The following is a 72,089-nucleotide window of genomic DNA, read 5'->3' on the forward strand; positions in this document are numbered from 1 at the left end:
AGATACCTTCATGCAGAAGTCCAGAATCAGTCTAAATGTGCCAAAATTATCCAGTTCATCGCACTATTAGCTGCCACGTTCATACAAAGTTAATTATGTTCAGTGAAAAATAAATCTGTTGGCTCAGTCTGCCTGCTATGTGAATATTCCATCATTGTTTCATTACATATTTACATATGGGCATTTGCTTTTAACATTGATTGTTTTAATTTGTTTATCCAGACCTTACATACACATGGTTTGCTTTTTAAACCCAAAGATGAATCCTAAGGGTGTTTGAACAATTAGGTATAAATTGTGTTGCAATGAAAGGAGAGTTTAATTCTACTTCCATTTAATTTCAATGTATTCTATCACCTTTATAACAGGCAGATTACAACAACAGTTAAGATGAACCCATCAGGAAACAGGATATCCTCACTGAAATCTGAACATCTGTATTGTATAGAACAGTGAAGAAAAATGAGTTCAACCTATACAGTTTATAATTGCGGTTTCTACCCACTATAATAATTTTTGAAGCTGTTTTAGTGATATTCAATTGTTATTTCTTTTCTCCTCCAGCTTTTAAGGCACTGCCTATCCAACTGAAAAGGCTTTAGACTTTACAGATGGACCAGCAATAAAAAATGACAAGGTTGGTTACAATGGACTAGAAAGGCTGCTCACTTCACTCCTGTCTATTAAACCTCCTTGGGCAGATCTTTCACCCTTCTGCACCCCTCCTCCCAGTCTTACATCTTTCACGTTTCACCCGCTCTCTACCATCTGCGTGGTCATCTTTACTGCACTCCCACGCCAGTCTTGCATCTACTCCTGTCTCTTCTGCCCGCACGTCCCGCCTACTCTAATGCAACTTCCTGTTTTCCGCAGAGGTGGGACGCACCTGAAGGGGAGGCCCCGATGCTGGCAGAAGGCTGACTATCTCAATTGCTGGTGTCTGAGGGGAAAAAACTTCATGGCTTTAAAAACGACCACATGGATGGGAGAGAGCGGGCAGAAGAGACAGGAGTAGATGTAAGACCAGTGCTTTTTTTGTGCCGGTACGCGATGGTATGGCGTACCGGCACCTTTTTTTTTTAGGTCAGAAGTTGTGCTGGAGCCGGCTCTCCTCCTTCCCCCAAGCTAGCCTGGAGTCCCTACGCGTCGCCAGACGACCCTTCTGCCACCCGACCTGGCCAGCACCTGACCCAGCATTTTTAAAAAAATCTACAAGCGGCGGAGCGGTGCCTCGCTTCTGAGTAAAAGAAGAAAAATCGCTTTGTCGGCCGGCCTTCCCTCACTGTGTCCCGCCCTCTGATGTAACTTCCGCAAGGGCGGGACACAGTGAAGGAAGGCCGGTCGACGAAGTGATTTTTCTTCTTTTACTCAGACGCGAGGCACCGCTCTGCCGCTTCGTAGTTTTTTTTAAAATACTGGGTCAGGTGCCGGCCGGGTCGGGTGGCAGAAGAGGGTCGTCAGGCGGCAGGTGGGGACTAGGTCAGGGAGGGGGGGCTCAGACGGGAGGGGGGATCAGATGGCTCAGGTGGCTGGAGGGAGGGGGAGCAGGGGAATGAGGAGAGTCGCTGGACATGGGTGGAGGGCAGGGGGGACAGGAGGGTCGCTGGACATGGGTGGATGGCAGGGGAGGGGGGTTTCTGGACATAGGTGGATGGCAGGGGAGGGCAAGGGGGACAGGAGGGTCACTGGACATGGGTGGGTGGAGGGGCGGGGGTTTCTGGACATAGGTGGATAGCAGGGGAGGGCAGGGAGGACAGGAGGGTCGCTGGACATGAATGGATGGAGGAGAGGGAAGGGAAAGAGAAGAAATGCTGGACATGGGTGGATGGAGGGCAGGGGAGAGAGGAGGGTTGCTGGACATGGGTGGATGGAGGAGAGAGAGAAGAAATGCTGGGCATGGATGGAGGGGAGGGAAGAGAGAGGAAGAAGATGAGATGAGGGAAAAGGAAGAGAGGAGAAAAACTGCACATGGATGGAGAAAATAGGCAGAAGCTGGATCCACTGGACAGTCAAGTCTGCGGAGGACCCAGCTTTTACTTATGGATATAGAGCAAGAAATGAAGAAGAAAGGAGGAAAATAAAGAAATAAATGGAAAGGAAGCCCTGGAAACGGAGTTAAGAGGACAGATAGCAGCAGAATCAGATACTGGGCCAGCATAATCAGAAAAAGAAAGTCACCAGACAACAAAGGTAGAAAAAAATCATTTTATTTTCATTTTAGTATCTGGAATATGTCCAATTTGAGAATTTACATCTGCTGTCTTATTTTGCACTGGGTATACTGGAGCTGTGACAGCTTACAGAAATTATTTATAATGAACAAAAATCACGTTATTTTTTTTTCTCCTATACTACTACTACTAGTATAATATTTTCAATGATGTCTGTTTATATGTGGTGACTCCGCCCACAGCGAGTACCGGCACCTTTTTTTCTACAAAAAAGCACTGTGTAAGACTCGCGCGGGAGGGGGGGAGGAGGCAGAGAAAGATATTGGCATGTGGCGCTTAGGCGCCATTTTTTCTAAAATTCTGTTTGGGGGAGCAACCACTCCTCCTGCACCCTACCTAGCTACGCCATGTGTTAAATATGTATATCTTAGATACTGTTTCATGGTAGTTCTATTATTAGGTTACAATATAATGTTTTCAAGTTTACCTTATTTATTGTATATATATTTATTCTTGGTTATTTTAGTATTGTTATGCTGTTAACAAAAATGTAAATTTTATATAAACTGTACGTGTTGTACACTATCTTGGGTGAAACTCTTCATAAAGGCAGTTAATACAGTCCAATAAATAAAGGATTGATAAGGGCATCTTTCCAAGAGGAAAGGAATATGCCAAGTGTAAAACTCAATAGGAAAATGGGAAGAATCAAAGAAGGATACACTGTGCTAAATGTTTCACTAAGCGAAGAGTCCAGGGGTCCAGGGAAGATGAAGAAGAGGTCATATGTTTAATTACATCTAAAAGGACAGCAGGAGAGATGGGATTAAAAGAAAACCAATTAAAAGTAAAAATAGGCAGAGGAGAGGAAAAAGGAGAGGTAGATGAAGAAGAGGAAGAGAGATCATGAGGGTCAGACAGGTGAAAGGAAAGGAGTTGAGGTGAGTTGGAAGGACTGTCAGAGTGAGATGATCTTGTATTGCCAGGCGTCAGCCAGAGAAGCAAGGGGAAGAAGAGAGGAATCATATTTAGGGGGAGAAGTTGTTGCAGAAGACATTTCTAAAGTATTACCACATTTGTGAATAGGAAAGTTGACATGTTGATCAAAACCAGTGCAGGTGGCAAGGAAGGAAAAGGTAGAGGATGTATTAGAAGGGAGAAGACTAAAGTCAACAAGAAGAACCAGAGGTAAGAAACAGACAGAATTGAGAAATGAAGGCCATAAGGTCAAACAGAGAATGGGTGAATGGAGGAGTGAGACGATAAACAAGAACGTTATAGAAACAAGAAGCAATAGTAGAGAAGCATTTGATAGAGAAATTAGAGATAGGCAAAGGGTTAAAGCAGCAACATGAACCTTGAACGGAGGAGGTGTAAAACAGAGCTGCTCTTCCGCTGTGTTTAACCAGGCAAGAATTTGAAACCAGGAGGAGCAGCATCAACCAGGGACACAGTGTCACCGAGTCTAGGCCACTTTTTGGTGACAAAGAGTAGGTTGGGAGTACATTAAGAGAAAAGGTCAGTGAGTTGCGGGCTATTGTGCAAAGAGAGCAGACATTAATCAGGTCAAGTCAGATGTCTGGATTCAAGAATTGTAAGCAGGCAATGGTCATTGCAGCATGAATAATGGGTCTCAGCACCAAAGAGCTCCTTGGTCATGCATGTTTGGCATGTGCCCATGGCATGTGCCTGCAGTTTAAGGGGTCCTTTTACTAAGGTGCACTGAAATATGGCTTACGGTAGTGTAGGCGCGGGTTTTGTAGGCCTGCAGTTTAAGTGACGTGATGGTCCAGGGTTTAAATGCAGTATCAGAAGTGACATCACCTTGTACAGGTACCAGCAAAAGAAAAGTAGCAGCATTAGAGGGAGAAGAAGTGAAAGACCTGAAACATAATGGGAGACCAAATAAAACTGCAGGTACAATAACAACAGCATGGGATAAAATCAGCAAGCGTCATGAGGGTCCGGGGTTGAAGTGCTGTATAGGACATCACATCACCTTGTAGACAGAGAACACCAGAGGTAATACAGGGAGATGAGGTGAGAGAACTTAAACAGAAGGGGAGAGCAAGTAAGTAAGAGAGCTGGTACAATTACAACAGCATGGGGTTAAAAAATCAGCAAGGATTTGGAGTTTAAGTGCAGTAATGTGAACTTTTACAAAGACCAGCAGGATTACAAGGAGATGTAGTTCTGGTTTTCTTTTCTTTTTTTAATAAGTGTTATGGTGTTCCTCTGCTAGATGGCTGGATAGGTGGGTTATGAATGTATTAAATAAATACATTTCCTGCAAATGGCAAAAGACTTAAAGAAGATTTGCCAAATCCAGCATGGGGGAGCTAATGCCGATGCTGGGCAGACTTCTACGGTCTGTGTCCCAGAAATGGCAAAAGCCTAGTGAAGCTTCAGCAACTCCAGTATTGTAGATCATTTTAATGTTACATGCTGGTAGTGATGGTGGTGTGCAGCTCACGGGGAAGTGGAATATATCTTGTCTGGTAAAGTTGAATACTGTTAGCAACAATTGGGGATGATAAATGATTATAACTCCATCATGTTTGGCTGCCTATGATTGGCATGGTGGAGACTTGACAACCAGTATTTAAGCTTGGGTGACTGGGACCTGCACAGAGTGGTGAGTGCAGCTCTGGGCACCTTGTTGGGCAGACTGGATGAACCATAAAGGTCTTTATCTGTGGTCATTTACTGTGTTACTATGTATTGCTGTGTTAATGAGACCAGTGGGATTACAGGATGAAAAGGTGATAGACCTCGTATGGAGACCAGCGGGAAAACTGCAGAGAGACGAGGTGAGAGACCTTGTATGGAGGGAGTCTTTTTGGTTAATGAGCATTTTGAGACAGGAGGGATTTGTGCAGTATCTTATAGAACTTCTGATATTCCATATTAAAGTGTTTTTAACATGCATTAAGAATTCACTAACACAGTTTCACAGCTACATAGACAACCGTATCTCATATGGCTATCCTCTTATCATGGGGTGCAATAACAAAACTGAACTGAGCGTATTATGATCCTATTGCCTCCATAATGGGTTTCTCTGGATGTTTACACTCTGAAGGGAATCTACAGAAGTTATGTATATATCAGCTTTAAGATGTAAAAGACTATTAACAAGATCTAAGTGTCCAGGGAAAATATTCCAACAGGATCTAGCAACCTTTATAAACACTTCTAGCTTGCTTGTCAAATTCATGCCAGAAATGCAGAAACCACTGGACAAGAAGGTAAGTGATGGAAGCAGACCTTTGTTTAACATAGATTAGTTCTTGTACTAATGTTTTTGATGTTTGTTTATTTGCATTTACATAATGCTTGTTACCAGAGATCCCTGAACTTATTTGCTATAAAATGTCACATACAATACAGTATAGTATAATACTACAATAAGAAACTTCTATTCCATTACCTGCCGTTGGGCTAAGTGTGGATTACAAAAGATTTTAAAAAGAAAAGCCATCCAATTACAAACATTAATACAAGCACAGTTATCCACTTAAGCCAAACTCTTAATGGATTTTCTATTTACATTCACAAACAAATGAATAAAATAGAATGCATCACAATATAGAATAACAGAGTTATTAAGAATATTAACAAGTTGCAGACCACCTACAGGAATTCAGTTTTTTTTTTAATTCAGTTTTGACATACACTCTTTGCAATACTGTGTGATTTTCAGAAAACTGTGCCTGACCTCATCACATTCTTCAATATCTTCATTTACAGTACTTTATTTAGGGTCCAATATCCAAAAACATTTCTCTAAATAGCAGCTCCTGCTCCCTGGAAAAGTGGTCCTAAGAAAATTATCTAGTATCACTATCCAGATAGAACCTCTATATGTGTTTCCAGACTGCCTTGGCACTATCTGGATAGTCCAAGTACAAAAGAGTTCTCTTTACAAGAGGAGTAACTTCAAATTAATCTTTACTGAGCATTTAAAACTATTTATTCAAAAAAATCTCAGAAATTTAAAAATGTAGAGAAAACCAACATAATTTTGACAATTTACTTTATAACTTCTGTTATATTCTATTTCCTTTACAGCATAACTTAACTTTAACAAATTTATAATGTGTCTCTAAATCTGTCACTGCTGATAGCGTTAAGTTCTAAAATATGCTGTATAATATATATTTTTAACAATAACAGTTCAATGCTTTCCAAATTTAACAATCCAGGCCGCTATTGTTTTAAGATGTAGCTCTTCTAAGTGACAGTGTGAAAAGAGAGTTTAAAGCTTCAGGCTTAAACTGCCCTTCGGTATTCAATAAATAATTCCAGCAGTGCAGTGTATAATAATTGATGAACAGTGCCTTAACTTGATTCAAACCCCAGTCTGCTACTCAATTCATCAAAATTACACCCTTGCCTATGTTTAAGTACAGATTATAGAATACGTTTAGTTGATATATCAGTGCGTAAATCTTTGTGCATCCATGTACACCAGTAAAAACTTGGATTAAATCCCTGCACTTAGATTTAGGTGCACTGGGCCATATTCTATAACTACGTGCACTAATTTTGGAATGCCTACGGAACACCCATTTCCCCGTTCATAACCATGCCCCTTTTTGCCTTTGTGCGTTAGAAGAAGTTCAGAGCACTTCGTTATATAATACACTTATTGAGTTCTGTGCGTAAATTCTAAGTGCCAATTAGTGATCATTATTTTTTGTTAGTGCTGTTAACAGTGCTCATTATCTCATTAAGCTTAAGTAATGCACATTGTTATAGAATCCGCACTGAAATCGGCATGGATCTCTAGGCGTGCTATATAAAATCGAGGGAGAAAGTATCTGAAAGGGTGCATACACAACACATTCACTTTGAATGAATATGCCACTGTAGTGATCCTATAGTACGCAAAACTTTCAAAAATGGAAGTTGCTCTTCCAAACCTTTATAGCCTTTATCACTGTTATTTGTAACCGTTACCATACTTTGAGTACCTTTTAATTCCATGGGTCACAAATTAATTCATTTGCCTGATAATCTGCTTCCTTAATGCCAGAGAGATTCTTGGATAGGCAAATCAAGAGGGTTAGTTGTTGGGAGGGATGTGCCGTGGTGGGAAAGGCTTTTGCAGGGAGCTCATAAAGGCAGGTTGCTTTTGAGATAGGGCTGCACTGTAGGATTTGGGGATGGGGGGGGGGTCAAGTTGTGTTATATAGCAGTTCTTTTTTCTTACATTTCTGTCTATCATATGTTTATATATTTGACTCCTGGGATGTAACACAGAATGGGCTTATTTTATAATGATGCAACTGTTTGGGGAGGCTAAAGGGGGCGGGGTTAGGGGTGGGGCTTAAATCCATAATTGTCTGATAACACAGAAAAAAAAAATAAAAGTCACAATACCTTTTATTAAATTTAGATATTAGATATGTATCATATGTCAAAGAATAAAGTGGTTGCTCAAAGCATATACTAACCACAATCGCTCAGCTGCAAAACACTATGCACAACTTTGTGCAAAAACACACTCAGAACCTTACTGTACCATAAATATTACACTGGGCAGAACCTAATACACCAATATACCACCCATACCGAAAATGCAGACCGTCAACAATATAAAACAAGGGATCATATCATCACAATTCTCATGTAGAGCCACAAAGCACCCTAATTCATGTTTAATGTGGGATAAAATGCCATAAATAAGTAAATAAATATAAACTTTTAATGTTGAGCACCTAATTCTCAAAGTGGACATATTCCAAACACTGCCCTCCCCTCCATCCACCCATGTCCAGCAACCCTCCTCTCCCTTCCCCTCCATCCACCCATTTGCAGTTGTACATGCTATAGAAGTGTAAATGCAGCAAAAAAAATGCCACATAGAAGTGACAATATGCTAAGTGATATTCCATAAGGGGATATGTATGTGGAATTATGCGCTGCTGTAAGGGGTTGTACAAGTGGGCAAGAGATGGGTGGGACATAGAGGTGCCTCCCAGTCATTCAAGCACATATAGAATTCTATCAATTGCATGTGTTCCATGCTACTCATGGGTGCCTGTTGAAAGCACTTTAATGTATCAGAGCCAATGCAAGTATTCTATAACGGAATCTGAGTGACCAGGTACTGTCATAAAATAAGCACTCCACGCTCTGTACTGGGCCTCCCATTGGTGGTGCCCCATTAAAGAAGTTGCTCCTATTCGTTTGTTCTGTTTGCATTTACCGTAATGACTTTGCACTTAACTGCACCTCAATTTTTGTAGTTAAGGTATGGTAGAACCTTACCACACTTTAACAAAAGGGCCTCATATTTTTGAAAATGTCACTGTCGTATGTACATTTCCTTCCTCTGATCTTACTATAGGACTATGGTTGCTGCTTCGTTCAATACAGTTTAAAGTACACATGTTTTAGTACAAATAGTTAGGTTTTACTTACCCCATCTCCCCATTCCCCCTCTACTCATCCCATCCTTCTCTTTTCCATCTCTCCTTTATTATATCCCTCCTTGCCCCTTTTCTCCCAACTTATACAATCCTATCCTGTCTACCCTCTCTTATCCTAATCATATATTATCAAGCTCAACTTTATAATGTTTCATTACCGTTTTGAAATTTATATTATAAGACTTTGTATTTCGAATTACTATGTAAGCCGCATTGAGCCTGCATTGTGTGGGAAAGCGCGGGGTACAAATGTAATAAATAGATAAATAAATAATTACATAAATAAATGTGTGGACTTTTAGCTGCATTGAGATAAGTCATTTTTCACAAAGATGGGCATAATCGAAAGTGGCGCCCAAGTTTTTGCTGAGGACATCCTCGCAAAACGTCCCGATGGAGGGGCGGGGAAACCTGTATTATCGAAACAAGATGGATGCCCATCTTTCCTTTTGATAATACAGTCAGGGACGCCCAAATCTTGAAATTTAGGTCATCCTTATAGATGGTCCTCCCTAGACTTGGCCGTTTATGATTTTCGGCATTAATGGAAACCAAGGACACCCATCTCAGAAATGTCCAAATGCAAGCCCTTTTGCCATGGGAGGAGTAGCATTCGTAGTGCACTGTCCCCCTGACATACCAGGACACCAACTGGGCACCCTAGGGGACACTACAGTGGACTTCATAAAAAGCTCCCAGGTACATAGCTCCCTTACCTTGTGTGCTGAGCCCCCCCCAACCCCCCCAAAACCTACTACCCACAACTGTACACCACTACCATAGCCCTTATGGGTGAAGGGTAGAGTGGGTTTGTGGTGGGTTTTGGAGGGCTCACTTTTACCACCACAAATGTAACAGGTAGGGGGGATGGGCCTGGGTCCACCTGCCTGAAGTGCACTGCACCCGCTAAAACTGTTTCAGGGACCTGCATACTGCTGTGATGGACCCGAGTATGACATTTGAGGCTGGCACAAAATATTTTAAAAGCTATTATTTGAGGGTGGAAGGGAGTTGGTGACCATTGGGCGAGTAAGGGGAGGTCATCCCCAATTCTCTCCGGCGGTCATCTGGTCAGTTTGGGTACCTTTTTGAGCCTTGGTCGAAAGAAAAACAGGACCAGGTAAAGTCGTCCAAATGCTCATCAGGGATACTCTTTTTTCCATTATGGGTTGAGGATGCCCATGTGTTAGGCATGCCCAAGTCCCGCCTTCGCTACGCCTCCGAAACGCCACCGGGAACCTTAGTCATCCCCGCAATGGAAAGCAGTTGGGGACGCCCAAAATCGGCTTTCAATTATACCAATTTGGACGACCCTGTGAGAAGGACGCCCATCTTCCGATTTGTGGCGGAATATGGGTGCCCTTCACTTTCAAAAATAAGCCTGATAGGCAGTTACCAAAAGTATAGTGCAGTTTATTCATATAAATCACTTTGGAAATTGTTACCATTATTGTGAAATAATGAACATATTTTATTATTCAACTATCCTACAGTGCAATTGTTTACTCTTGTGACTGTTTCATGTGAGATTGTGTAACTGTGTGGCAATATGAGAGTATAAATCGGAGACTGTGAGATCCCTTTTATACAAGAAACTGAGACTGAAAACAGCTATTTTCAGATCATTAATATATTTTATTATTATCTTGCTCCTTCATTAACAAAGTTTCTTTTTATTAGTTTCTTTCTGATTCTTAATGTATTTCTGAGTTTCCTTCCATTCCGTTTGTTCTTTCATATTTCAGTGAACTACAGATCGTGAATCCATGAAAATGGCAAATCACTCCAGTGTGACAGAATTCCTGATTCTTGGGTTCTCAGAATTCCCAGACCTGCAGCTCCCCCTCTTTACTCTCTTCTCATTCCTCTACTTGATGGCTGTACTGGGGAACCTCCTCATTATCTGCATAGTATGTGCTGATCAACACTTGCATAACCCCATGTATTTCTTCCTGGCCAACTTGTCTGTTTTAGACATTTCTTCCATAACAGTTACCATCCCAAAATTGCTGGCAATCCTCCTGACACAGAGTAATATCATATCTTTCAGTGTATGCATTACACAAATGTATTGTTTTTCAGTCACTACTGAGGCAGAATTTATGATTCTAACAGCCATGGCTTATGATCGTTATGTCGCAATATGCAATCCCCTACGTTATGTCACTGTCATGAATAAGAGGGTCTGTGCTCTCCTGATAGCTGGTTCATGGTTAAAAGCTTTTCTGGAATCATTGCCACACATGATGGTTATATCCCAGTTTTCGTTTTGTCATTCCAATATAATTAATCATTTCTTCTGTGAAATACCAACACTGATAAACTTTCCTGTACGGACACGTCTGTTATTCAACCTTTGACTTTTGCAGTATCAGCGTCTACAGTTTTTATTCCATTTCTCCTAACTCTGACATCCTATGTGTTTATCATTTCTACCATCCTGAAAATCCGTACTAGAAAGGGAAAAAGTAAGGCCTTCTCCACCTGCTCCTCTCACCTCATAGTCATCGTTCTATTATATGGGACTATAATAGGAGTTTATGTGTTGCCCCACTCAAGGGACTCCGAAAATTCAAACAACCTAGTTATTGCATTGTATATCGTCATTCTTCCACTATTAAACCCGCTTATATACAGCTTGAGAAGCAGAGAGTTAAATGTAGCCCTGAAAAATATCATAGGGAAGAAACCTTTTAAGTTCTGACCTGAATGTTTCAATTCTGATTGCCACATTCAAAGTAAATTTCATGTTTGTACTGATTGTATTGCATCACTAAATTTAATATCCAGATTAACAATAGAAAAATACCACCCGGTCTGTATCAGATCCTTTTTATGTTCCTATGTTTGACATTGAAACCAACTAATTCCTGAGCAAAATTATTTATTTGAGCTAGCTTTCTTAAAATATTTAGTGACTATGTTGTGACGTGTGTTTGGAACTGAATTTCTGGGCCTGTGGTGAAGCCCTTTAGGACCACAGATCAGCTGAGCCGACTTTCAGAACACTTCTCAAACAGGTACTTATGTTTGGCAATGAAAATGGCTCAATTTAAGATGCTGTTGAAGATGTATTTATTTTTGTTAGCTTATCCTTTGGCATAATGGGAGTATAGGTATGGTGTTGGACAGCTCCCCAGTTTATTATGTTGTGTTATGTTGCATTTTGTTGTGTATGGGCAAAGCTTTTATGGATGTTTTATTGTAATCTGTCTAGTATATAGGTAGAATAAAAATTAATAAATAAATTTAAAAATAAATAAATTAAAATAAAAAAGGAAAACAAAAAGCACTTCCTGCATTCATTTGTAGGCTTCAAACAATGTACTTTCAGAATAAGACAAACATATGTTACTATCAGCTTTTTTTTACAAGTGCAATTGAAGGGGGGCAGACTCAAGAAAAATGTCTGGAAGTATTTTTTCACGGAGAGAGTGGTGAATGCTTGGAATGCCCTCCCCCGGGAGGTGGTGGAGATGAAAACGGTAACGGAATTCAAACATGCGTGGGATAAACATAAAGGAATCCTGTTCAGAAGAAATGGATCCTCAGGAGCTTAGCCGAGATTGGATAACAGAGCCGGTATTGGGAGGCGGGGCTGGTGGCTGGGAGGCGGGGATAGTGCTGGGCAGACTTATACGGTCTGTGCCAGAGCCAATGGTGGGAGGCGGGGATAGTGCTGGGCAGACTTGTACAGTCTGTGCACTGAGAAAGACAGGTACAAATCAAGGTAAGGTATGCACAAAAAAGTGGCACATTTCTTGGGCAGACTGGATGGACCGTGCAGGTCTTTTTCTGCCGTCATCTACTATGTTACTATGTTATATGTAATTTGTGACTTTGAACTGGCTGTTTAATGCCACCAATGATACGGGCACCACCTGGCACTTAATAATTTAATTTCAGAGCCCTGGGACCCCCAAAGGTTAAAAAAACATTAAAGTTTAACCTCCGGTTACAATATATAAACCCTAGAGGAAATGAGGGATAACGGAAATATGATACAGACATTTAAATACTTGAAAGGTATTACTGTAGAAACAAATCTTTTCCAGAGAATGGGAAATGGTTAAAACTAGAGGACAGGAATCGAGGTTGTAGGGCTGTAGACTTAAGTAAGGTCAGGAAATTCTTTTTCACAGAGAGGGTGGTCGATGCCTTGAGTCCCCTCCCGATGGAAATAGTGGAGACTGGAATTCAAAAAAGCATGGGATGTACACAGAAGATCATTAATTACAAAATGGGTGTTATAAAAAACAGAACTTAAATGACCGCATGTTTTGACGTGTTGAGTGGTGCTTAGATGGCGAAAAACTAAAGCCTTTAACAGAAGAAGTAACTAACTTGTTAGTCTCACTCACACACGCAAGGATTGACTCGGGCTGCACATACTGCAGCGGGGCATGTTTATCCACTCTTACCCTAGCTGAGATAATATTTAACCATCTCTCTGACCTCATGTGCAACTTTCTTCAAATCAATCACCTTACTGTCTAATTCTTCCTACTTTCTTACTCATCTATATGTTACAACTTTGCCTTACCCTTCACTACCAATTATAATGTTCTAGTATATATTGTGTTGTCATTGCAAGTAGTATACCATGCCATACTTTGTATTGTTGTTCAAATATTTTTACTGCTCTAATTGCCTCCTGCTCATGTTTGATCTATTCTTACTGTACACCGCCTTGAGTGAATTCCTTCAAAAAGGCGGTAAATAAATCCCAATAAATAAATAAATCTTAATAAATAAAGCCAGTGCCAGGCAGACTTGTATGGTCTATGACCTGTATTTTGCAAGAGAGTTGGGGAAAGATGAAAAGGGCTTCAATGGCAATCCCAATTGTTGAACCTAAGGACAGTGCTGGACTGACTTCTACTGTTCAGGTACCAGAAATACAAGGATCAAGTATTTTATATTGCATTCATTGTTGGTTTAATCATGAATTGATAATGGATGTGAATGTTGAGCAGACTAGATGGACTGTTCAGGTCTTTATGTGCTGTGATCTACTGTGTTACATGTTACTTAGCTTTGATAGAAAATTGTTTTCCAATTAAATGATCCTTTGTGTTCAGGTCAGGCCTCAGCAGAATAATGTAGCACTTAGGGATGAATATACAACCAAGCAGTCCAGCACTAGAAGCCAGAATGGCAAATATCTCCACAGCCACCATGTATTTACCTTTGGTGCTCAAGTATGCTGGGATGAATGACACCCAGACATTGCAGAACACCAACATGCTGAAAGTAATAAACTGGGCCTCATTGAAACTGTCAGGTAACTTCCTTACTAGGAAAGCCACAATGAAACTTAAAAGAGCCAGAAAGCCTATGTACCCAACTACGCTATAAAATGCAATGGTGGACCCCTCATTACACTGTGATATCATCGTCCCTTTTTTAGACTGTGTCATAGTTTGGGAATGGAGGAGAGATGAGCAGCCATATAGTGCATATCACAACTTCACCCGAGGAGCAGAGAAGGACTAGATAGCTGGAGACTCTGGTCTCACACTCCTGTGGTGAGGGCCAATAATCGAGATCTCAGCTACATCCTCCTCATCTCCCTCGTTCTGTCTTTCCTCTGCTCCATGCTATTTATTGGCCCTGCTGGAAGAGTGACCTGTATGTTACGACAAATGTCTTTTGGGATTATTTTTACTGTTGCTGTTTCTTCTGTATTGGCAAAAACTATCACAGTTTTCCTTGCCTTCAAGGCCATCAAGCTGTGATAGTTTTTGCCAATACAGAAGAAACAGCAACAGTAAAAATAATCCCAAAAGACATTTGTCGTAACATACAGGTCACTCTTCCAGCAGGGCCAATAAATAGCATGGAGCAGAGGAAAGACAGAACGAGGGAGATGAGGAGGATGTAGCTGAGATCTCGATTATTGGCCCTCACCACAGGAGTGTCTCGATATTTAATAAAGATTCCAAGTACTATAGCTGTAATAATAATGAAGAAAATAGCAATGGAAGCCAAAGCTGATCCCAAAATATCATCGTAGGACAGATATTCTATGGTTCTGGGAAGACACCGATCTTTCTTCTCACTCGACCACTGATATTCAGGGCACTTCATACAGTTCACTGCATCTATGGAAGATAGTATATATTAACTCTTAAACATTTTCATACCAATTATTTATTTGGTTAATTACTTTTCAAACATCATACAATTACAACATGTTATCAAGAATGAAGTAAGATTCGTCTCCAGCTGATGTGAAACTATCAGATGGGCCCTGTGAACAGCTTTGGGGCTGTGATGTGACATCATCGCCAGTCAGCTACATAGACCAGAGTCTTCCATAGAATGTGGCTATAAGCTTATACCCAAAGGAGCAAATTTTGCCCCTTCAGACCCTCTTTGGAGCACTGAGAAGTGTAGAGCAGGAGACTCTGTCACTTGTTTCCAATGGGTTAAAGGAAGATGAGAGAAGTTGTGGTGGTGGTACTTCAGAAGGTGGTGCAAGAGGACCTATGGATAAATGCATTACAATCCCAATGACGAGAACAGCTGAAAGTGTGATATAACCTCTCCTGTGGAGGCTTCATTACATTTTGGTGGTAAAACCTATCCCCTCAACCTGTTCCATCTCCAGATTTACAAGGTAATCTCACTGGGTTGTCAGGGGTAATAATGACTCATTCACATCACTTTTGGCGACTTTTTGTTGTTACCATATAAGGATTCTCATGTAGATGCTGTTACTTTGCTTGCAGTTGTTTCTGTTCCCACACACTTTAATAAGAAAGTAGCTGGAACTGTCATTCAGTATAAGGAAATGTTGTGACCAGAACTGAGCATCAATTCAAAGATTTTGACACATTTGTGTAAGTTTACAAAAGTCTACTGTAAATTTTTCCAATTTCAATTTTTAAAAATGGCTACTTTGGATATTTTTTTAAAGTTGAAGCACAGTCTACTACTTTTCTGTCAGTAATAACATCTGGTACTGAGGATAGCTTGCATATATACAGTGGTGGAAATAAGTATTTGATCCCTTGCTGATTTTGTAAGTTTGCCCACTGACAAAGACATGAGCAGCCCATAATTGAAGGGTAGGTTATTAGTAACAGTGAGAGATAGCACATCACAAATTAAATCCGGAAAATCACATTGTGGAAAGTATATGAATTTATTTGCATTCTGCAGAGGGAAATAAGTATTTAATCCCTCTGGCAAACAAGACCTAATACTTGGTGGCAAAACCCTTGTTGGCAAGCACAGCGGTCAGACGTCTTCTGTAGTTGATGATGAGGTTTGCACACATGTCAGGAGGAATTTTGGTCCACTTCTCTTTGCAGATCATCTCTAAATCATTAAGAGTTCTGGGCTGTCGCTTGGCAACTCGCAGCTTCAGCTCCCTCCATAAGTTTTCAATGGGATTAAGGTCTGGTGACTGGCTAGGCCACTCCATGACCCTCATGTGCTTCTTCCTGAGCCACTCCTTTGTTGCCTTGGCTGTATGTTTTGGGTCATTGTCGTGCTGGAAGACCCAGCCACGACCCATTTTTAAGGCCCTGGCAGAGGGAAGGAGGTTGTCACTCAGAATTGTACGGTACATGGCCCCATCCATTCTCCCATTGATGCGGTGAAGTAGTCCTGTGCCCTTAGCAGAGAAACACCCCCAAAACATAACATTTCCACCTCCATGCTTGACAGTGGGGACGGTGTTCTTTGGGTCATAGGCAGCATTTCTCTTCCTCCAAACACGGCGAGTTGAGTTCATGCCAAAGAGCTCAATTTTTGTCTCATCTGACCACAGCACCTTCTCCCAATCACTCTCGGCATCATCCAGGTGTTCACTGGCAAACTTCAGACGGGCCGTCACATGTGCCTTCCGGAGCAGGGGGACCTTGCGGGCACTGCAGGATTGCAATCCGTTATGTCGTAATGTGTTACCAATGGTTTTCGTGGTGACAGTGGTCCCAGCTGCCTTGAGATCATTGACAAGTTCCCCCCTTGTAGTTGTAGGCTGATTTCTAACCTTCCTCATGATCAAGGATACCCCACGAGGTGAGATTTTGCGTGGAGCCCCAGATCTTTGTCGATTGACAGTCATTTTGTACTTCTTCCATTTTCTTACTATGGCACCAACAGTTGTCTCCTTCTCGCCCAGCGTCTTACTGATGGTTTTATAGCCCATTCCAGCCTTGTGCAGGTGTATGATCTTGTCCCTGACATCCTTAGACAGCTCCTTGCTCTTGGCCATTTTGTAGAGGTTAGAGTCTGACTGATTCACTGAGTCTGTGGACAGGTGTCTTTCATACAGGTGACCATTGCCGACAGCTGTCTGTCATGCAGGTAACGAGTTGATTTGGAGCATCTACCTGGTCTGTAGGGGCCAGATCTCTTACTGGTTGGTGGGGGATCAAATACTTATTTCCCTCTGCAGAATGCAAATAAATTCATATACTTTCCACAATGTGATTTTCCGGATTTAATTTGTGATGTGCTATCTCTCACTGTTACCAATAACCTACCCTTCAATTATGGGCTGCTCATGTCTTTGTCAGTGGGCAAACTTACAAAATCAGCAAGGGATCAAATACTTATTTCCACCACTGTATACCCAAGTGGAAATTATGGAGAATGTGATAAGATCAAGCAATTTACATATATTGAATTTTACCATGCTCTTTAGCTTTGTTTGATCATTTTAAACAAGAATGTGCTTTGGCCTAGTAAACCAAAGATCTTCATACATCCCAGTAATTTGGGAAAGAAGAAACAATAGAACTACCATCCACCAAAAGGACACAACCTCAACAGGTGAAACTCTTATCTAGCTATAACCACACGAATACCTGTCTACCACCATCAAGTAACCCCTAAAACTACAACTAGAATCACAAATAACAGACCAGTACTTGGGAACTTGGCCCTAGTAAATGCCAGATCAGCCAACAAAAATTTCCTATGATCCATGATGTCTTCAGCGAATACCACTTAGACATCTTGGGAATAACTAAGACTTGGCTGGATAAAAAGAAGATTCACTATCCTACATCAACCAAGACAAGGGAAGAGGGGTGGAGGGATAGCAATCCTGATACGAGAGACAATCAAACTGCTCAGAGTTTCCATCTTCTACCTGTCTGAATCAGAATGCCTCCTAATTCAGCTGTGAGATAAGGAACCAGTGCGGCTTCTCGTGGTCTACAGAGCACCTTAAAATGTATCATTTGTACAAGAAGTACTGAATATGGTGACTGAGATAACCCTGAGCTACCCTAGGTTACTGATCATGGGAGACTTTAACCTACACACTGAAACTCCAGACACCACTACTGCTGCTTTCCTTGCTACAACGGCAGCTCTAGAATGCATTCAGGTGATCAAATCTCCAACCTATGAAAAGGGCTATATGCTAGACTTGGTGTTCTGCAAAGTGGTTGACATCTTTGAACACAAGACTGGTTGCACCAAGATAGCACACCTGTCATGGACTGATCATTTTCTAATCAAATTTTCATAAGTATTGCCATACTGGGAAAGACCAAAGTTCCATCAAGCCCAGCATCCTGTTTCCAACAGTGGCCAATCCAGGTCACAAATACCTGACAAGATCCCTAAAAAGTACAAAAGATTTTATACTGCTTATTCCAGAAATAATGGATTTTCCCCAAATCCACTTAATAATGGTCTATGGACTTTTTCCTTTAGGAAGCCATCCAAATCTTTTTTAAACTCCACTAAGCTAACCGCCTTTACCACATTCTCTGGCAATGAATTCCAGAGTTTAATTACACGTTGAGTGAAGAAACATTTTCTCCGATTCATTTTAAATTTACTACATTGCAGCTTCATCGCATGCCCCCTAGTCCTAGTATTTTTGGAAAGCGTACCCATTCAACTGCACTCATTATTTTATAGACTTCTATCATATCTCCCCTCAGTCACCTTTTCTCCAAGCTGAAGAGCCCCAGCTGCTTTAGCCTTTCCTCATAGGGAAGTCGTCCCATCCCCTTTATCATTTTCGTCACCCTTCTGTGCACCTTTTCTAATTCCACTATATCTTTTTTGAGATGCGGGGACCAGAATTGAGCACAATATTTGGCACCATGGAGCGATACAAAGGCATTATAACATCCTCATTTTTGTTTTCCATTCCTTTCCTAATAATACCTAACATTCAGCAGTACACTGAGCAGAAGGTTTCAACATATCATCAACGACGACACCTAGATCCCTTTCTTGGCCCGTGACTCCTAATGTGGAACCTTGCATGACGAAGCTATAATTCGGGTTCCTCTTTCCCACATGCATCACTTTGCACTTGCTCACATTAAATGTCATCTGCCATTTGGATGCCCAGTCTCCCAGTCTCGTAAAGTCCGCTTGTAATTTTCCCCAACCCTCTTGCAATTTAACAACTTTGAATTACTTTGTGTTGTCAGCAAATTTAATTACCTCACTAGTTACTCTCATCTCTAGATCATTTATAAATATGTTAAAAAGCAGCGGTCCCTGCACAGACCCTTGTGGAACCCCACTAACTACCCTTGAGAATACTGACCATTATTATATAATGTTATCATAATTGAAAGTTGAACATGGTTCTTTGGTTTTGACTTGGTCTTTTGGGAAGATTAATAATAGTTTTAATTGGAAGTTAATAAAGCTGAGGCCGGAAGTTAGGAAAGCTGCAGCCAGGTATGCCACAAGCTATTTTGTTGTTGAGTCTTTATTTTGATTGACATTTGTTTATTTTATTAGACTCCATTCCTTTTATCTCGCCACACTTTATGCCTGGAATAGGCTTCCTGAGCTGTTACGTCTAGCTCCATCCCTGGCCACCTTCAAATCCGGGCTAAAGGCCTACCTGTTTGATGCTGCTTTTGACTCCTAACTTGTCACCTGCTCGTAACCTTTATCTTGTCTTTCTCTCTTCAATAGTCCATTTCCCTATGTGTCCTTCTGTCTGTCCTACCCTTATCCCTTATTGGTCCTGTCTGTCTGTCTGTCTGTCTGTCCTGATTTAGATTGTAAGCTCTTTTGAGCAGGGACTGTCTTTTCTTCACGTTCAATTGTGAAGTGCTGCGTATGACTGGTAGCGCTATAGAAATGATTTATAGTAGTAGTAGTAGTATTTGTCTTACTATGCTCAAAAGAAGATGGGAGAGTGCAAATGCCTATCTTATGAGCTATTTTCCAGTTCTATACTGTTAAACTGTGTATCATGTGCGAAGAGGCTAAATGTGTATGAGAGGGAAGGGTGAATAAAGAATAGAAATATTTATCTTAAGCTAACCTCCAAAGTAACTCCATGATAGTCCTGTATGATCTCCTGTTCTAAAAAGTTAGTTTATACTGTTTTCCTCCAATTTCAAGGTCACAGTATCCTTCATCACTAAGGGCTCTTTTTTTAATGCCACACCAGCAATTCAATTCAATTCCTATGGGCAGTGTCACATTTGCTGCACCAGAATAACTGGTGCAGCTTTGTATAAGGAGCCAGAAACAGATTTCAAAACAGACATTACAGCAAAACATGTTCAAAGTTGCTTTCTCTCTCATGAATTTGCTAAAACAATATATTATTATATAGAATTAAAGGTTTTATTTCCAGTTCACAAGAGATATGATGAAATACATTATTACTCATTTGTACTTATCTGACCTGCAATTAGAGTTCAGAAGGGACAAAAGATGGGGTTACTAATAGCAGTTGCCTGAAATGTGCATCCAGTTGGACTACTAGAAGAATCCCCGGTTTTGCATGAGCTGGCAACTGTATTTTTTCTGCTCACTGTACCAGTAACTTATTAATCATACAAGACTATTATATGATAAAATTCTGACTTCAGTCTTTTTAAAGAGGAAATGATTCTACATCTTCTTTTGCTGGTAATGAAAGAGGCCTTCTCGTTGCTTTCTGCAGCAAATCCAAGTACCCAAACTCAGACAATGAGGTCTATTTGTTCTCCTGAAATTCATACAGCTACCATCTACCTCAAGAAAGGGGATCTGCTCTTAGGCGGGATAATTCAGATGTCTGATTACACCGAGTTACGTCACCTACCTCATTTTATATGGCATGCTTCAAACCATATATGCTATAGGTAAGTGTTTTTATGACTTTACTTGTTTCTCACTGAGTAGCATTTTACAATATTTCATTGGGAAAGTATTAGGCAGCTTATGCCTCAATGTGTCCTGAGACGGTGAATGACAGGAATTCATAAACTGAACAATCGAGCAGGCAAACTATTGACTCAGATGCTTAAAGGGAAAATAATATTGCATCCACATTGCATTTCTCAGAGATTCATCAGAAATATTGGTGACAGATGATACAGTGATTGCCGAAAAGTTCTCTCATTTCCATAGTCCTGCCACTGGAGTTTGGTGGTACTAGCCCTACCTTCTTTTGCTAGGAAGTGGTTGACCACTTAACTTTTCCTTTATCCAAATTGGTAAAGATCATAATGGGGAAGAGGGGGCCAGATCTGCTTCTCAGAGCTGGGTAAGTTTCTGCTAACAATAATTTTTTTAAAATTCCTAGGTCCAGCAAAATCAATAATCTAGTAAATTCATTACATCACTCTACAAAAGAATCCCATCCCTTTCTGGTGACAGGTCCTATCAGAGGATGACTTTAAAATCTATTTTGTACCTAGATTTCCTTATGCCTCACAGTTACAGCTGTTAGACACATTACTATCTGTAACTCTTTAATTTTGGTCAATTGGAAGAATATTACATTAGTTGATTATAATTAATGGTGTAATACCATTTGTATGATGTGTAAGTATAAAGCTATTCTTGCTGGTAAGCAATTATCTTGTTTTCGGGAACGTGAATGGAAACCTCTTGAATTTGCTTTAACAGGTACTTGATCACACTGCAGAGTTTATTTTGGTTGATTGTTATTATTCACATGTTTTCTTGTTTCAAGAAATTGAAATTAAATGTGATCTTAAAAAGATTGAATAGGGCCAGACAAGAGTATAGCCAGAGAGTATGAGGAATATGGGGAAAACAGATTTCATACAATTCATGTGACAAAGTGCACCTTAACTCTTAAGGCATTGAGGGACATAATCGAATGGGGCGCCCAAGTTTTCCTGAGGGTGTCCTTGCAGGATGTCCCCGTGAAGGGGCGGGGAAACCCGTATTATCGAAACAAGATGGGCAGCCATCTTTCGTTTCGATAATACGGTTGGGGATGCCCAAATCTCAACATTTAGGTTGACCTTAGAGATGGTCGTCCCTAGAGATGGTCGTCCCCGATTTTCGGCGATAATGGAAACCATTTGGTCATGGGAGGAGCCAGCATTCATAGCGCACTGGTCCCCCTGACATGCCAGGACACCAACTGGGCAACCCAGGAGGCGCTGCAGTGGACTTCAGAAAAAGCTCCCAGGTGCATAGCTCCCTTACCTTGTGCGCTGAGCCCCCAAAACCCACTACCCACAACTGTACACCACTACCATAGTGCTTAGGGATGAAGGGGAGCACCTAGATGTGGGTACAGTGGGTTTGTGGTGGGTTTTGGAGGGCTCACATTTACCACCACAAGTTTAACAGGTAGGGGGGATGGGCCTGGGTCCGCCTGCCTGAAGTATACTGCAGTACCCACTAAAACTGCTCCAGGGACCTGCATAGTGCTTGCACTAGTGAGGGAACTGTTATATGTGGTGCAACAGGAGGGGGACCTGATACCTCATGTCTTGTGCTGGGAGGGGGGACTGCCATTCCTGAAAACTTACCTTGCCAAGGTGTCCCTTATAGAGTCATTCCTTGGGGGCAGGTGGTGGTGCCAATTAAATAGGCACCATTTGTGCTGAATACAAAGCTGCACCAGGTGCAGAGTCTCAGCCAAGCTGTAATTAGGCTCTCGCCAGAGTGCCATTTTGCTCTCTGAATAAACGTTCTGAAACATGCAGCGCCTTTATGGACATTCAACACATGTATGAACATCTTTACATGTGCAGTGCCATATATGGACTTTCAGCATGCGCATGAATGTCCTTACACATGTGGAGCCTTACATGGAGGTTTCACAGGTAGAGAAGATGCTCCTAGTATGACCATGCACGTTTTAATACACACAGGGATGCAATGCACATTCTACAGTGGCTATGCCTGAAAAGACGTCCTTCTTCAACTGAGTTAGACGTTTCCATTTTATACGTTCTTCACCGATATTATGGAACATAGAAAAACGTCTATAATATCTTTCCATTATGCGTGCCTGACTTTGGATGTTGGATAAAAGAAAGGGGTGGGAGATGGACCACGGGTGACAGAAACTGGAAAGACTCAATCTAGGTTCAAATTGTTTATAGCTAAAAGACTCGACACAACGTTGTTTCACTAAAACATCCAAAGTCAGACTTAGACATCATATTGAAAATGCTCCTCCACGTGAAAAGAGGACAATCAGTCAATGGGACATTGAATTGAGTCAAATAAAATAAACATTCCACATGACAGAGATATCAGCATGGAATCATTATGGATAGAAATTCCATGTGTGAAGGGAAGGGTTATTCTTGTAGGGCTATACTACCATCCACCAGGTCAGAATGAACATATAGATGAAGAAATGTGTAAAGAGATTAGGAAAACTGGAAAATCGGGCATTGCTACAATAATGGGTGATTTCAGTTATCCCGATATTGACTGGATAAATGTTAAATCAGGGAGTGCCAGGGAGATAACATTTCTAGATGTAATAAACGACTGCTTCTTGGACCAGCTGGTCTAGGAACTGACAAGAAAGGGAGCCATTTTGGATCTGGTCCTTGAGTGGACTCCACACAGCCATGCAGAAGCATGCAGAAGCAGTGTTCACATCGGGCTCCTTCAATTCATGCTAAATAATACACTAATTGCCTATTTACTGCTCAAAGTTTACATACTTCTGCTCAGTCTATGTTGGGGTATCAGTCCTGAGCTTTATTTTTAGTTTCCTTCCTTCACTTAGTTAATTTCATTTGTTTTGTTTGGATGAAAGCAACTTTTTGCCTGCCTGCACTTTTCAAGCAAGCACCCTTTCTCTTTGCTAGTGATTTGAGCTGGATCTACAACAAAAAAAAGCCTCCAGGGATCTGCATCAATTGGATCAAAGAGCATTGAGATCAGAAACTGCAAATTGAAACCATCACTACAATCTGTGAGTTGAAGTTTCATATCTTTAACTTATATTATCTCTAAATTTCTATATTTCTGAATCTGTAGGATTCCTTAAAACTAAAGGAAACCCTGCACTGTCTCCAATAATTTCACATAGAAGTGCTAAGTACAGCCATTTGTTATCTCTACTGCTGGAAACCTTTGATCTCGAAGGACTGGTCTGAATTTACACATTTAAAAAGGTCTGTTCTTTCAGATATTAAAGCCAAACCCTGCATTGCCAACTAGTAAGATTGCTGATCTACAGGGTGTACACTCCAAAGAGTGGATGCCTCATAGTGAAATTTTGACTAACTAGCTTCTGACACAAAAAAATGTGTATTAGTCCCAAAAACTATTCAAGTATCCTAGTGGTGTGTGGGAGAGGAAACCATAATCCCCACCAACCAAAGAGAAGGCAAAAGTGCAAGAGGTCAAACACCTACATAACAGTACCTCCCAGAGTTTGGAAGGAGATCAGAGACAAATAAAAAGCTGACTGCTGAGAATTTCCTAGAGGCCTTGGACTATCCATATGTGGATGAAGACAACAACAGTGTCAGAACAAGTTGACATCTGGAATACACACTCAGCTAAGACCTTAGAGAAAACAGCACCACTAAAAAAAGGTCTTATGTCCCACTCACAAATACTCACCTTGGTTTTCTCCAGAACTTCGGATTCTTAAACGCGAAGGACGTAAATTGGAAAGGAGATGGCACAAATCTCGCCTGGATGAAGACAGCCTAAACTGCAGGAAGCACATGGCAAAGTACCGCCAAGCCTGAACAGCAACCAAAAAACAGTATTTCTCTCAATGCATTGCACAGACTGCCAATTCAACCAAGCAGTTGTTCAGTATAGTAAACAGTCTACTGCAACCACCACAACAGAACCAGCCTGCCCAATCTAAACTGAACTGCAATGATTTTGCTGCATACTTTGCCAACAAAATTAAAACATCTCCGCCAGGATTTACAGACAATCCCAACAAGTCCCCAACCAGTCAACCAGGGGTGCACAACGTGTCCCCTCCTAACAGAGACAGATGGGACACTTTTAACCTAATGGCAGAGGAGAGCCTTGACAAAATCCTAAGAGACCTTCAAACAACTACCTGCGCCCTCAATCCCTGCCCATCAAAGATATTATTATTAGCATTTGTATAGCGCTACCAGACGCACGCAGCGCTGAACACCTGACACAGAGAGACAGTCCTTGCTCAATAGAGCTTACAATCTAAAAATACAGACAAGACAATTAAGGGTGAGGGAAGAACTGGGTGAGAAAGAGCAAGGGGAGGGCAATTGAGTATAGGCTAGGAGCCAAAAGCAGTGGTGAAAAGGTGGGTTTTCAGCATAGATTTGAAAACAGGTAAAGATGGAGCTAGACGTAGAGGCTCAGGAAGTCTATTCTAGGCATAAGGTGCCGCGACGGAAAAGGAACGTAGCCTGGAGTTAGCAGTGGAGGAGAAGGGGGGCAACAAGAAAGATTTCTCCAGTGAGCAGAGTTCACGGGGAGGAATGTAAGGAGAGATGAGAGTGGAGAGGTAATGGGGGGCAGCAGAATGGATGCATTTAAAGGTCAGTAAAAGAAGTTTGAACTGTACGCGGAAGCGGACAGGGAGCCAGTGAAGTAACTTGAGGAGTGGGCTAGTGTGGGTATAACCATTTTGGCGGAAAATAAGTTGTGCTGCAGAATTTTGGACAGACTGGAGAGGAGAGAGATGGCTTAGCGGAAGACCAGTGAGAAGTAAATTGCAATAATCCAAGCGAGAGGTGACAAGGGTTTGGATAAGGGTTCTGGTAGTGTGTTCAGAAAGGAAAGGGCGAATTTTGCTAATGTTGTAGATAAAGAAACAACAGGTATTGGCGATTTGTTGAATATGAGCAGAGAAGAAGAGAGAGGAATCAAAGATGACTCCAAGGTTACGAGCCGAGGAGACAGGGAGGATATGAGAGCCATTGACAGAGATAGAGAATGGGGAAAGAGGGAAGGAGGGTTTAGTGCAGCAGGCAAGTATGGGCCTTATAGAAGGCGCCACAAAAATTGTGAACACCTCTCTTTCTAATGGGCAACTACCAACAGAATTAAAAAGGGCAGTGGTTCGCCCTCTGCTGAAGAAAAACAACATCCTGTTTCTAGTAAAACTTATAGAACAAACAGTCTGTGTTCAACTTAATTATTGCCTAGAAAAGAGTAACTGGCAAGATCCATGTCAATTTTGATTCAGACCCGGTTATGGAACAGAAATGGTCCTTGTATCCCTGCTAGATGATCTTCACAGAAACTGAGAAAAGGGTTCACCTCAATGTTAGTACTGCTAGATTTCTCACCAGCTTTTGACACTGTGGATCATGATATCTTGCTAGCACGACTTACAGAAACAGGTATCAATGGAACAGATCCTATCTATCAGACATGCAACAATCCATAATGTTTGGCAGCAGCTCATCACCACCATGGACACTGACATGCGGGGTACGACAAGGATCAATATTGTCACCTATTCTGTTCAATATCTACCTCAAGCCACTACCTGAGATGATTCGGTCAATGGATACTCAGTTCCACATCTATGTGAATGATGTGCAGCTACTCATACCCATTGAACCTGACTTACCTACAGCCTTGAATAAACTGATTACCTTTCTAACATCAATTCAAGAATGGGCTAAACACAACAAACCTTGCCTGAACCCAAGTAAAACTGAGCTTCCCTGGATCTCTAACACAAGCGGATATATACCAGACATCAAAATCCCATTTAGGAAGTACGAACTCCCCCTTAAATCACAAGTCATGAACCTTGGAATACAGTTAGATTCAACACTTACTCTGATCCCTCATACCCAAGCAACCTTCTAGAGCTGCTTCTACTATTTACAACAGCTATGTTGCCTTTCTCCTTACATCGAGAAGGTAAATCTTATCCCAGTTGTGCGTGCCATGGTAACATCAATACTGGATTACTGCAATACACTATACAATGGTCTGACTACAAAGTGCCTGCACCAGCTTCAGTTGATCCAGAATGCAGCAGCAAGACTCATAGAAGGTTGCAAGTGACGTGACCACATCACATCATTTTTGCAAAACTTTCATTGGCTAAATTTAAAACTCTATGTCTAATCTTCAAGGCCCTGAAAGGAAATGGCACTGAGAATCTGAATAGGATGATCCTCCACACACCGCCAAGGACACTAAGGTCTTCCCATGCACTAACTACACCCTCTCCAAAAGACATTACACGTTATGATATCCATAAGTGAGCCTTCTCCGGAGTAGAATTGAAAGAAACCTTGATGAACTGAGCCAAATTGACAAACTTAGCAGTAGTAAATCACCTGGACCGGATGACATATATCCAAGGGTACACTGAGAACTCAAGCATGAAATTGCTGATCTGTTGTTAGTAATATGTAACCTGTCATTAAAATTGTCCATAGTCCTTAAGATTGGAGGGTGGCTAATGTGAGGCCGATCTTTAAAAAGGGTTCTAGGGGTGCTGGGAAATTATAGACCAGTAAGCCTGACATCGGTGCCAGGCAAAATAGTGGAAACTAGTATAAAGAATAAAATTATAGAACATGTAGACAAACATGGTTTAATGGGACAAAGTCAGCATGGGTTCAGCTGAGGGAAGTCTTGCCTAACCAGTTTGCTTCATTTCTTTGAAGGCATGAATAAACATGTGGATAAAGGTGAGCCGGATGATGTAGTGTATCTAGAGTTTCAGAAAGCTTTTGATAAAGTTCCTCATGGGAGACTCCTGAGAAAATTAAAGAGTCATGGGATAGGAGGCAAGGTTATGGTGTAGATTAGGAATTGGTTATTGGACAGAAAACAGAGGGTAGGGTTAAATGGTCATTTCTCTCAATGAGGGAGAGTGAACAGTGCAGTGCCGCAGGGATCTGTACTGGGACCGGTACTACTTAACATATTTATAACTGATATTGAAATTGGAATGACGAGTGTGGTGATCAAATTTGCAGATGAACCAAAACTATTCAAGATTGTTAAAACACGTGCAGAAAGACCTTAGGAAATTGGAAGATTGAGTGTTGAAATGGCAGATGAAATTTAATGTGGACAAATGCAAGGTGATGCACATTGGAAAGAATAATCCGAATCACAGTTAGCTGATACTAGAGTCCACCTTGGAGGACAGCGCTCAAGAAAAATATCTGGATGTCACTGTAGATAATATGCTGAAATCTTCTCAGTGTGTGACGGTGGCCAAAAAAGCAAAAAGGATGCTATGAATCATTCATAAAAGGATGATGAATAAGACCGAAAATACTATGATGCCTTTGTATCACTCCAAGGTGCGTCTGCACCTTGAGCATTGCGTTCAGTTCTGGTTGTCATATCTCAAAAAAGATATAGCAGAATTAGAAATGTTCAAAGAAGAGTGACTAAAATGATAAAGGGGATGGAACTCCACTCATATGAGGAAAGGCTAAAGAGGTTAGGGCTTTTTGGCTTGGAAAAGAGACGGATGAGGGGAGATATTGTTGAGGTCTAGAAAATCCTGAGTGGTGTAGAATTCAATTTTTTACTCGTTCCAAAAGTACAAAGACTAGGGGACACTCAAGGAACATACATGGAAATACTTTTAAAACAAATAGGAGGAAATATTTTTTTCACTCAACAAATAAGTAAGCTCTGGAACTGTTTGCCCGAGGTAATAGTGGTTAGCTTATCTGGGTTTAAAAATGGTTTGTTTGGTTTTTTTTCCCCTCTTTTTCCTTCTTCTTCTCTCTTTTTATCTTTTCCATAACCTCTTGTAAACGTACCTGAATACTGTAATTTGCTGTATGGTGTATTTGATCAGCAGTGTCACTTGTTGTTGCTTTCTCTATTATGATAAAATCAATAAAGTTTTTAAAAAAAGAAAAAAATAAGTAAGCACTGGAACTCTTTGTCAGAGGAGGTGGTAACAGTGGTTACTGTATCTTGGTTTAAAAAAGGTTTGGACAAATTCCTGGAGGAAAAGTCTATAGTCGGCTATTCAGACAGTCATGTGAAGCAACTGCTTGCCCTGGGACAGCAGGCTTCATATCTTCACAATCCCATCCACCTCCCTTGGAGTTGTTTCCATTATTTTTATTGTTGAATTTTGCTTTAATATTGAACTAAGGGGACCGTGTTCAAGTAGCAGGTGGGAAGGCACATGCGCATGAGCAGTGGAGCGCGGCTCACGCTTCACAAAGCTCTAACTTTTTACTTTTGCATAAATGCCGGACTGAGCGATGCAGATCGGCGTCTACCCACTTGTGAGAATATGAAGCCTGCTGTCCTCAGAGAATACCTGATACAGGTAAGTGTCTTCGCTATATTGATGGGGAGAAGGGGAGATCACATGGTCAAACCGCTTGGTGTGGGAGACCAAATTGATAATCATATTCTGTACAGTTTGTAAGTGTTTTAAGGTAGAGAGGGGAACTGGGAGTTAACAGAGTGATATTCAACAGCACATTCCACAGCTAATCACATAAATACTTTTTTTTAAAATTTGGAATAATAAAGTCTGATTTAGATCAGGATTGAGAATTATCATCTTACCTACAGGATCGGTAGGCTTGAGGGATAATTTTATAAATTACCGAATAAGTGGATGAGACCCGCCTTACAAGACATATGAGGATAGACTTGCTGACCTGAACATGTATACCCTGGAGGAAAGGAGAAACAGGGGTGACACGATACAAACGTTAAAATATTTGAAAGGTATTAATCCGCAAATGAACCTTTTCTGGAGACGGGAAGGCGGTAGAACTAGAAGACATGAATTGAGGTTGAAGGCGGGCAGACTCAAGAAAAATGTCAGGAAGTATTTTTTCATGGAGAGAGTGGTGTATACTTGGAATGCCCTCCCGAGGGAGGTGGTGGAGATGAAAACGATCACAGAATTCAAAAATGCGTGGGATAAACATAAAGGAATCCAGTTCAGAAGAAATGGATCCTCAGAAGCTTAGCAGAGATTGGGTGGCAGCACCGTTGGTTAGGAGTTGGGGCTAGTGGTTGGGAGGTGGGGCCAGTGCTGGGCAGACTTCTATGGTCTGTGCCCTGAAAATGGCAGATACAAATCAAGGTCAGCTATACATATAAAGTAGCACATATGAGTTTATCTTGTTGGGCAGACTGGATGGACCGTACAGGTCTTTTTCTGCCATCACCTACTATGTTACTACACGTTACTATGTATAGAAAAAGTGAATATATAGGGTGAGGCAAAAAAAAAAAGTAACCCCTTTGAGTTTTTTACTGTTTTCTCAGCGACCGCTTGGAATTTTAATGTGAAATTTTACAGATTTATTTGTTATTGTTATTTACATTTATGTGCAAGTAGAATGAGATTATCTTTTAACACAGCAAAGTTATAGACTTTTTAGAATAACCACCCAGCAATTTTTGCCTATTGAAAAATGTTTGCACTGTAGAACTACCATTATTTGAAAATAAAAGGGGTGCCAGCTTACAGTTAATGATGACACTGTGATGTAGACATTTGTAAACAATCCCTCCCCCCCCCCCGATATTCAGCTGGTGGCAGCACTAAATATTGGGGGAAAACTTTGGGTGGGCTGGGCACTGGAACTTATGTGGGCCTGGTTGATATTCAGCCAGGACCCATATAAAGTTATGCAGAATACCGGGCTGGGGTCAGCATAACATTTTGTAAGTTTCTTAAAATAAATAAAAACAGAGAAGCCCTGAGCCTCCGAGTCCCCTTCCTCCCCTGCCCCTGTCAATGCCCCTCCTTTCCTCCTTTCTCCCCCTAACCCTCGGCAATAAGAAGCTGCCCCCCCCCCCCCCCCCCCAGCTTGCCCTGTCCTTCTGTCAAGTTAGAACCTTGGGCCTACCTTTAGCCCTGGTGGTCCAGCAGTTGTCATTGGGGGGCAGCTATCCAAAATGGCTGCTATGACCTCTCACAACAGCTCATGGTACTTCATATAGTAATGCAAGCTGCCGTGAGAGGTCACAGCAGCCATTTTGGATAGCCACCACAAGAGGCAGGAGCAAGGGAGCTGAGTGCCTGCTCCCAACATCCACTGCTGGACCACCAGGGCTACAGGTAGGCCCAAGGGGCCTAACCTCACAGTGGGGAATGAGGGCATTTCCGGGGAGGGCATCATATTGCCGTGGGCACTGGGGAGGGGGAAAGGAAGGAGAGGGCATTGTCAGAGCGTGGGAGGGGGGTTCAGTATATATATTTTTTGTTTTTGTGGGTGCTGGCAGTATTCAGTGTTGGCACCTGCATAGCTAAAGGTCCTTATTTGGAACAGCTCTTGACCTGCCCTAAATTAAGCTGCCTAGGTCTGTGAGGATATTCAGCTGTACTCTCTGGTTGTGCCACTGAATATCCTCACTTAGGTATTGGGAAACGATTTAAGTGGGCAGGAGAATCTCACTTTGAATATTAGTCTCAATATTTTGACCTAAACCCCTTGGGCTACCATGTCTGGGGAGCATAACATTGACATTTGCACACAGTCAGACACCCCTATCATACATTCAACCTTAAACTCTAGTAAACAACACCAGAACTCAATTTATTGGCATTAACTTTGGCCACAGCTTTATTAACATTTATATACTTTTAACCCTTCAACCAATACAATTTTATTCTTTCAATTCAATGGTGGCATTCCCAGAGCGGTTTTAAAAATTCAGAGCTATTCGGTAATGAAACTAGCTCCTTCATTAGCCAAAAACTGCTCCCTTCAGTTCATGTGACTCACAGTGCCATCAAGCCACATGAGTTACTCTTATACATCATACCTCTTTTAAACACATTAAATTAACCACATCTAGTGCCTTTTTACCCCACATATCAATTCGACCACAAATGCTGTGACCCCCCCCCCCCCCACACACACACACACATACCCTTTGTCTCTGAAGCAGTACCCCAGAACCACCATCCCATAAACAAAACCAACCCCTCACCCCCACCCACAAAGAAGCAGATGACATGACAAAACAGACTGGACCAAGGGTGGGAGAAGACAAGATCAAAAATATTTTTAACTGACTCAGCCACCTTCACCTGCTCCTTCCCACCCATTAATGATTTGCCCGCCAAAACACACTCATATTTACCCCCCCCCCCCCCCAGAGCTGCCAAGGGGTCCCAATTTTTGAGAAGGAGATTTTGGTACACAGCCCCAGCCCCGCCCTCTTCCATCCAGCATCTTCTCTCTGGCTCTCCTCTGCTCTTTTCCATGTTCTCTCTTTCTCTCCCCATCTCTCTCTGGCTCTCCTCTGCTCTTTTCCATGTCCCTGGCTCTCCCCCTGCTCTTTTCCATGTCCCTGGCTCTCCCCAGCTCTTTTCCATGTCTCCTCTGTCTCTCCCCATCTCTCTCTGGCTCTCCCCTGCTCTTTTCCATGTCCCTGGCTCTCCCCCAGCTCTTTTCCATGTCCCTGGCTCTCTCCATTTCTCTCTGGCTCTCCCCAGCACTTTTCCATGTCTCCTCTTTCTCTCCCCATCTCTCTCTGGCTCTCCCCTGCTCTTTTCCATGCCCCTGGCTTTCTCCTGCTCTTTTCCATGTCCCCTCTTTCTCTCTCCCCATCTCTCTCTGGCTCTCCCCTGCTCTTTTCCATGTCCCCTCTTTCTCTCCCCATCTCTCTCTGGCTCTCCCATGCTCTTTGCCATGTCCCTGGCTCTCCCCCTGCTCTTTTTCACTCTCTCTTTCTCTCCTCCAGCATCCTCACTCCCCTACCATTCCAAGCCATGTTCTCACCTTCCGGACCTCTTTTCAGCAGCAGTGACACAAAAACAAGCACAGGGCCACAGCAGCCTTCAGGCATGCGCTGTCAGCTCTGCCGGTCCTCTGCCCCCAGAATGGGAAATGGACATCAGCGAGGGCAGAGGACGGCAGAGCCGACAGCGCATGCCTTAAGGCTGCTGCGGCCCCACACTTCTTTTTGTTCTTGTGCTGGCTGTGGAGAGAAGTGGCGGCAGCGGCTCAGCGCGGTGCTTGTTTCTGCCACTGCTCAACAGAAGCGGCGGCAGCAGAATTCTGCGGGAGACTTTCCTGCTTTGGCAGGAGTGCGGGAGATGACCTGCCAAAGCGGGAGTCTCCGGCTGAATGCGGCAGACTTGGCAGGTATGACCCCAGCCTGTTGCTATCCTACTCTGTTCTAACTTTAACCTTTCCCTCACCTTCCCACATTCTTTCTCTGCACTACCCAAGCTGCAAAGGACTCAAATACAAATCAACCTACGCATCCAGTTTTTCCTGCGTTAGCACACAACTGTGGAACGCATTACCAAAAGTCTTGAAAACTACGTACGATCACCTAAACTTCCGGAGAAGACTAAAAACTGACCTGTTTAAAAAGGCATACCCTGCCAATCCAACATAAATGCCTTATATCTGCAACACAACAAAACTAAAGTACGTAATGGACATAACACAACTCTTCCATTGTACGATGCCCTAATGTGCCACATGAACTTCACTTTGTATTTGTTCACACCGGAGTCTGCAAAGGCCTCTCCGGTACTATGTAGCCCACATTGAGCCTACAAATAGGTGGGAAAATGTGGGATACAAATGTAACAAATAAATAAATAACACCCACCACCCTCCCCCCTTTAATCCCAACACACTCACCCCGCATCGTCCAACCCTTTCAATCTAACTATCCAAAATTCTATTCCTGGTTGGCTCAGCTAGTATTAATAACCTCACAGCCTATCCTATGGGGTCTCCATATTGGAGGTCTATCATAAGCTCCACCCAAAGCCACAATCCCCAAACTCAAGAAAGCCCTGCAAGTGAACTGGGACAGGCTGCCACAGGGACTGATTGACAAGGCTGCTAAGAACTTCCCAGAGCAACTGAAGGCCTGTGTTAAAACTGGGAGATGGATACTTTGAGCATTTATAGTGACTGCAGAATTCTGACATATTGTTAATTTTATCATTTGAATGATGTTATTTTATTATGTTTTAGCTCAAACATTTTTAATGCACAAAAATCACTAGGTAGTAATGCTAAAATGTCAGTAACATCAACATAGCTTAAGATAATTAAATGTTGCTTAATAATAATAGGTAAGTGTGATGACTAAATAAGTATGTAAAATTATATAATGGCTGCCTTCATTTAGGGCCCCTTTTACTAAGTGCAGGACGTCAGACTCACAGAAGCAGAAGCCTGCGTGGCCACATTGCTGATCTGCAAGGGCCGACTTCTACATGGAATGTTGCTAGTGGAATAGCAACTTTCCATGTAGAATCAATAGAAATCAAACAAAATAAAACCTGGAAAAGAAAATAAGATGATACCTTTTTTATTGGACATAACTTAATACATTTCTTGATTAGCTTTCGAAGGTTGCCCTTCTTCCGATCTGACGAAGGGCAACCTTCGAAAGCTAATCAAGAAATGTATTAAGTTATGTCCAATAAAAAAGGTATCATCTTATTTTCTTTCCATGTTTTAATTTGTTTGATTTCTATTGATATCATAGTAATAAATCTTCTGGTAAAGGAAAAATGCTCTATTGAAACTATGAATAGACTTACAAAATAGCATGCAGCTGAATTATTTTCACTACTCTGTTCATATATGTGAGTACATGCAGCCTAGTTTCAGCTGGCTTCTTATAGAGTTACCTCTTCAACTTTACACACTGAAACACTTTATTTAAAATAAAATTACTTCTTCAGGCTATGTGATTTCAGTATATAAGATAAGAAATGGCGCAGTAGGTAATGATTATGATGCATTTGAATATCTAAGGGGGACTTTTACTTAGGCACACTGACTTTTTTAGCATGTATTAAAGATAGGCGCGTGTTAAACGCTAAAGATACCAATGTATTCCTATGGGAGTCTTTAGCGTTTAGCACGCACCTATTTTTAACACACGCTAAAAATGCCTGCGCACCTAAGTAAAAGACCCCTAATTGAATTACAAAATTATCAAACACTTGAATATATATTAAACATATGAAAATTATGCTTACAGCTATCAATTACGTTACTATCGGCATCTCTTGATCTTTTACTATGCCATTGAGGAGATCAACCACAATCCGAACATATTGCCCAACATTACCTTGGGATTCCAAATAACTGACTCGTGCACTGAGGCAATTATTTCACTGTGTGGAGCTTTGATTATCTTATCAGGAGAAGAAGACCCTATTCTTGGATACAGTTGTCACCGACATGACCAGTTGGCTGGTGTCATCGGAAGCCTCTCTTCAGTGACATCAGATGCAATATCCAAACTTATAGGAATCTATAGATATCCACAGGTAAAGGAACAACCTGTCTCGGATTTAACCTCTATGGTTTGCTGTATTTTTGTCTACTCTGTCTTGTCCTTCATTAATGTTGGTATTTTGGGGGGTTGATAGTTTGCTGAGATTTTGATAGTTGTGCTGACTTAACACCTTGGTTTTGAACCATTTTAATTCCTGACAGAGCTCTAATAAGACCATCAAAGAGGAATGTGCTCAAGATGAGACATAGATCATGACAGCAGATAAAGACCATCTGGTTTATCCAGTTTGCCCATCCTAGAAGATTCAGCAGAAGAAAGAACGCTTTTGCTAATATGACTCTTTTTATTTCAGGGATGGCAGGAAAAGTCCATATTTTATCCTTCTACATATATAATATATGGACAAATAGTTGCAGCATTGTCTAAGTAAGGAATAGTGTACTTCCTTTGATAGTTCACTTTTTTATTGGACTACCTTACTAAATCTATGAGTTGCCTTTGAGATTATAACTTTATTAAAAAATGTTCAATGTAGTTTTTTTAATTTTTCCCAGTGATCTTTCACAAATTGAAGCAAAACAAAAGTCTTGTCTTCTACTTTTGAAGGCATCTTCTTAGCTGAGTGATGACTTCAATAACATGGCTGTCTGCTTCAGTTGAAAAATTGTGTGTAGCACCCAAACAGTAGCAACAAGAGCTACAACAAATAAAAGATCAACAGCTCCTTTGTTTCTGCTTTATTTTAATCACAGATCAGTTATGGAGCAATGGATCTGCTCTTCAATAACCGTATGGAGTTCCCATTCCTTTATCGCACTGTCCCGAATGATTATTCTCAGTATCAGGGTTTGATTCACCTCCTGAACTTCTTCAGATGGAACTTGGTAGGGATTCTCACCTCAAATAATGAGAGTGATCAGAGAGGATGTGAAGAACTGAAGAGGGAGATTATCAGGAGTGGCAACTGTATAGCTTTCGTGGAAGTGATACCTCATGTCCGTGACATTTCTGGACAACAGATCACCAGACTTACACAGATTATTAACATGGTCTACAACTCATTGGCCAATGTGGTTATTCTCTACAGCACTACCAGTCAATTGGCAGCTCAATTCTGTATATACTCAGAGTGGCATAAAATTGTCAATAAAGTGTGGATCATCTCTGCTGCCACCTCTTCCCTTGAAAACATAAATACCCCAGACAGAATTTCAGCTTGCATCCTGTTCAATGGTTCTCTAGCATTTACCATTGCTAAAGGAGAGATCCCAGGTTTCAAAGATTTCCTGTACAATATCCACCCTTCAACCTTCCCAGAACCCTCTTTACTGCAGCCTCTCTGGGAGGATGCATTCAATTGTGATCCGTTGTCCAATTTATCCAAATGCACAGGGCAGGAGTTTCTGTCTAACATCTCACGTATTCAGTTTGATGTGGATAATTTTCATTTCACTTATAGTCTCTACACCTCAGTCCATGTCCTGGCTCACGCTTTGCACAACATGTACACAGCCAAGAGTCAATCTGGGGAAGATATAAAATTGGAATTCCAGTCATGGCAGGTAAATGGTCCCAATTGTGTTTGAGTAAATATTGTTCTGTACTGTAATATTCCTTAAATCTGCTTTAGTAAGTCTCATATTCCCTGTTTCATCACTTTGAGGATAAAATTTTGCAAATAAGGAACATTGTAATATAGTAGATGTTCAAGATTCAGATTGAAGAACTAGGTTGAGTAAAATAAAACTACACAAAACCAAATTATATTCCTCATCTCCATCCATATGAAATTGGGGTGAATTAGAAGAAAAGGAAGGAAGGAATTATTTCTAGGAGGAGTAGTAAATAATTCAGATTACTGCAAATGAGTATTGTATTTTATTTCTAATTCGTATAAATAAATAGATATTTAGATTTATAGATAGTGTGACACATTTCGGGTGTCAGCAGTGTCACACCTAGATAGTAGGAAATCCCCTAGAATTATGGCAAGCCCATAACAGTTAAAGGAAAAATATGTCCTCTGGGAGGTTGCTGAATAAATCCAGAAATTTTAGGGCCCTGTTTACTAAGCCGCGCTGTAGATGCAGTAACTTGTTAGCATGCGCTAATGCAAGTGACACCCATAGAAATAAACAAAGCAAAATAGAATTGCAGAAAAGGCTTAGCCAAAATATTCAAACAGCTTATACATAAAGCTAATTATGACGATATACCATACCGCTGGATACCTTCTTTACATCAAGAAAAGATCAAAGATGTTCTGGGGCAAAAAAATACTAAATTTCAAACCCAAATATTTCAACACACACCTACATGGACATGCTAGTAAAAAAGTAGCTCCCAATTTTTTGGTTTCATCTCTCATCTCATCTTTCCTGTGTAGTTTTACTCACATCTCGGTATAACCATATTTCTTGACCATAAAAAAAGAACACCAGAATTCCTAAAATAAAGACGCTTAACTGAATTTAAGCCTTGTTGAAAAACAAATGCAACCAGCAAAGTTCTATGCTCAGTAGTTTCCGAAAAAGAATTTTCCAAAAGCGCTGAAAGATCTTTTAACCCATCCTTATCAGTAGATTGAATTTGCAAATCCAACACCTGCAGATTGGGAGACACACCATATGTGGACTTTTTCTAATGAGCTGGCAGGAAATAAACTTTATTAAAAGGTGGGGGGGGGGGGGGAATAAAAGCAGCAGTGGTGCCAGGCTTTGAAAGTAAAACAGCTGGACAGGAAAGAAAGGGTATTGAGTGACTTTTGTGAACTGTTTCTATGGGTTCACCATACTACTTAAATAACAATGCTCGAAGAAATACTGTGGCCATTGTTTGTCCCCTGTCTGTTTTGCTTGCTGCCTAGAAGGACTAGAATAAAATACAGCCTGGATTTGAACTGTTTGTATGGAGCTCTGCTTGAGGGGATTTTCCCTTCTGCTGTTTTGAACCTCTGGAAAGGAGTTGGGGTTAATCTTTCCTGAATGCTCTATCTGGAGCAGTGACTTCCAGCTTCTGGAACACCCCTAGGCAACTTCCTAGGTGTGACAATAGATTTATCATGTACTACTTCATATTAACATAAATCATATTATTTTAACATCGCTGATTCAAGTTGAAGAGTAGAAAATGGAAAAAATATATGAAACAAAACAGAAATGAAAACAAAACAAAACATTGTCCTCTGTGCATTCTGGAAAATGAAAATTAGCTTTCTGAAAAATTTTCTCCTAAAAAATGGATAAAAATGTACTTTTCTGAACATGCATACTTTTAACAGTATTTGAGGGTATGTTTACTCTAAGGGAAAAAAAAAGTATGCATGTAATTTGTATCTACAACTTTGCATGCATGATATAACATGATCAAAAGCCAGATTATTATAGAATGTAATTTGATTGTTTGCCTACGCTTGAAGTTGGATATATAACAAGAAGTATGGCATAAAGGTGCATTTCCCTTTCATAAACCAAGTGATAGTTACTATGGTAATGGTAATGATACTCATAGTCAATTTCCATATATAGGTTCAAAGCAGATAACATCAAGTTATAGTTTACATATTTGAAAATAGCATATAGAATAAAAGAGATATAAAATCTATGTAAAAAGTTGTCTTTTTTTTATTTATCAAGTTTTCATATATAAACCAAGCATAAAACTTGTACAGAAAAGTATAGTCTAGTTCGATAATATTTTAAAGGAAAAAAAGAAAAAATAAGCTTTCATTTTCTTAACCAGACATTCCTCAAGTCCACATTAAATGATCCAAGATGTTACAAGATGGAAATAAATTATAGAGTAATATACATTGCAGGAATTTGCTTCTCTTGACATACCTAAAGGAACCAATTAACAAATAATAATAGAGCTAAACATTGTCTTAATAAAGAAATGTTTTAAACAAATAGGCCTTCAATTGTTTCCAGAGTAGTGGATAAGAAGAGATAATTTTGATATCAAAGATAAAGAACACCACGCAGAAACTACTTGATAAGGAAATGAAGTTTACTAATGGGCTCATTTTCGAAAGAGAAGGACGCCCATCTTTCGACATAAGTCGGAAGATGGACATCCTTCTCACAGAAACGTCCAAATCGGTATAATGGAAAGCCAATTTTGGACGTTACCAACTGCACTCCGTTGCAGGGACGGCCAAAGTTCAAGGGGGCGTGTAGGAGGCGTAGTGAAGGCGGGACTTGGGCGTGCCTAGCACTTGGACGTCCTTGACCCATATAATCGAAAAAAACAAGGACGTCCATGACAAGCACTTGGACATTTTCACCCAGACCTCTTTTTATTACGACTAAGGCACAAAAAGGTGCCCAAAATGACCAGATGACGACCAGAGAGAATCGGGGATGACCTCCCATTACTCCCCCAGTGGTTACTAACCCCTCCAACCATCAAAAAAACATCTTTAAAAATATTTTGTGCCAGCCTGTATGCCAGCCTCAGATGTCATACTCAGGTCCATGACAGCAGTATTCCGGTCCCTGGAGCAGTTTTAGTGGGTGAGTGCACTTCAGACAGGTGGACCCAGCACCATCCTTCCCCCCCCCCCCCCCCATCTGTTACATTTGTGGAGGAAATAGTGAACCCTCCAAAACCCACCACAAACCCACTGTACACACATCTAGGTGCCCCCCTTCACCCATAGGGGCTATGGTAGTGGTGTACAGTTGTGGATAGTGGGTTTTGTGGGGATTTTGGGGGCTCAGCACACAAGGTAAGGGAGCTATGTTCTTGGGAGCATGTTATGAAGTCCACTGCAGTGCCCCCTAGGGTGCCCAGTTGATGTCCTGGCATGTCAGGGGGAGCAGTACACTACAAATGCTGGTTCCTGCCATGACCAAATGGCTTGCATTTGGTCGATTCGGAGATGGATGTCCATGGTTTCGAAAATCGCCAAAAATCTGAAACGTCCATGTCTAGGAATGGCCAAATCTAGGGATGATGAAATTTAAGGATTTGGACATCCCTGACCGTATTTTTGAAACGAAAATGGACATCCATCTTGTTTCAAAAATACGGGCTTCCCCGCCCCTGGATTGGGACATTTTGCAAGGACGTTGAAATCGAAAATGCCCCTCCACGCCGCGCTGTAGGTGTGCTAACTTTTTAGCGCATGCTAGAAATTAGAGTGCGCTAATGCTAGAGACCCATTATATTCCTATGGGTGTCTTTAGCATTAGCATGTGCTAAAATGTTTGTGTGCCTACAGCGCAGCTTAGTAAACAATGCGCGAGAATTGATAAGACAAGAGTCTATGGATTGGGATGAAAAAGAAGACAGTGGAAAAGAGAATAAAGAAAATAAATATTCTGGACATGTACCTCTAAACATATTTTAAACAATTTTAAAATAAAGCGTGGTTTAATAGGTAATAAAGTTTTATCAATGTAGGAGTAACATGATCTGACCTCTTCATTCCCACAATCATTTTAACTACAGTATTGTAAATCACTTGTAATCTTGAAACCAAACTTGCTGAAAGGAGACAATATAAACCACTATAGGAGTCCAATTTAATAGGATCACCGCCTGAGCCAGAACTAAAAAATGTTTTACCTCAAAAATGGAACACATTTTCCTAAGACATTACAGTTTATAAAAAGTAGATTTAATAGCTGTGTCAAAGATAGAGATGTGTCTAAATAAATGCCAAGTATCTTTGAAACATTCAAACCTTCAATTTAAGCCCATTAGGTAAAGACATTTCTTTAGGAATATTTTCACCTACACGTCCTAGCCAGAGCAACTTAATTTAAATCCATGTGTTGTTCTTAACACTTTTTCTTATACAAAGCGATATCCTATATCATTATCAACAAAAATAGATCATCAGCATATGAAAAACATTTGGCCCCAAGAAGGGAAAAATGATAATAAAAAGATGGCATATATATGTTAAATAATACTGAGAGCTTTAGGGTACTCCACAGGGTGGAGTCAAATTTCCTGATATTTAGTCTGCCATTTTAACCCTATACTCCTAGATTCTATATATAGTGCTGGGATTTCTGCATGGAAATTGAAGCGTATTCGATAACAATGTGCATAACTTAATTGCTTAATGAGCCAATCAGCACTGATGTTAATTGCCATTAACTAGAATTTATGTGCACGACTGTCTAAGCGTATTCCGAAATATGATGTGCTTACATTCTAAGGGCCTTGTTTACAAAAGCGCACTAGTGATTTACTGCATGCTAGAAATTAGCATATGCTAACCAAGTAGGTGCCCATAGATATATTATGGGCATGTATACAGTTAAAAATGCAAGCATGCCTTGTAAACAGGACCCTTAGTCACATAGTTGAAAACGGGCATGGCCATGAGCATGAGATGGGTGGGCCATGGACATTTCTAATATCTATTCATATTATTATAAAATACACCAGGTCCACTCCTAATTTAAGCATTGGGATTTGCATCAAGTTTTAATCACACGGACAGATGCTCGGTGCATTCTATAATCCACATGGAAATTTAGGCTTAATCTGTAATGTACACCTAGATTTAGCATACTTTATAGAATATGCATAGGTATATTTTTTCCCACATGGATTTTTCAGGTGCCCTATATAGGGCCCTGTTTCCTAAGGTGTGCTAGCATTTTTAGCACGCGCTAAATGTGTAGACACCCATGGGAATATTATCAGTATCCACTATCAAAACAGAGTAGGGAGATTATTATATATGGCGTCACCAAACAGCACTATTCTTCAATCTTATCATTTATAAAGATAAAGTGCTTATGCAGAGGAAAAAGCCTCTAGAAGCCTCCGGTAAATACTTTCATAATTTCAATTTCGTATTTTACTTCGGAGAGCTGGGCTTCGTCATCATTGGCTTTCAAAAAACCTCTTTTAATTCGTTTTATTCTTTTTTAGTTTTTTAGATTATCGTTTCTTCTTATAGTTACAAGAACTAGCATCAATACTTTTCTAATTAACTACTTAGCTTTAAGCAGAGTCGATCGTTCGTGGCTACTGCTAATCTGGTCGAACCCCGACCTACGATGGCCGTCGTTTCGAAAGACCTGCTTCAGGGTACGGTGGTTCGTTATATCTAAGAAACATAAATAGAAGGATTAGTCTTAACATCTCTTCATTAAAGCGATCTTTAGAATCTAATATTGTTAACATACTTCTGCTATGGTATGTGCTAGAACTGCAAAGTAAGAACCTAAGATGGCTGCTCCTTTTAAAGACTACGTCAGACGCCTTTAGTTCTTGTAGCCAACCAGCTTGGAATTTTAGGGGACGTGTCTCATTCAACATGATTTATTTAAAAGGATATTGTTCCTGAAAGTATTTACCGGAGGCTTCTAGAGGCTTTTTCCTCTGAATAAGCACTTTATCTTTATAAATGATAAGATTGAAGAATAGTGCTGTTTGGTGATGCCATATATAATAATCTCCCTACTCTGTTTTGATAGTGGATATTTATTATTGATTTTGGGAGATTACTTCTTTTCCTGATTTAGTTTGATACCTAATATTATCAGTATCTACATGATTAGCAAAACACTAACAAACCTCTGATGCAGCTTAGTAAACAGGGCCCATAGGATCTAGACCATAATGTCTACAAGTGAGAAATTATTTTATCCAAGACAGGACTTTACCAGAAATCCCTAATTAGCTTAATTTATACAGTAATATATAATAATCTGCAGTAAGATCAAACTGCAGGAGAATAGAAGATTTGCCATGTACAAATAGAGCAAGATTCTATTTATGATGCCTAAAAAATTGGTGCTGAAGAAAAATACGCCTACGTATATTCGGTAAACTATGCCTAAAGTTAGGTGTGGTTCATAAAATACACTTAAATTCAGGAGTAGTTTATAGAATATGCCCAGTGTCCTTTTCCTGTGACTATATTTAGTCAAGGCCATTTACTCCAAATAAAGCCTGGTATAAATGCCGACGCCTAACTTACCCACAGAACTGACATATTCTATAACACTGCGCATTAACGCTAGGAACACCCGTGACCTGTCCAACCCCTCCCATTGCCATGCTTCCTTTTCAGATCTGAGTCTTCGAAAGTATGTGCATCATTTTTACAGAATACACACAACTTAGGTGGCGCTTAATAGAATTTGTGGGCTAAAATTGTTATCTCAGAAATAATAGCCAATAAAACTGATTTTGTGGAATGATATGGTGTAAAACCAAATTGTAATGGGAGTAGGCAGTCAAACGTCACCAGAAATTCTGATAATAATTCTGCAACATAAACCTCTGCTAATCTGGTAACTAATGGGATACTTGTCACTGGTCTATAAGCAATAAAACTTCAATTTAGTTGATTTAATCACTTTTATACCGTATAAATGCAATTTGCCATAAATTAAAAACAGAATTGTAATCCCACAGCCACATTTTGGGCTTCCACCATGCATATAAAGGGATGAGTGAATGGACAGTCAGATGGATGTAAGATTTTAAAAAAAGTCAGTACTTTTGTTTATTTATTTATTGCATTAGTACCCCACATTTCCCCACCTATTTGCAGGCTCAACGTGGCTTACAGAGTGTTGTTATGACAAAGCCATGACAGAATAATGGATACAATCGAAAGTATGCAGAAAAAGGATGTGGAATTAGAGAGGGTGGTGTTAGGTAGGATAAATTGGGAGGTGAGTTTGTGTCTAAGGTTTCTTTTTGTAGGTTCTATTGAAGAGATGTGTCTTCAGAGATTTGCGGAAGTTACTTGGGTTGTCTATGGTTTTTAGGGCTGGGGGTAACCTGTTCCATATCTGTGTACTTCTGAAGGAGAAGGTAGAGGCATATGCCTGCTTCGATTTAATTCCTTTGCAACTAGGGAAATTCAGGTTGAGGAATTTGCGGGCTGATCTCTTGGCGTTTCTGGACAGTAGGTCCACAAGGTTAGCCATGTACAGTGGGGCATCTGCGTTGATGATCTTGTGTACGATCGTGCAGATCTTGAATTCGATTGTTCAAGTAGAACCTAGCAAAAAACTGGAAGGAAATATTCAACTTATGGTGTTTTCAAAGGCTGACAGTTGCAGACTGATTTGACCCAGGTAGCAGTTATTTTCAGGCTGCTATATTGGTAGCTAACCAGATAAAGTTAGGAAAGCCTTTTTGCTCTCCTAACTTTATTTTAAAATGTAGGGGGCTTAAAAATAAGTTATTACCTGGTTAACATGAAAAAATGAATATTTCCATGAATGACAAAATGAAAATGTTACGACTCCCTAGCCCTACTTTTTTTGTGGTAACTAAGTATGAATTACATACAGGTACTGTAGGTATTTTCTTAAATTGCCAAAAGTTTGAATCTAGTGAGTATTAATACGAATTGTCAAGAATCAACCTTTACTTAAATAACAATTTTCTACCATTTCTTTCCATTTGTAGTTCAACCAATACATTAAGAATGTTCACTTCAAAATTCATGATGGACATCAGATTTTCTTTGATGAGAAAGGGAATGTGCCAGCATTCTTTGACATTGTAAACTGGATCCTGCTACCTGATGGATCTTTAGGCAGCATCAAAGTTGGAAGCTTCAATCAATCAGCTCCGGAGAGCCAGAAGCTCTTTGTCAACCAAAGTGCCATCATGTGGAATCCACACTTTAATCAGGCATGGCAATATCTATTGATTTTTTTTCTTACTACACTATGGGGCTCATTTTCAAAAGAGAAAAACATTTAGAAAGTATCAAAGCAGCATTTTAAAGTTTTTCTCACAAAAACATCCAAATCATTATTTTCGAAAGTGGATCTCCAAATGTTTATCTATGCAATTCATCCCCATTGCATCCAAATCAAAAGGTAATATGTTGGGGATATTTTGAAAGCAGGATTCGGGCATACCTAACACTTGGACGTTTTTCAGCCATTATGAAAAAAAAAAGTCCATGGTGAAAATGGTTTGGTCTAGACCTGGTTTTAGAATGAATAAGGCACAAAAAGGTGCCCTAAATGACCAGATGACCACTGGAGGGAATAAGGGATGACCCCCCCCCCCTTTATCCCCTAGTCCTCACTGACCCCCTCCCATTGCGTCCAAAAATGTGAATAAAAATAGTACTCACCAGCCTCTATGACAGCCTCAGATGTTACAGCCAGGTCCATTTGAGCAGCCTGCAGGTTTCTAGAGTAGTGGAGTGGTGGCTGAGAGAGGAGAGGAGAACTCAGGACCATACCTTCTCCTATCTGTCACACTTGTGGTTGAAACTGAGAACCCTCCAAAACTCACCAGAAACCCACTGTACCCACATATAGGTGGCCCCTTAGCCCATAAGGGCTACTGTGGGGTTGTACAGTTGGAGATAGTGGGTTTTAGGTGGATTCTGGAGAGCTCAACAGACAAAATAAGGGAGCAATGGTGAGTTATGTACCTGGGAGCATTTATGTGTGTCACGGCCGTGGAAGCGCCCCTGCGTTCCGACTCACCTTTCCTTCTGGGGCTTAGCTTCCATGGCTTCCTTCTTCAGACCACATCCCTGGTACTGTGTCCCTCTAGTGTTGATACCTCTGTTGCGTATTTCACTCTTTTCCAAGCCTCCTTCCACAGACTATCCAAGTCTTAGTCTGATGTCCCAGTATTCTAGCCTCTTCTAGTGCATTCCATGCTGAGATCCCCTTTTCCCTTTGCCAATAAAAGTTTTTTTTCTCTTTATTTTTTCTTTTAACGAATGAAACAGTTGTGAAATAAGTAAACACTTGCTGAATGGACATTTCCTTGGGGATCCCTTACCTCCTCCTATTTAGGTACCCTGATGGTGCATGCTGAGCACCAATTCTATCACTCTATTTTATTTAGGAGGCATTATGGGCTTTGGCGGTACCTCAACAGTAACCGTGCACTGCCTGATTACTGCTAGACATGTCCCCGGCACTAGAAAATTTAAAAAATATTTTCCAGTACCGGAATTGGCACGTGGCAAAAGTCTGAACGTCCTCTGAGCTCTACTGAGATCCTGGCGGTATGGATGAATCACTGTGCACCAAGCTGGCACTACCCCATTGTCGTTTTGTAATATGGCCACTTTTGCATAAGTTATAGAATACAGTAAGTTATATACAACATCTGCTCTACTTACATGACATCAGTTATACCAGGTGAAAGGTTGGCGTTATTGATGGGGTATTAATTTTAGGTGCAAAATGTTGGTTTAGCTTAGTATTCTATATTATCATCTTGGCACCCAGAGGCCATTATAGAGTTGATGCTCAGCATGCACCATTGGGACACCCAATATGTTGCACCCAGTTATAGAGATGTCACCAAAGTGTATAATGTATCTTTTCCATAGCAACTGTTGTGGTTGTGTGGTAGCTTGGATTTTTTTTTTCTTTTAATAAAGGGGGGAAACTAATGATTTTACAATTAGTAGACAATAAGATCTGGAAGCAAAAATCACAGAGAGTGAACTACTGAATATGGAATACAACAATATTTCTTTCATTCTTCCTTTCCTCAGACTCCCCGCTCTGTGTGCTCTGAGAGCTGTGTTCCTGGATACAGAAAAATTCTTCCACCTGGGAAGATGGGCTGCTGCTTTGACTGTGTACCTTGCTCTGAAGGAGAATTCTCCAACACATTGGGTAAACAAAATACACTGAAACCTTCTGCTCAGTGTGCTGCTGCGGCTAGGAAAGCGAATAGAATGTTGGGTTTTATTAGGAAAGGTATGGAAACAGGTGTGAGGATGTTATAATGCAGTTGTATCGTTCCATGGTGCGACCGCACCTTGAGTATTGTGTTCAATTCTGGTCGCCGCATCTCAAGAAAGATATAGTGGAATTGGAAAAGGTGCAGCGAAGGGCGACGAAAATGATAGCGGGGATGGGACGACTTCCCTATGAAGAAAGACTAAGGAGGCTAGGGCTTTTCAGCTTGGAGAAGAGATGGCTGAGGGGAGACATGATAGAGGTATATAAAATAATGAGTGGAGTGGAACAGGTGGATGTGAAGCGTCTGTTCACGTTTTCCAAAAATAGTAGGACTAGGGGGCATGCAATGAAACTACAGTGTAGTACATTTAAAACAAATAGGAGAACATTTTTCTTCACCCAACGCATAATTAAACTCTGGAATTCGTTGCCGGAGAACGTGGTGAAGGTGGTTAGCTTGGCAGAGTTTAAAAAGGGTTCGGACGGTTTCCTAAAGGACAAGTCCATAGACTGCTACTAAATGGACTTGGGAAAAATCCACAATTTTGGGAATAACATGTATAGAATGTTTGTACGTTTGGGAAGCTGCCAGGTGCCCTTGACCTGGCTTGGCCGCTGTTGGGGACAGGATGCTGGGCTTGATGAGCCTTTGGTCTTTTCCCAGTATGTCATTACTTATGCACTTATGTACCATATCATTTCATAAATATGGGATACCTACACTGATCAAGTCAATGTATATAAACAGAAGTACACATGTTACCCATTGATGCCCGTCATCAGCAATGTTTTTTGTGTAGAGTCCTTTTCATTCTTTCAGAGGCACATCACAGGAAGAGGACATGTTTGGAGAACCTGCCTTCAGAGACTACAATAATCATGGGGCTTCTAGAGCATCAAGAAGGAATTCTTGATGAAGATACCAGCAACCACCAGGAGGCCTTTGACCAATGGATGTCATGGACATGGCCATGTCTAGACTCACCTTTCCTTCTGGTGGTCAGGCTCCTCAGCTTCTCCAGACCATCTCCCTGACACTACATTCCTCTTTTCCCTGTGTTCCAAGCCTCCTTCCAGAGATTATCCATGACTCACTCTGATGTCCCAGTATTCTAGCCTCTCCATGGTGACCCTGCTATGCTCTGAAGTGCATTCCAAGCCTCATTCCAGGTCACCAAAAATATGAAATTTGACAGCATTACTGAGGGCCTTTATAAGGAACCATGGGACTATCATGCATTGCCTTTGCAACAAGGAAACCTGCCTAGTTGTACATGCCTGGCCTTGTGTTATCACCTATTTGATTTGACCTGATTTTCATGACCTTCTGTTCCAGCCCTGCTTGTAACAACCCTGTTTGTCTTCAGCTTCATTTCCAGCCCTGCTTGTCTTCAGCTTCATTTCCAGTCCTGCTTGTCTTCAGCTTCAGTTCCAACCCTGCTGGTCTCCAGCTCCAGCCATTCCTTGCCTGGTTATTACCTTAGTGCTTTGTCCTGCCAGGGTGGTTCACATACTGCTAGCTGGAATTTGATAGCGGTCCAAGAGTTCACCTTCCTTGAGATCGTGACAAGGGATCACTCTCTGGGTTCAATTTTCATACATAGAACTGACACCTCGGTCCAGATGCTTGCTCTAAATCAAATAAAGTTGACTCTAGTATTTAAATAACAAAACAGGCAAAATCAGTAACAGGTTTCAAAGCATAAAGTATTAAGACACAGTTCAAGATCTCATAGTCTACACCCAGACATGCCAAGTTACATACATTGGGCATGTGACACATACATTTGGCACCCTTCTTCAGCTTATATACCTAAGTACTTTCTTCCTACACATTGGCTTACTGCTCTCCATCCCTGCTGTCTAGCATCTCTGTCCCATCTTATCCCTTACACCCTTCATCCCAGTGTTTGGCATGCCACTTGCTCCCTCCCCCTCCAACTTACCAAAGATTGCTGTCAGCAACAGCATTGAAAAAAAAGCCTATCTCCAGCCATCCCAGGGTTTTTTCTCTGTTGTGTCTCCCTTCTTCTGATGAAACTAACTGTTGTTCCTGTGGGCAGAAACTGTCAGAGAAATGTTGTAGACATAGATGCACATGGATGGAATGGAGGGGGAAGAGGAAAAATGCTGACATGGATGGAGGGGAGGGAAGACAGAGGAGGAACTGCACATGGATTTAGGGGAGAGAGGAGAAAGTTTGGACATTGATGGAGGGGAGGAGAGAGAATTGAATTACTGGACATGGATAGAGGGGAGGGAAGAGAAGAGAGAAGTGAGATGAACATGGATGGAGTGGAGGAGAGAGGAGAAATGCTGGACATGGATGGAGGGGGAGAGGAAAAATGCTGGACGTGATAGAGAGAGGAAGGAGATGCATGCTGACAAGGTGACGGAAAAGAGGAGAAAATCTGCACATGGATGATAGGGAAAAGCTAGATCCACTCTATACCTCCTCCAGTCAAGTCCGCAGAGGACCCAGCTTTTACCTATGGATGTAGGGCAAGAAATGAAGGAGGAAAGTAAAGAAATAAATGGAAAGGAAGCCCTGGAAACGGAGTTAAGGGATCAGTTAAAGAGCCTCAGAATCAGAGACAGCTTCTGGAAGACTGGGAAAACAATACAAATCCACACCGGAAACGAAAACGGGCGGGAAAAGCTGAGGAGGTAGAAGATGCTCTTCTTCTGTGGTTTTCTCGAGTCAGGAGCAGACAGTTTCCTGTCAGTGGTCCACTGCTTATGGAGAAAGGTAATCAGCTAGCTCAAAGTCTTGGACTAACTGAATTCAAAGCCACTGTTGGATGTTTGGAAAGATGGAAGGAGAGGAACAACATAAAATTCAAGAAACAGCATGGTGAGAAACAAGACGCTGATGACTTTGGTGCTGAAAATTGGGTTGTTTCAGTTCTACCTACAATCTTGAACGAGTTTGCACCTCGTGACATTTTCAATGCTGATGGTTATCAATAGAAATCAAACAAAATAAAACATGGAAAAGAAAATAAGATGATACCTTTTTTATTGGACATAACTTAATACATTTCTTGATTAGCTTTCGAAGGTTGCCCTTCTTCGTCAGATCGGAAATAAGCAAATGTGCTAGCTGACAGTGTATATAAGTGAAAACATTCAAGCATTACTATGACAGTCTGACAGGGTGGGAGGATGGGGTGGGTAGGAGGTATGCATGGGGACATCAAAGCATATCACTGATATTCTAACAGGATGGATGTGGATAGGTGAGGGGTGGGGTGATCAACAGAGACATACAGCTTTATGGTTTATAATGGGCTAGGAACCCCAGATCCTTGTTAAGTCCTTTCTGTTGGGTGTTAAAATATTCAATCATTCTGACTTCAAAGGTCTTACGTTCTTGTATGGTTTTAAAGTTACCTTTCAGGATTCTCACTGTGAAGTCACAGGTACAGTGTCCTGGTCCTGTAAAATGGTGACCAACAGGCGTGGGAGCCCTACTGGCACCAGTATTGTTCATGTGATGTCTATGTAAATTGAATCTTGTCTTAAGCATCTGGCCTGTTTTCCAATATAGCATCCTTCGTTACATTTTTTACACTGAATGATATATACCACATTGGAAGATGAGCAAGTGAAAGATCCCTTTATGTTGAATATCTTTTCTTTATGAATGACTGTGGGGTCCTGTGAAATATTTTGGCATAGTTTGCAACTGAATAAATTACAGGGAAGTGTGCCCTTCTGTTCCTTTTCAGTCTGTGATGGAAGTTTACTTCTGATTAGCTTGTGTTTTAAGTTGGGTGGCTGTCGGAAGGCCATTACTGGTGGGGATGGGAATATCTCTTTCAGTAATTCAACCTCCTGGAGTATAGGTTGTAGATCTCTTATGATTTTCCTCAGTTTTTCCAGCTCTGGATTGTATGTCACCACAAGGGGGATTCTGTCTGTGGCTTTTTTTCTCCTTGTACTGTAGCAGATTCTCCCTGGGTGTTTTGAGGGAGGAGGCAATATTCTTGGAGATTATTTTGGGGTTGTAGCCTTTCTGTTTGAAGGATGCAGTCAGGCTTTTAAGGTGTCTGTCTGTCCCCTGGGTCAGAGCAGATACGGTGGTATCTTGTGGCTTGGCTGTAAATGATGGATCTTATACATCAATGCTGATGAAAACGGTCTCTACTAGCGAGCGATTCCTGATGGAACACTTGCATTCAAACATGCTGAAACTACTGGAGGTAAAATGTCGAAGGACCGACTGACGATCTTCCTTTGCTGCAATATGGATGGGAGTGAGAAGTTGGAACCCCTCGTCACTGGAAAGAGCAAATAGATCCGTTACTTCAAGAAAGTTAAGCAACTTCCTGTGCCATACAAGGCTAACACAAATTCATGGATGATTGGGGAAATTTGGAAGCAGTGGCTAAAGAAGTTAGACACTAGAATGCGGGCACAAAAGTGTCAGATTTTGTTGTTTTGTTATAATTGTGCTGCACACAGGGATAATGTCAGACTGTCTAACATCAAGGTAGTCTTCCTGCCACCGAACACTACCTCTCTGATCCAACCTATGGATCAGAGCATAATAGCCAATTTCAAACAACATTATTGGGCTCTTGTGCTATATCGTCTGATGAGCGTTATGGATGACCAGACTGGCAAGGATAAACATGCTGTTGAACTGGCTCATAATCTATCACTGTTGGATTCCCTACATATGCAGAAAGAAGCCTGGAATCATGTTACACAGGCAACCATTGTGAACTGCTACAAGCGGGCAAGCTTTGTTAAGGATGTGAAGAGGGACGTAATAGATGCAGCTGTTGCAAACGCGTCAGATGAACAGGTTATTGACAACCCAGCCGGTGTTACTGAAGAGGAGTTTCATCGCTATGTAGCTGTTGATTACGATCTACAAACAGCTGACGACAGCACTGATGTGAAGATATGCGCCTACACGCGGGCAACAACGGCCGATGATAAAACAGATGATGAAATGAGCAGCAAGGCACATGCTGATGAAATTCAACAACCTCCTCCTGTCACTTTTGCAAGAGCGCTGGAAAATCTCAACACCATGTGGGCCTATCTGGAGGCCACTGGATGTCAGTGCTATGACAGTTTTTACCATCTAGCAGACGTAGTCTATGGAACTCACAGACCCAATAGTGTACAGAGGACTATAACTGATTACTTCAAGTAAGCCTAACATCAGTTAATGGAGACTGTATAACGTTCGTTAACGGAGACTGTATACTGTATGTATAATAAATAGTACTGTACATATGTTTATCAGATGGCAAGCTTCATTGTGACAAAACGGTTAAGTGCACGCTCCGGTTAACTGCATGTATTTCTTTGGTCCCAGACCCTTGCACTTAAGCGGATTGCACTGTATTCCTTAATTTGATTTTCCAAAGTAGTGAGTGTGGCATTTTTATAACGAAAGGCAGCAATTGCGATTAATTCACCTCAAAGTGAGGTTTTGAAAGCCTCCCAAACCAAGCTGAGGTCACAATCTGGTTAAAATTAAAATTGGAATAACTCAGATATAAATTTGTGAAGTCAGGACTTAACATGATCATCATTTAGTGTATGAAGGTTAATTCAGCATCATTTAGTGTATGATGGTTAATTCTCCATATAGGGGACTTAACAAAATTTGAGGATGGGCTACTGAGTGTCAGCACAATGGAAGCATGATCTAATATGACAATTGTGTTTATACATCAAAGATTAAATACTCTGATGAACACTTCTACAACAGTGGACGTATATCCTACATGTATAAATCACCCTTTCACTGTATTTGTTTATAACAAATCTTCAATAAGTGAGTAGTCCAATTTTTAAGAATTTTTATTGAAACATCTTCAACAAATCATTGGAAAATCTTATAGCATCTTCACTCATATAAACTTCATTACATTTCAACATATATCATACCTCCTGCCAACATGGGCCATGCTTCACTATGCTGCGTCAGTGCTAGGGTCTAAAATAGAAATAAAATATACAATATATTGAAATTTATTGAAGCTTATAAGAGTGAAGATGTCTTCAGATTTTCTAATGATTAGTCAAAGATGTTTCAATAAAAATTCTTAAAATTAGGCTTCTCACCACATTACAATGCATTATGGGTACTGCAACACTGATATGAGTTGAATCAGGAACTACAAACCCCCAATACTTTAGGATGTACATTTAAAACCAGCACGGAGAACAAAATGAAAATACGGACCTTGTAAAAGAATACAGTCTTTATTAATGGATTAAAAGCTCCCAGACGTTCAACATAAGGCAGACCCTTTTTCTTGTTGTTTGCTGACATTTAAAACCAGGACTATCCAAAAAGTCTCCTTCCTTGAACTGGGTAACTTGGCATCGCTGTTTAAGCTACTATGGATACTCAAATTTAGCTGAGTCCTTCTATCAGCTTTTTTTTTTAATTAGGTGATTAAGCAATCTATCAATACCATTACTTTAGCTGGTTCATTCAGAGAGTCCATAGTCAGATGTGTGGGCAGCTAATAGACAGAGGGTTCTCAGGCTTGTAAACTAGACAAAACCAAGACAAAATCTAGGATTGCTCAAGGTAAGTGTTAATGTCACCGTACCTCCCAGAAGTGAATCCAACAAAAATGTTATTAACAAGGATTACTGATAGGAAAGAGCTTAACAGGAAGCTAGAATCCTGAGGTATCAGGAGGCAAGGCAAAAACAGAACCAACTGGATAGACCGTGCTGGGCAGACTTATACGGTCTGTGCCCTGAAAAAGACAGGTACAAATCAAGGTAAGGTATACACATATGAGTTTATCTTGTTGGGCAGACTGGATAGACCGTGCAGGACTTTTTCTGCCGTCATCTACTATGTTACTATGTAAATGCATAGTTGGACAAGATGAAAACATGGCAAACAAGCTGAGCAGTAGCCCCAAAATACCTAAGCCTGTCATCTGGGGCAATTAGGAAAGAGGAAATAAGATTACCATAACTGAAAGACACAGCCAGAGGCCAAAAAAGGCAGAAAAAATCTTCTTCTGGGAGACAGGGCTTTCCAACCCAGTGGTCACTAGTTTGAGGCTGGCTCATGCCTGGCAACTAGTAACACTACAAGAAGAAAAATGAACTTTCTTTGTGTTGGTCCTATTTTTTCTGGTTAGAGATGACATGGGAAATGTCATTTATATTTCTCATTTAACATTAAATAACTGCGCATCCCTAATCAGTTCCCTTGTGGTTGGCATGGGTACAAAAGTACCAGCAGACATTGCAGATGAAATGTCTGCCAGGTATTACATTTGGAAAGTGAGAAATAAATGCTGTTGGGTCAATATTCAAGCCTGGTAGTTAGTATGGTTTTGAATATTGCTAAATGACCAAATATTTATACAATCAAAAGGAAGCAGATGCAAGACATTCTTACCCTAAAGTGAGCCATTTGAATAGACCTTCTGCCAGACCTGTTCCTATGGTCCATTCCAGATGATGTAACATGTGGAGGAGTTGAACCTTCACTGGTCAGGTCTGTGACCATAGATAAAATGCAAGTCTGAACTTATGAAAATTTCTACAGCAGAGAGGAGCAGATAGAAAGAAGAAAGCCTACTTCTCCAGCATTCTGTATGATAAATTGACCAGCAAAATGAAATAAAGCAAAACTCTATAGAAGCTCTCAAAATATGATTAAACAGAAAGGCTGCTGCACAGACTATAGAGAATAAAAGTACCTTTGAATTTTTATTGAATTTTCACACAGCAATATTATTGTACATTTAGACTAGTCTTGCCCTTTTCTTATAATGTCTGAATGGACCGAATAGAAATATTTAGACAGAAAGTTAATATGTACTTTCTTCCATAGATGCAGAGAACTGTGTAAAGTGCCCTGAAGATCAATGGCCGAGTGAGAAGAAGGATCAGTGTCTCCTCAGAGTTTTAGAATTCCTGTCCTATGATGATCCTTTGGGAACAGTTTTGGCATCCATTGCTATTCTCTTCTCCATCATCACAGCTATGATATTTGGAATCTTTATTAAAAACCAAGACACTCCTATTGTGAGGGCCAATAACCGGGATCTCAGTTACATCCTCCTCATCTCCCTTTTTCTGTCTTTCCTCTGCTCCATGCTATTTATTGGCCCTGCTGGAAGAGTGACCTGTCTGCTCCGACAAGTGTCCTTTGGGATTATTTTTACAATTGCAGTTTCTTCTGTGCTGGCAAAAACTATCACGGTTCTCTTTGCCTTCAAAGCCACTAAGCCAAGCAGCAGGTTAAACAAGTGGGTTGGAACAAGAGTCTCCACCTACCTAGTCTTTCTCTGTTCCTTGGGTGAAATTGTTTTATGCACTACATGGCTGCTCATTTCTCCTCCATTCCAAGGCTATGACACACAGTCTGAAAAAGGGAAGATAATTTTACAGTGTAATGAAGGATCCACCACTGCATTTTATAGTGTGATTGGATACATTGGTTTTTTGGCTCTTCTGAGTTTTATTGTGGCTTTCCTGGTTAGGAAGTTACCTGACAGTTTCAATGAGGCTCAGCATATCACTTTCAGTATGCTGTTATTCTGCAGTGTCTGGGTGTCCTTTATCCCAGCATATCAGAGTACCAAAGGCAAATACATGGTGGCTGTAGAGATATTTGCAATTCTGGCTTCCAGTGCTGGACTATTGGGCTTTATATTTTTCCCTAAGTGCTACATTATTCTGCTGAGGCCTGACCTGAACACAAGGGATCATTTAATTGGGAAACAAATCTTCAAAAAAAAAACCCTAAATTGTAAAGATATTAGACCTGATATTCAGAGTGATTTAAGCAGGCCAAATAGGCTCAAGTATGCTTAAATTGTTCTGACCCACCCAACTGCTGATATTCAGAAGCAGTAAACTGGGTAGTGCCACTGAATATTATCTCCAATTGCTCACCAAAAAGGTGGACAGGTCAGGGGCTGTGCAAGAGGTGACACTAGGACGTTTCCCATGGTTACACGGGTTGCAGAATTATTCAGTGATGTAGAGGTACATATGTGGACAACAGAATATAACTTACAGACAATAACCATAAACTAGCTATCTCAGTACTATAGGAAGGAAAATTCTGCTTCTCTCACCCTTTGCAGTCCATAGCTTCCAGACTTTCGGTGGTGTATTGGATTCCTCCTTTGAGACTCCAGGAGGTACCTGTGAGTCTATACCTGTTCAGGAATAAAGTCCAAGGCCTTTGCTCTGTGCACTGGTTACACAGTCTTTGGAGAATCCACAGAGTCACAACTGAACTAACCTTGTTAGCTTTTATCACAACGAATTCAGTTCACTGATGTTTAGGCCAAAAGGTCTCTAACTCCTCTGAGAGAGCAACATCCACCAGGCACTCTTCTTCTCTTCCTTCCTCCTGAACTTCTGATTTATTTCTCCTCCTCCATCCTTGGCCCTGCTCTCGGTCAAGTGGCACATGGACTAATCACCAGCTGTATATCTGTCCTGCAGATAACCCATGATCATGACAATGAGGGCTTGCGAGCATCCAGCTAGAATAACCTTTGTCTCCTTAAAATACAACAAAATTTTCTTCCATTTATTCAGGTGGTTGGTCCCATTCACATTCAAGGAAAAGACTTTAAACTGTCGCATTGTACAGAATGGTGAATTGACAGATACTATCAGGCTCATTTTCAAAGCACTTAGCCTCCCAAAGTTCCATAGAAACCTATGGAACTTAGCCTCCCAAAGTGCTTTGAAAATATGCCTCTATACGAAGCCAGTTCATATATTAAGAGAACCAGGTAGAAGAATGAAGTACATTATACAAAGTATTACCCACCCCACAAATTCCTATCCCACCATCCACTCAGACCCAAACACACTAACATATGATCATGCACACAAACCAATCATACTCCCAGAACCAGTCCTGCACACCCTAGCTCAAATACATATTATAACAGAAACAACTCTCCCCTTATGAATTTCCTAAGAAAAATATTAGCATATCTGCATTCCCTCCCATAGATATAACAAGCTATAAGAATGTCTCCTATATAGACTGTATCTATGGAAAATGATACCACCTAGCCAGGCTTCTTTGACTGTTCTGTTATAGGTGTACCCTACTCCCCCCCCCCCCCCCTCTTTTTTTCTGACCTTTTCCTCTTATTCCCCTTTCCCTTGTTCCTATCAACTTATATAAATGGTTTGTCTTTATCTTTTCTATATGATTACTGTAGTTCCTTTCTGTTTCTTCTAATTTTTTAACTATGTAAACCGTTTTGATCAGCTAAGTGAGCAAAAGTGGTGTAGCAAATGCTGGGAATTTGCTACACCACCTTTGCTAACTTATCCTGGGCAACGCATCCGATCACCAGACTGTGAGTAAAGTGCCTATTATATTTCAAGATACTGAGACTTTACAACTGACAAGGCTTGAAAGGCCTGACAGTAAAAACCAAAGTAAAAACTGAATAATTGCTAGTGAACTGAAGACAACTTCAACAGGACGGGCATGCCTAAGAAGGAGCCTTTTGCACTGCATTTGATGAACCGGAGAAGGCTGGATTGTGAGGAGAGCAGATTGGGGCAACATGGTCTTAATAGTAACCACAGGAAATATATTATTTTATTTATACTTTTTTCAAATTTACATTTATGCAATACAAACATAAATCAATCAAGATGAGCAATAAAGGAAATTAAATCAAAACGGAAATTATCTTACATTATATCGTCCACAAATTGTAATCCAAGATCTAGGAAAATAACTAAAATCAAAAAGTAGTAAATTTAAGTGAACAGAGAGAAATGGCGAAGAGTCGCAGCCGAATAGCGCTTAATACAGTGCCTATTACAACATTATTCTTTAGAGGTAATAAATTCTTGTAATTTTCCTGGGTCAAAAAATATATATGATATAGATTCAATAGTAATAAGACATTTACAGGGAAACCTCAATTGAAAAGTTCCACCTAAACGGAGAACTCTTTCTTTTAATAACAGAAAAACTTTTCTTCTTCTCTGAGTGTCCTTAGAGAAGTCAGGGAAAATCTGTATTTTAGACCCAAGGAAAGTGGAGTTCATATGGCGGAAATAAAGTCTCAAGATGTTATTACGGTCTGTTTGCAGTGCAAATGTAGCAAGCAGTGTGGTTCTCTCCGTTATGACCTCCATAGAACTTTCCAGGAAGTCAGTTAGATTTATAGCAGCTTGAAGATTTTGAGGAATATCACCCTTTTTTGCACCAGAAATATATTGTACTCTTATAATAGGAGGGAATCCCTCAGAGGGTACACCCAGTATCTCATGCACATATTTCCTCAACATTTCCAGTGCGGGGATGAGTGGAGATTTAGGAAAGTTAAGAAAACGTATATTATTTATGCGAATTTGATTTTCAAGGAAATCTATTTTACGCTGCTGAAAGTTAAAACTGTTCATCAACATTTCTGTTGAAGATTTCACTGCCTTTAAGTCATTGTCCAAAACATTCATTTTAGAAGTGTGCTCTGCAACTTTAAGAGAAATATCCTTTTGAGTTTGCTTTACCTCTGCCAATTCTCCCGTTAGAATTCGGGCCATCTGTTGTACGTTGGAATTTAGGCCTTGTATCGCTTCCCATAGAACTTCTAGGGTAATAGCTGTAGGTTTTTTCAATTCTCCCAGCACAACGGAGGACGCATTCAGATTCACTGCAGGCAGTACACTTGCCTGCATCGATGTTCCTTCTGGCGTTGAGGAAGCAGCGGGGTCTCCGCAAACAAGCGCAGGGGACCGACTTCCGGATACCACGCTCCGTTCCACCGCTGATTCCTGCCTCTCTCCTGGCCTTGGGGGTACAGCCATTGGGGGAGGGCTCAACGAGGCTCCCTCAGCGCTCAGGTCAGTGAGATATTCCGGACCGCCCGTAGCGAGACCGCCAGTTCCCGGCGTCAGCAATCCCATCTCTGCCAGAGTCATCTGCCGTAACGGGGCTGGTTCCACCCTGCGCGCGGAGACAAGTGCACTGGGTTTACCTTTTTGCTTGCCCATAACGGCAAGCAAATCTCCGTGTACAGATTTCAATGGAGGGAGGAGAGAGCTCGGCGCACGTCCGTTCAGCTAGACACCATCTTGGATCGCAGGAAATATATACCATAATGAATACCCTCAAACTACTCCTAATAATCTACTCCTTAACAATGATCTACTTAACACTAACCACCCCACTTGCAGAAAACAACATCTTATCCATACTACACAATCATCATAGATTGATCAAATACACCACACTTCACCAAACTGATAACAAGCTAAACAAAGGAAGAACACTTACATGCGAACAACCACAGCAGAAAGGAAAGAAGGGCCCAAACAAACTCACCTCAACAAAGAAACGACAACTAACAAAAGTCCACATAACGCCAAATACAGAAGACCCATTCCAAACAATCCAAGTGGGCTACGTCAACGCCAGATCCGCTGTAAATAAAACAGCAATACTAACAGACTGGATCATGTCAGAAAACCTCAACCTACTCTTCCTCACTGAAACTTGGATCCATGACCAAAAGGACCCTGTAATCCTAGACCTGTGCCCTGCAGGATACAAAATCACACACTGGACCAGAAAAGAAAAGAGAGGCGGAGGCATAGCACTAATCTATCGACCCCACTTTACCACCGAAACCACTGCTGAGTCCATAACACCTCAACTTGAAATTGCCTCAATCAGAATCTACAACAAAACCCTACGCGATCTTTTGAATTGTGTCTTGATTTACAGACCTCCAGGTAATTGGAACGAAGGCCAGACCAACTTCATGGACTTCATCTCAAACACATGTGTAACCAACTCCAATACACTAGTACTAGGAGACATCAACCTTCACTTGGAAGACCCGAACTCTATCAATGCACTAGAATGTAAGGAATTTCTCCGTTTATGCAATCTCAAATGGCCACAAATGCAAGCAACCCACGTCAAAGGGCACACACTTGATCTTTTCTCACACAAATTCTCAACAGACCAGAAAATAACAATAACAAATATGAAATGGACAGAGACACCCTGGACCGACCACTACAAACTAAACTTATCCCTACATTGGCGGAAGAAGGGTATACAACGAATACTAGAATACACATCCTACAGCACAAGAGGTCAAGTAGACATGAAAACATTCTGGCAACTAATATACAATAATGAATGGGCAACACAAACAGACTCCATATACCACCTCATAGAATGGGACAAAAGATGCAAAAGCATACTAGATGAAATTGTGCCCTTATGAACAAGAACCTCACGCAAGCATAACTCGACACCATGGTTCAACGATGAACTGAAAAAGTTAAAAACAAAAACCAGGAAACTCGAACAAGCATGGAATAAAACAAAAGATGAACATACACTCAACACATGGAAACAAATACAAAGAAAATACAAATACGCAATAAGACAAGTCAAAAGATCATACTATAAAACCAAAATAGGGACAGATTACAAAGACATGAAGAAATTATACCATCTTGTGAACAAACTCCTAGACACCAGCTTGGTCACTACCACGAATACAGACATCCCATCTGCAGTACTTCAATGAAAAAATTGAAAACTTACGCAACACGCTAGCTACCTCAGAACAACACCGACATTGAAAACTTCCTTAATGAATTGAACCCAACCATTGGAGAATACCCGGCAGATCGGACCTGGTTAAACTTTGTCCTCCTTACCGTCGAAACAGTTACCCAGGCGATTAGTAGGTTTTCCAACACTCACTGTAAACTAGATACCTGTCCCAGCTACCTAATGAAATCCGCTCCTGACCACTTCATAGCAGACCTCACATCCCACTTAAATTACATGCTTCAGCAAGGCCTCTTCCCCCAAAAGATACCAAGAAAAAAACAAACGAAAACACTAACTACCGTCCAGTAGCATCTATCCCATTGGTGGTCAAACTGATGGAAAGCATGGTAACCAAACAACTTACAGATTACATAAACAAATTCTCAATATTACACGAATTACAGTCAGGCTTTGGCTCCCTCCACATCACGGAAACAGTATTACTCACTCTTCTAGTCAAATTCAAGCAGGAAATAGCAACAGGCAAAAACATCCTTCTCCTCCAATTCGACATGTCTAGTGCATTCGACATGGTAAACCATAATATATTAATAAGATTACTAGATAAATTCGGGATTGGTGGAAACATACTTAACTGGATCAAGGGCTTCCTAACCAAAAGAACATATCAATTAAAATCAAACTCAAACATATCATCACCGTGGAAAGCAGACTGTGGAGTACCGCAAGGATCGCCTCTATCACCGATCCTATTCAACTTAATAATGACCCCACTTGCCAAGTCCTTATCCAACCATGGCCTTAACCCTTTCATATATGCAGACAATGTCACAATATACATTCCTTACAAAACCAAACTGAAAGAAATCACCAACGAAATCAAGCTCAGCCTGAACATCATGGATTCATGGGCAAATGCATTTCAGCTAAAACTCAATTAAAAAAACTCATTGTCTCATCCTCTCATCCCAACAAGTATCATACCCGTCCTATCTCAGACAGCTTGAAAATCCTAGGCATTACAATAAACCGTAACTTAACACTAGAGAGCCAAGTGGCATCCACAACAAAGAAAATGTTCTACTGAATGTGGAAACTCAAACGCATGAAGCAATTCTTCCCAAGGTAAACATTTCGCAACCTGATACAATCAATGGTACTAAGCCACTTAGATTACTGCAATGGAATTTATGCAGGATGTAAAGAACAAACCTTAAAGAAACTTCAGATCGCTCAAAACACGGTAGCTAGGCTTATATTTGGTAAAACGCGATTTGAAAGCGCTAACCCCTCCGCGAAAACCTACACTGGCTCCCAATCAAAGAATGCATCACCTTCAAAATCTGCACCCTGGTTCACAATCCTGCTTATAATCGAAAGAGAAAAACGCCTATATTGCGACCCAAATCTGGAGATGGGCGTCTTTCTCCCGTGCGTGCCCAAATCGGTATAATCGAAAGCCGATTTTGGGCGTTTCCAACTGCAGTCCGTCGTGGAAACGGGTAAAGTTGACGGGGCGTGTCGGAGACGTGGTGAAGGCGGAACTGGGGCGTGGTTATTGGCCGAGGAGAGATGGGCGTCTTTAGCTGATAATCAAAAAAAAAGCGTTTTGACCGCAATTTTGGGTCACTTTTTTTGGACCCTTTTTTTTTTCACGAACAAGTCCCAAAAAAGTGCCCCAACTGCCCAGATGACCACTGGAGGGAATTGGGGATCACCTCCCTGGACTCCCTCAGTGGTCACTAACCCTCTCCCACCAAAAAAAACCCACTTTAAAAACTTTTTTCCCAGTCTTTATGCCAGCCTCAAATGCCGTACCCACCTCCATGACAGCAGAATGGGTTCTATCCTCTGACAGCCTTTCCCTGGTTCTGATGTGGCTCTTGGGTGAGTGTGACACCTTTTCTGTTAAGGGCACTGCAGAGTCACATCAGCAATGCATTGTGGTGGGTGTAGGGTATTGGGCTCCGTGATTCCACTAGCTTGTGTTACATGCTCACGATGTTGGTAGTTGGTAGGCTCTACTCCCATGGTGCTTTTCCCTCTGCTTACTGGGTCAGAGTGTGCCCTGTTTTGTTTCCGGTAGTCCATGAGGTAGTGGCCATTTTTGTAAGCCAGTTTTAGATCCCTTTCACGAGTTAGCCACGTTACAGAACTTAGTTCTTACCTTGAATGTGGCTGAAAGAGGGCATTGTACAGCATTCTGCCAGCTCTGACCTACTGCTCATCTCAGTACCAGGGAAACTCGTTGCCAGTGGGGCACAACCTCTGATCTGCAGTTAACTGTAAGCGTGCTTATTCCAATAAAGGACGATTTCGGAGAGATTAGTCTTCAGGTGTCAACTGGTGTGCCAATGTTATATAGCAGCAACAAGTCCTAGAGGCCTGCGTGTATGCAGGTCCCTGGAGCACTTTTAGTGGGTACCGCAGTACACTTCAGCCAGGTGGACCCAGGCCCATCCCCCCCTACCTGTAACACTTGTGCTGGTAAATGGGAGGTCTTCAAAACCCACTCTACCCACATGTAGGTGCCCCCTTCACCCCTAAGAGCTATGGTAGTGTTGTACATTTGTGGGTAGTGGGTTTTGGGGGAGGGGGTTGGGGGCTCAGCACCCGTGGTAAGGGAGCTATGCATGTGGGAGCTTTTTCTGAAGTCCACCGCACTGACCTCTAGGGTGCCCAGTTGGTGTCCTGGAATATCAGGGGGGCCAGTGTACTACAAATCCTGGCCCCTCCCATGACCAAATGGCTTGGATTAGGACGTTTATGAGCTGGGCATTTTTAGTTTCCATTATCGCTAAAAAAAAAAAACAAACGCCCAGCTGAAAAAGTCCATGTTTTCGATAATACGGTCTGTCCCGCCTCTTCACTTACCCGTTTTCGGACATAGACGCCCATGGAGATAGGCCTTCATGTTCGATTATGCCCCTCAAAATCATCTACGGACAAGCCCCGAGTTACATGACAGACTTGATCGACTTACCAATTAGAAATACATCCGAATCTACACGATCTTATCTAAATCTGCACTACTCAAGCTGCAAAGGACTTAAATACAAAACAACTTATGCATCTAGAATTTCCTACATAAGCACACAACTGTGGAACGCATTACCAAAAGCCTTGAAAATGACGTACAACCACCTAAACTTCCGGAAATCACTAAACACCAACCTGTTTAAAAAGGCATACCCTACCGATCCAACTTAAATGCCTAATCTCTGCAACACTACCAAACTAAAGCACGTAATGGACATAACACAACTCTTCCGTTCTCCAATTCCCTAATGTGCCTGTGCCACATGAACTTGATCTTACCACAACATCACCCTGTATTTGTTCACACCGGAGCCTGCAAAGGCCTCTCCGGTACTATGTAAGTCACATTGAGGCTACAAATAGGTGGGAAAATGTGGGATACAAATGTAACAAATAAAAAAATAAATAAACTAACTAAACTAAACTAATGAGAGTCAGGTCTTCTAGGCAGATTTTTCTTGGCCCGTCCCACTTCAAATGGTTTTGGAAGGTAAGGCCTAGAACTTTCAGAAGAAACTGTTCAACAATGGCTATCAGGGTCATGCCTCCTGCACCTACAGGCAGGGCTAAGAAACTGTGATTATTTGCATCCTTCATATCACATTGAATTGTTTCCAGTAGTGTCTGTCATTGTATAATCTAAGCATTTTCTTTGAGTGTCATAACTCTGCCTTCTAGAAGTGCATACTCCATAAGACTGCAGTTGCGCACTAATATTTGCCATGTCTGACTTCAGTACAGAAATTGGCTGCACACTGCCATGAACCATCAGCTTGATTTGGGAGAGTGCTAACATTACCAAATCAAGAAGTTGTAAACCTTTTTGAGGCACCACCATTTTAATCAGGGTAGGTAGATCCTGGTTAGGATGCTTGTTGCTTATCATGGGAGGGAAGACCCTATCAATTTCCTTTTCTTTCGATCCTGGCATTACAGGTACAATAGTAGTACAATGTTTTTAAACACCTGTACCATATCTCCCCTATCCCTTCTTTCCTCTAGGGCAGTGGTTCCCAAACTTGGTCCTGGAGGCACCCCAGTCAGGTTTTCAGTATATCCACAATGAATATTCATGAGGAAGATTTGCATGCATGCCTCCACTGCATACAAATCTCTCTCATAAATATTCATTGTGGATATCCTGAAAACCTGACTGGCTGGGGTGCCTCCAGGACCAGGTTTGTGAACCACTGCATACATATTCAGGTCTTTCAACTATTTTCTCTAATGTCTTTTGACACAAATCCCATACCAGTTTTGTCACCTTCCTCTGAACTGCTTCACAGGTGTTTTTTTAAATGTCTGGATAGTTATTACCTAAGGGGCACTTTTACTAAGCCATGGTAGCATTTTTAGCTTACAGTAAACACCAAGATGCCCATTATACTCCTATGGCCATCTCAGTGTTTAACACCAGCTGATTTCTACTACGAGCTACAAACAGTGCCGTGGCATAGTAAAAAAAAACCCTAACAAAGTAAACATAAAAGTAGGGGAGGAACAATACAATTCCAACTCAAGGGTAAAAAGCATCTTTATTATTTCATTTATTTATTAGGATTTATTTACTGCCTTTTTGAAGGAATTCACTCAAGGCAGACTCGATGCAGATCTGTGTTTCGACATCAGGGCACCTGTCTCAGGAGTCAACAAATCAATCCAGATGGATGTGGACACAAACTCATGCAGACACTTTACAAGGCATATGAAAAAATACTAAAAGACAGTGTCCTCGGTAATGCAAATACCAACAGAGTAAAATATTGAGTGATGCAACTAAATTGCTAGTTTCAAAAACCGTGGTCGCAAGGAACATAAGAATAGCATTTTAAAACATGTGGTTTGTAAAACATAATTCTAAAACATAAATTAGCTGGCACCCACTCCGCCATGGCTGAGCCTATCCCTCCTTTCTCTCTTACTAATATAATTAAAGTGTGGTGACGGGTGGAGGAGGGAGAGAAGGTATAGGTTTGAGGTTGCAAGGGATAGCAATGGTTTGTACGCTGGGCTGGGATAGCGCACCAATGAGAAAAATGAAAAGCTTGTGTGAGAAGGGACTTTTTGGTAGGGTAAGAGTCAGATTTTTGGGGAGCCAGGGCTGTCAAGTGCTGTCAACCCTCCCTCCCTCCTTGTAGTTCCAATAGGTTAATAGGGTCAAGGGAGTTGGGGTTGGGGATGGAGTAGTTTGTCGCAGCAGAAAATGTTCTGGGCTTTCCACATTGAGGATAATCTTTTACAAAGGTGTGGTAGCATTTTTAGTACATGCTAAATGCTACAGACGCCTATAGTAATATATGGGCATCTGTAGTGTATAGTGCACACTTATTTTTAAGGCACACTAAAAACGCTAGTGCGCTTTTGTAAAAGGACCCTGAATAATATAAATTGAGGGCGGATCTGGTATATTTTTTGAGTTGGAAGTTTGTGAAGGAAGCAATGGGATCATGAGCAGTACCACCATGAACCCTTGAGTGACAAGGACAGGGTTTGGCATTACTGCGAACCCTGCCATTTTGAATTTAGTGCTTTTTAAGTTAGTTTGTTATTGTCTAAATGGTACATTTCTTAACTGTTTCATATTATTATACTTTGTTATAATAATTGAAAGTTGAACATGGTTCTTTGGTTTTGGCTTGATCTTTTGGGAAGATTAAGAAGAATTTTAATTGGAAGTTAATAAAGCTGCGGACAGATGCTTGCCACAAGCCATTTTGATGTTGAGTCTTTATTTTGTTTACTATTTGTCTTACTCTGCTCAAAAAAAGATTGGAGAGTGCAAATGCCTATGTTATGAGCTATTTTCCTTTTAGAAAATTAACTTATTCTTTCCAGTTCCATACCATTAAATTGTGTATCATGTGAGACGTGGCTAAATGATTGTGTATGAGAGGGAAGGATGATTAAACAATTGAAATATGTATCTTATGCTAACCTCCAAAAGTAACTCCATGATACAGTCCTGTATGATCTCCTGTTCTGAAATGTTGGTTTAAACTGTTTTCCTCCATTTTCAAGGTCACAGTATCCTTCATTACTAAGGGCTCTTTTTACAAAGCCACACCAGCAATTATGGAGCGCAAATGCAATGAAGCCTATTCAATTCCTATGGGCAGTGTCACATTTGCTGCACCAGAATAACTAGTACAGCTTTGTATAAGGAGCCAGAAATATCTCAAAACAGACATTACAGCAAAACATGTTCAAAGTTGCTTTCTCTCTCATGAATTTGCTAAAACACTATATTATTATATACATTTAAAGGTTTTATTTCCAGTTCACAAGAGATATGATGAAATAGCCTATTACTCATGTGGACTTTATTTGTACTTATCTGACCTGCAATTAGAGTTCAGCAGGGACAAAGGATGGGGTTATTCATAGCAGTTGCTTGAATTTTACATCCCAGGTTTTGCAGGAGCTGGCAAATGACAACATTTTAAAAGCTAGTCTCAGTATTTTTTCTGCTCACTTTACCAGTAACTTGTGAATCATTCAAGACTATTATATGATAAAATTGTGACTTCATTCTTGTTAAAGAGGAAATGATCCTACATCTCTTGTTGCTGGTAATGAAAGAGGCCTTCTCGTTGCTTTCTGCAGCAAATCCAAGTACTCAGACTCAGACAATGAGGTCTATTTGTTCTCCTGAAACTCATAACTGTGCCATCTACCTCAAGAAAGGGGATCTGCTCTTAGGCGGGATAATTCAGATGTCTGACTACACCACGTTAGATAACATACCTCATTTTATGTTGAAATATATGAACCATGTATGCTACAGGTAAGTATTTTTATGACTTTACTTGTATCTCACTAAGTAGCATTTTATAATATTTCATTGGGAAAGTTTTAGGCAGCTTATGCCTCAATGTGTCCTGAGATGGTGAATAACAGGAATTCATAAATTGAACAATCGAGCAGGCAAACTATTGGCTCAGATGCTTAAAGGGAAAACAATATTGTACTTACATCGCAGCTCTCAGAGATTCATCTGAGATATTGGTGACAGATGATACAGTGATTGCTGAAGAGTTCACTCATTTCCATTGTATTCTGTATTCTTCTGAATGCTCCCCATCTGAAATAGATTTCCATGTTTTCTTAGGGAAACTACTGAGACAAAAAGTACCTTTACTTTACATTAATATTTATATCCCACATTTAACTCACAAGTTCAATGTTTGTTTACATACAACATCAAAATAATACAAAAAAATAAAATATGAACCACTCTACAACCTTTGACTTTAGCAACTAATCAAATTAGTTTACAAAACATTCCTTTAAAAAATAGGTTTTCAACATTTTGCCGAACACATTAAAATTACCCTGGATTTGTATTTCAGCCTTTAATGAACTCCACCATTTAGAAGCTTGATATGAAAAATGTAATGAATATACAGACTTATAAATAATCTTCTTACATGATGGGTAATGTATCCTTAAAAAATCTCTGGCTAGAACAGAAGCATTGCGTATTGGTAAATGAATCATGCCTGCATATAATTTGGCAACATGCCATAGACTATTCAAAATATTACCACAGAAAGTTTAAAAACAGAGCATGCTTCTACTAGCAGCCAATCAGCACTAACATTATTGACGTAACTTGTTCATATTTAGACATTCCATAAATCAGTCAAGCTGCTGTATTTTGAGCTAATTGTAGTTTATGCAATACGTCTGCCTTACAATCACCATAGAAGGGGCAGTCTTTGAATGCACTCTCTAAGACTGAGCAAATACAAACCATTATCCCATCTCTTCAGAATCAGAAGTTTTCCAGGCTGGATGGGTACACTTCTGAATTTTACAATTTTCTAAAATATTGTATGAACATTTGTTGAAATTATATATTATCTTGCTGGAGGGGGGATGGTAACTTTCTTGGAGAAGCTCAGGAAAGATTCTTTCTGCGTTAGTAACTATAGGCCCATTTCACTCTTTATTCAGGATGCTGAAACATATGCAAAATGTTGGCTACAGTGCTAATCCTGATCAGACTGGCTTCCTTAAAGGGAAATATATTGAAGATAATGTGGATTTTTTCTCATGCGATCCAAGCTGCACAGATTAAGTAAACTTGAGAGGGGCACTTTGGTCCACATGCTTTTCTGTGTCCTTGCACACAAGTGTATAGGTTCTATAGTTGGCAACAAATTCAAAGTGTTAAACATTTTATTTATATAAGAGAAAGGTCATATATAAGTGTTGGGGAACACCACCAGCCTGCACTGCACTGAAACCTGCAGTGCACAATGTTTAAAGAATGACACTCAGAAAATTAAAGGCAGGATTAGTTTCTTATTCTTTATGGGTCTCTTTTACTAAACTGCAGTTGTGATTCCCATGCAGCAAATGCAAGGAAGCCCTTTCAAAATGAATGGGTTGTGATAACTTTGCCATGTCAGGAATCACTAGCGTGGTTTAGTAAAAGAGGTCCTATATGCATAGCAAGATTATTTACAGATATGGACAGGCAATAAACTGATTATAGTATTCAGCTTTAGGTTGTCATGCAAAGGAAATATCCAGTAAGATAAATATTGAGTGCGCCCTGGATTATTAATTATACTGGCTCAGTATGAAGTGGGGTCCAGATGTATTATTTCTGCTCTCTGATGCTGATCGAAGTGGATGGGTATGGAACATGAAGAGGGTCTTGTCTTGGTTGCAGATAAAGAGAGCCCAGAGAGAGAGAGAAAGAGAAGAAGAAGTGCAGTCTACTTATAAGTATCTTGGTGTTCTGTAGGAACTAAGGGCACCTGGTGGGTAGTAATCCAGACACAATGCAGAAAAAGCTGGAACAAGATTTATCTGTTTTTTTAGATGAAGGCTTAGAGATAAAGTGAGTTTGTACTGATTTAGCTGGTCAAATATTCTGACAGCTAGGTTCTCAGATATATATATTCAGGAATGTTCCGGATGACAGTTGTAAGATTCTGCCCAGTACTTGAGGAAGGCCATTGTCTAGGAGTTTTAGGATAGATGGTCTGTCTTTGGAAAAACCCAAGCTCTTTTGTTAACTGTCAATCTGTACAGAACTGAGGACTATCATCTGGGGAAAGGTGCGTCCTGCCACTGGAGATTGGTGGTACTAGCCCTGACTTCTTTTGCTAGGCAGTGGTTGACCACTTCAATGCAGGGAATCCCTCTACAACAAAGAATACCGCAGGCAAAAGTAGAGGCTGACCGAAGAATTCACCACTGGAGATGTAGTCCAACAGTCTTTTATTGATGAAAATAAAGAAAAGGGCCGTCACGGGCCATGTTTCAGCGCATACAAGCGTCTACATCAGGGGTCAAACAATATGTTCAAGATGGAGGCGCAAGACCACAGCTCAGCGCGTCTATGAAACTGTAGAACTTCAATAAATCTGAGCACTGAAAGCGAGTGGACAAATACTTGCAACCAATGTAGGAACAAATCACGCATGATTTGTTCCTACAGTGGTTGCAAGTGTTTGTCCACTCGCTTTCAGTTCTCAGATTTATTGAAGTTCTCCAGTTTTGTACACGCGCTGAGCTGTGTACCTGCACCTCCATCTAGAACTTATTGTTTGACCCCTGATATAGGCGCTTGTATGTGCTGAACCACAGCCCGTGTCGGGTCTTTTCTTTATTTTCATCAATAAAAGACTTTTGGACTACATCTCCAGTGGTGAATTCGTCTTCAGTCAGCCTCTACTTTTGCCTGCTGTAGTGGTTGACCACTTAACATTTCATTTATTCAAACTGGCAATGGTCAGAATGGGGAAGAAGGAGCCAAATCTGCTTCTCACTGTTGGGCAAGTTTCTGCTAGCAAAATGTATATTCCTAGGTCCTGCAAAATCAATAATCTAGTAAATTCATTACATCACTCTCAAAAAATCCTTTCCCTTCCTGGTGACATGTCTTATTTGAGGGTGACTTTAAAATCTATTTTGTACCTAAGCTTCCTTATGCCTCACAGTTACAGTTGTTTTTGTTTTTATTATTATTATTTTAAATGTTTACACAAATAATATACATCTTTGAAAAGATACACCAGATACAATACAAATACACTAAAGAATATGGCAAATAATCAAATATTCTCTTAATCTGGTTACAACAGTCCACAAATAAAATGGTGGGATTCAAGATTGAAAAACCATCAGAAGTATGGTATTACTAACTAGAAATATAGGAATATCAAGCAGTGGCACTCCTAAACTACAGAACCTAAAACCAAGATGGATTTAACATTGGCCTATCCTCTTAACAAGGAATGACCTCAATTGTTCAGGATCAAAGAATATATATTTTTTTATCCTTGAATATCAAAATACATTTGCAAGGAAATCGTAGCTGAAAAACTGCCCCAGCATTTAAAGATTCCTGTTTCATAGCCAGGAACTTTTTTCCGCCTTTGTTGAGTCCATCGAACTATATCTGGAAAAACAGAGATCCTGCCTCCTTTAAAGTCAGGATGAATTTTTTTTTAATAAAGTCTCAGTAAATATTCCTTATCTTGCAAAAAAACAAATGATACAATTAAAGTTGCTCTGGTCTCTGTATTATCAACAGACCGCTCTAAAAAGTCCGACAAATCCAACTTTTCAGGAGAAATGTCCTGTTTAGATGTAGTTTGAGAAGGGGGAGGTTTCATTTCCAAATAATACATTTTTTGAAGAGGAGGAATTGATTGATCTGGATAGTTATATCTCTTTAAGAAACTTGGCAAATTTATCCTTCGGAACAACAAACTGAGATTTTGGAAAGTTTAGCAATCGTAGATTCAAATTTTTTGACAAATTTTCCATGTTTTCTATTTTCCTTTGAAAAGAAGCACAGTTTCCCAACATGTGGGTCTGTTGTTGAGATATTTCCCCAATTTGTGTCTCTAAGTTATTTTGCTTTAATATTACCCCCTCGATTTGTCCTTTGAAAGAGTTTATCTGTGAAGCATTATTCAAGGATAATGTTATAAAAAAGGTATAGACCTTGTGGAGAGATTCCAATGCTGTCCAAATTGACTCCAGCGACACTACTGGGAGCTTAACTAGGGGTTGTATTGCCAATACGCAAGCAGAAATTTCTTCTGGCGTAGATGTTACAGGCGATGCCTCCATAATCACCCCCGTTGGCGTTTCTAGGATTCGCTGGTCTCCCTCAGCTAGCCTCAAGATCTCTCCAGGCTTCGCACTCGTTTCCTGGGGACGCCGCTCCTTCGAATCTTCGCTGGAAGCTGGATTCGGTACAGCCCCTCCGGCTGCGTGCGAAAGCGTTGGGGTCAAAGGTTCTAACGGACTGAGCGATAGTTCGCTCTCCTGATGTCACGTGCACGAGGACCTTGGCACACTGTCAGGCCTCTTCCCCGGGAGCACTGGTTTCGTGAGTCCTTGGGCCACTACCGTGGAGCGGCAGTGGCAGGCAAGATCACCTACAAGGTAGAGATGAGACACGACTGGACTGGAACCCCGGACTGGAGTTCTACACAGGAATACTCAGAACTGGAACGCACCGGACGTGTGCGCACTGGAGTGGGGCCCGCTGGACTGGACGCACTGGAGTGGCCCCACAGGACTGGAACAAACAGGATTGACACCCGCTGGACTGGAACACACTGGAGCGGAACCCGCGGAACTGGAACACCCTGGACCTAGGCTTCACCTACACTTGACTGCCTTCCCCCTCGGGTTGAGCCCTCAGGTTCTGGCAGCCGGTAGGACTTACAGGAACAGCAGGAATAAAGGTCCAGGGGTGCCCCCTGGCACCTAGGCGAAGGCAAGGCAGAGAAAGTCTGGTTTCCGGCAGCAGGCAGATTCAAAGCAATGGTCAGGACAAGGAACAAGACTACAGCTGGAGCCTCAGTGTCAAGGA

General features: G+C 41.0%; 1 protein-coding gene across 1 annotated transcript; it reads left to right on the forward strand.

Annotated features, from left to right (window-relative positions):
• The first annotated feature begins 13,762 nt into the window (after positions 1–13,762).
• On the forward strand, positions 13,763–55,485 carry LOC115458253 (vomeronasal type-2 receptor 26-like). The gene is made up of 7 exons (XM_030188115.1): positions 13,763–13,892; positions 23,813–23,873; positions 34,736–35,027; positions 35,749–36,558; positions 44,396–44,623; positions 46,470–46,593; positions 54,500–55,485. Exons 1-7 carry the CDS (start codon positions 13,763–13,765, stop codon positions 55,483–55,485), a joined length of 2,631 nt encoding a protein of 876 aa, XP_030043975.1.
• Positions 55,486–72,089: the final 16,604 nt, after the last annotated feature.

The sequence above is a fragment of the Microcaecilia unicolor genome, chromosome 14, assembly GCF_901765095.1.
Source record: "Microcaecilia unicolor chromosome 14, aMicUni1.1, whole genome shotgun sequence".
NCBI lineage: Eukaryota > Metazoa > Chordata > Amphibia > Gymnophiona > Siphonopidae > Microcaecilia > Microcaecilia unicolor.

Bases quoted from the DNA above. Each gene is read 5' to 3' on its own strand.
- LOC115458253 (XM_030188115.1), top strand. From the start codon at position 13,763: ATGGCAAATATCTCCACAGCCACCATGTATTTACCTTTGGTGCTCAAG. The intron at 35,028-35,748 runs GTAAAGGAACAA...TTTTAATCACAG, and splicing joins GAATCTATAGATATCCACAG to ATCAGTTATGGAGCAATGGA. The intron at 44,624-46,469 runs GCATGGCAATAT...TCCTTTCCTCAG, and splicing joins GGAATCCACACTTTAATCAG to ACTCCCCGCTCTGTGTGCTC.